We start from the raw sequence: 60,948 nt of genomic DNA, 5'->3' as shown, positions 1-60,948 counted from the left end.
TGTCTCCATAACGCGCATGCGCACCATTGGCCTTTAAACGTGCACCGCCGGTGCATCCGGAAAAAGGATCCGGCAGTTTAATTACAATTTTGTTCCTCCGCCGCTGAGGTGGACTATTTACTCTCAGTCTGGGAGGTGCTTTTGAGTTCCCGCTTCCAAATAGGAAATCCATGCCTGCCGATTCAGCTAGATCCCCACGGGATGAAGGCTTCCTACGGCTTGGCCTCACGCAAAGTATACGAGGCTCGGAGGGACACCCCCGCGGAGGGATCCGGTTTGTTGTGGTGAGGGGCGGGGGAGACGCTGACAAACCAAGATGGCGGCGGCGGCGATGGAGGCCGCGGCGGTGGGGAGGTAACTGTGGTGGTGAAGGCTCCGGTAGTCGGGAGGCAGCGGCAGGGTTTGCAAGGAACGGAGCAGAAAGAAGAGGCGGTAACAGTAGCGTCAGCCTGAGCCTCTCAGAGCGCGGCAGCCACACGCCCCCTAGGCCCCCGGCGGGCGGCGGCCGCCCCGCTTAGGGCCTAGTCTCCGAGCAGTGCCTCGGCTTCATCCAGTGGCGTCCGCCATGAGTCCTTAAGGGAGGTTCGAGCCCTCTAGTCCTAGGGCCCACCATGGAGCCGGGGTCCGACGACTTCCTACCGCCGCCGGAGTGCCCGGTGTTCGAGCCTAGCTGGGCCGAGTTCCGAGACCCTCTTGGCTACATCGCAAAAATCAGACCCATCGCTGAGAAGTCGGGCATTTGCAAGATCCGCCCACCCGCGGTAAGGCCCGGGACCGGTGGTCGCTTGCAGTGAGGCCGGCGATGAAGAACTAGGGTAGCCGGCGGAGAAGTCTGGGGCGGAGGGCAGCTCGAGATGTGGGGGAACGGGATGGCTGGGACCATTGTAGATGCGGCGCGGGTTGGAGAAAGTCTACTGGGGCCAGGGGTCCTCTCGTGGTGTGAGGCTCCCAAGTGACCTGGGGCCAGAGACCCACCCCTACTCCTGCCCTGCCTTTCAGAATCAGTCTTGGTAAGGGTCGAAGACAGGAATGCCTAGTGGGCCGGGGAGAGTTCACAGAGAGGCACCCACACATCTCTTAGTTAGACAGGACCACTTAGGTCAAGACTACGCTAAATAAGGACTTTCTCCCATCTACTGTCATCACTTCCCTTAATGCAGACAGTGTGATGTAGTGGGAAGATCACAGCTCTGAAGGGAGGCAGACCTGGGTTCAAAACTGTACTCTGCAGCTTACCAGCTTTGTGACCTTGGACAAGTAGTAATTTCTCTGAGCCTGTGAAATGAATCCCATGAATGGTTATTTCGAGAACTGATTGAACTAGATAGCGTCTGTGTGTAGTAGGCACTAGGTAAGTGGTAATTATTGTGACTGCGAAGGTGTTTGATGTGGTCATTGGTTTGCTCCTATGTGGATTGACTCATATTTACTCACACCCTGCCAGACCAATCCATTTATGATAATATCCTGGCTTGATAGATCAGTCTCACGGGGAATGCTCTACCTGCCTCACCTGAGGTGGATTCAGGGAGTTGTCCCATTCTTTTCCTAGTTGAAGGCAATGTCAGGGCCTTTCCTGCACATCAGTCTCCAGACTTCTATGGAGAGGCTTGAACCAGTCAGCTTGGGGGTGGGTTATGAGTCCTTCTCAGAAGACTTCTACTCTGCTCTATCCAAGGATGTAGGAGGTTCCAGAGGATAGGGTATTCTTGGACTCCCAGAAACAGAGTGGAGGTTAGGAAGTCTGCCTCCTTTGGAACACTTGATTTCCAGAGGTCGGTGACAAGGGCCTATCTTTGCTCCTGGGCCTGGCTTCAGGCCAGAAGACCCCCAGGGCTAGAATAGGTTGCCGCCTTGCTCTCATGGAGGATAAATGATGATAGATGTTGTTTAATCACCATGTGGGATTCCAAGGGCAGGAATTGAGTTTGTTTGGACCAGGGTGTTTTTGAGTGGGTGTCTCCTGGATGAACCGAGATGGGAAGCCTTACTGCCACCTGAGGAGGGCACCACAGGCCTCCTTATTCAACTTGGTGCTTTCTGGTGTCCAGCCACAGATCTAGGCTGGTTTCAAATGGATCCTCTGGGAGGTGTTGGGTAAGCTAATCTCTTCCTTGTTGGAGCCTGGCCACAGATCTCTGAGGTATCCCTGTCCATGATGAGGGAGTGGCAGTGGGTAGTGAGAGGTCAAGAAGGCTAGCAGAAAGGAGACACTGGAGTCCTGGGCAGCTTCAAGGAGGCGCTCCCTTAAGTGGTCCGGCAGGCCTGTGGGAAGGCGGCCTATCTGACATAGTGGGTAATTGAAGCCTCACTTTCCATTTTCCTACCTTAGAGTTATCTGAGCAGGCTGGCCTTGTGCAGGTGTTTTTACCCTTCCTTGGGGGACTAGAAAGGGGAAAAGTGATGTGTCCCTGGAGTGTGTGTGACCTGCAGGGGGCCATGATTTGTTGTGCTTTGCTTCTCTACCCCAACAGTGTGCTTCCCTCCAGTCCAAGAGACCTGCCTCTCTCTGGTTTTGTTCTGGTTTTTTTCTCCTGTAGGATTGCTCCTAGGCTACCTAAATTTAGGCGGGGGGGCCTTCTGGCTGGAATTTGAAGCACTCACTCAAGTGGTGTTTGGGCCTAGGGTGGAAGTCTGTATGGATAGGTGCTTGGAAATTGGAGGTTTGCCTGAGGAAGGCGATTTGGGTCTGAGTTGCTAGACAGGTGACCGCTACTCTTGGGGAAGATGAGTGGGAGGAGAGCGTTGGTATCCTGGAGTAGACCTAAGGGGGCTTGGAAGGGCCCTGCTTCTTGCCTCAGGTAGCCAGTGTTTTTATCATCATCCTGATAATACTGACATAGCAAGTATTTGGCACATAGGAGTATGGGACTAAAGGCAGGATGAGGGAGCTCATAGGTCCGAGGGAGAGCTGGGCAGGGTGGTTTGCTGGACTTGCACCCACAGCTTCTCCTCTAGGATTCCGGTTCTGCCATTTCCTGTCAGGTTGCTTGGTGATGCACTTGTTTTTATCTAGAACTTGATTCAGCAGGAAAGAAGGGTGCCTGGAATTTTGGGTTTGAGCTCCTTTCTACCTGGGTTACCTAGGAAACTGAGGGGAGTGCCCTACTGATGGGAGGCAAGAGGGCATGGGGAGCTTGTCTGGGCTTGAGCCATGCCATTTTAGTCTACTTTTTTTTTTTTTGCCCCTGCTTCACTGAGCCCCAGGTGTTTGCTGCCTGCTTGTGTGTGTGTGTGTGTGTTGGGGGGAGTGGTATGTGCGCATTCAGGTATGAGTCCTCTAGCCCCTTTTCTAAAAGTGTGCATGCAGAAGAGGCCAACAGCTTTTTCTTCTTTACCACCCCCCCACCGCCTCCTTCCATTTGTGTGTATGTGGGTATGAATGCTGGTAGCTTGATGTAGTGCAAAGAGCTTTGGACCAGATGGAGGTCAGAAGACATGGGTTCTAGTCTTGGCTCTACCACTAACTCAGCATGTGATTTGGGAGAGATCATATTTCTTCTCAGGGGCCTCACTTTCTCCATTAATAAAATGAAAGCATTGGTCTAGGTTACTCTAGGTTCTTTTCACCGCCCCCCAGCAGGAGCCAGAGCTTTGGGGAGGAGAGGACTGCATGGGAGTTTTTCGGAGGGAGGTCATTGGGGAGGGGGCTCTCCACAGCCTTCCTTTGGGTAGGACACAACAAGCTCCAGCTGGGCAGGGCAGAGCCTCCCCCACTTTCATTATCTTTTCCTGACTTCCCTGTTCCCCAGATCCTCCCATTCTTTGCCACCACAGTCAGGCTTCCAGCACTTACACCCCACCCCACCCCGATTCCTCCCCTGCCTCTTCCTATACTGGGCAAGTGTTTGAGAGAGGACCCACAGGAAGCCTTCCAGATTGGGTGAGTGATGCAGATTCTTGCTTCCTGTTTCTTGTTCTTCCCTGCAGTGTCTAGCTCAGGCCCTTTAAACTGAGAGAACATTAAAGGCCCAAACCTTTAAATCCTGCCAGAGCTGAGCTCCCCTGCATGTGTGTTGGGTGGTGGGGTCAGTCTTAGATGTGAAGTCTTAATGACGACTCCTTTGAATAACGTTTTCATTTGGAAATCAGTTTAATTTTCCATATCAGGCTTGTGAGGAAGCCAAGGCAAGTGTTCATATTCTCACCTTACAGATAAGAAAACAGGTTCAGAAACGTAAAATCCCATAGCTAGTAAGTAGTGGAGCTAGAACATGAACCTAGGTCTTCTGACTCCAGGTCCTGTGTGCTTTCCAGTACTTCCAGAGTCTGTGTCCTACAGCACATGCCTAGGAGATGAATGGTAAATGTGGGTGTAGGGAGAGTTTGAGGTCAATTGTTTTGGGCCGCATCTCTCTATTTCTGGAAATCCTAGCACTGTACTTTTGGAAGGGACTTGGGAGAAGTTTACCAGAGCATGTGCATGGGACGTTTGGTCTGGACTTGAGGGGCTACTCAGGCCCTGTTGTGAGTTCTGTTGGGGGGTGGGGGGGTGGTAGTGATTTGGGTGTTTGCAAGGTTAAAAGGTCTAGGGTGGCTAGAGGTCTAGGAAGGCATGAATGGGGTGCTGAGTTGCTTTCGGTGCCCTCTGGTCTTGCACTATGTTAGAATAACCCAACTCCCTTTCCCCTCTGCACCCCCTCAGGACTGGCAGCCACCCTTTGCTGTAGAAGTGGACAACTTCAGGTTTACTCCCCGAATCCAGAGGCTGAATGAACTAGAGGTGAGAAGACTAGCAGCTGGTGGCGGGGTTGGGAGATTGGATACCTGAGCTCTGATCCCGCTTCCCTCATACCTTCTCTGGCTAAGGTACTTTACTAGTTAGGCCTTTATTCTTTCTTCTGTGAAGTTGCATGGAGGGCATAGAGGAAGCTTTAGAGCTCTGAATTTAACCAATAGCAGGGGCATTTAGCATATTTGATCTGATCGTCTAAAGGCTTGGGATTTCCCTTTCCTACAAAGGTTTGCTTCTTCTGAAGCTCTCCTGTCAGCTCACCTCCTCTACCTGGGTCAACAAAAGGGAAATATGGGCTGGCTGAGAACTTTCTTGCTTGGCTAGCTGAATGTGGCCTCATTATCCAATTCATCCACAGCCCTGTACTTCCTACCTTCCTTCCGTGGTGCTTGGTAAGCTGGGAGGTGAGGTGGATGGGTGGGAACAAAACAGATTTGGTCTTTTTGGAGACTGGAATGGTTATAAACTTGGGCAGGGGGTCAGGCGGGCAGGCTTTTCCCTCTCCTTTTTGTTCTGTACAGGAAGTCCAGGCCCTTTGCATGGGTAGGTGAGGTTTTCCACTAAGGGCTTGAGAATGCCCTGGGGTAATGAAAGTGGATGCCCTGAAGGCAGTTCCAGGTAAGATCCTGGAGTTTCCCATGCAGGATGTAGGTCGGAAGTATGCTGCCACCCCTCTCCGTCATTATTATGTATCCACGAGCCTTACTAGATGTCCTGGGGGCGATCTTAGGCCCAACTTAATACCCATGACCTGAAAGCATACTTTTCTTCTAGACCACAGTTCCTCAACCTTGGCACTATTGACATTTTGGCCCAGATAATTTTTTGGTATGGAGGGCTGTCCTCTTCTGCATTGTAGGATGTTTATCAGCATCCCTAGCTTCTACCCATTTGGTGCCACTGGTACCCTTTCCCACTTATGGCAACCAGAAATGTCTCCAGGCATTCCTAAATGTCTGCTGGAGGGTAAAATTGCCCCTCATTGAGAACCAGTATTCTAGGGTCTGTCTAGGTGCTGTTCTGATCAGGGCAAAAATCATCTCTTGTAGGGGTACAAATTCCTTAGGGAAATGGATCTGACTAGGTCTGTAGGGGTACAGCTAGGGAAAGATGACACCTAGCATGAGACAGGGGCAGGTTTTCTAGAGAGATCATGCTGGCTGATGAGAGACAGGAGTAGGGATGAAGCCAAGGTTGGAAAGGTAAGGGACTGAGATGGAGGGAGTCGAATTCCTGGCCTGTTAGAGGTTCTCACAGTTAAGGAGCCATAGGTTGTGTCTTTCTACAAATAGACTTTAGTTTTCCTCATCTGTGAAATAGAAAGAATAGTACCTGTTCCCCATAATACAATTAGAGCAAGATAGTGAATGGCAATGACTTGTCTAGTTCTCCCTTGAACCAGACCTTCTGACCAGGGTGGGGTGCTTATAGACTTGGGGCCTTGCAAACCCCTTCTTGGGTCACTGAGATTTCAGGGAAGCACGATACATGCCTTGTTTCTAGAATCTTTGGCCTGCATCGGGTCCTGGGTTGGCCAGGTGCCAGTGCTGCTTTGGTACACCATCTCTAAGTTCTTTAGGCCGTTCTGTATCTAGCATGCATTCTCACCCTTCAGCCACCGTGGAAGAAGTTTCATGGTGTGTAAGAAGAGGTGAATGTGCTCTTTTGGAGCCTTTATTCTCTGAAACATGCCTAGAGCTTAGATACAATTCTGGAGCGTCCAGAGAACCTTCATTGTTCCTCTCATAAGTCCACCTTTCTGGGGTAAGTGGACTGGGCAGTTATTTTATTTCTTTTAGAATCAGAAAACTGGGATCCAGAGAGTAGAATTGATTTCCTCAAGGCTATACGGCAAATCAGTAGCAGAGGAAAAGCTAAAACTTAAGTTATTTGTCATTCAGATCTCTTTTTTTAAAAAAAATAAATTAGAATGTAACGTTGTGTAAGTTTAAGGTGTACGGCGTGTTACTTTGGTATGTTTGTATATTGTAATATGATTGCCAATGTAGCAATATTTATCATATTACATAATTACAATATTATTGTCTATATTTATTATACTGACATTCAGATTTCTTGGTACTTGCTGTGTGACTTGAGGAAACAGGATTTCTCTAAAAGAGATGATGATACACAGCCCTTTCAAGGAGATTGGATGTAAAACTTTGGCTGTTGTGACCCAACCCTCTCCATTTTGGGACCTTGGACTTATCCTATTGACTAGAAGGTGGCAGAGATGAGAGAGAGGTGGGCTAAGCACTGTCTAGAGTTTGGGATCCAGTTCACTGGGAGAGGCCCTGGGTAGTGGGTTGCTCTGTACCTTTCTGCTTCCCTAAGATTAGGCCAGAAGACAGAGGTCAGGTGGAAGGGGAGGCCAGCCTCTTTGAGCCATTTCTTCTCCAGGCCCAGACAAGAGTGAAACTGAACTACTTGGACCAGATTGCCAAATTCTGGGAAATCCAGGGCTCCTCTTTAAAGATTCCTAATGTAGAACGGCGGATCTTGGACCTCTACAGCCTCAGCAAAGTAAGAACAGGTTTTTCTCAAACCTCTTCCCACCCCACACCTTAATATCCTTGGTACTCTGGGGATTCCCTTGGTTTGGATATTGGATCTCTAGGCTGTAATGGAAGGGGCACAGCCTGGTGGCACACAAGCTGTCATCAGAACTTCTTGGCATCTCTTGTTGCGATTTGAGTCTGAGTGGTGGTGGTAGGAGTCGTGGGTAGCCCCCAGGGAAGTGAGGGGCTGGAGTTGTCCTCATTGCCTTTCCTGTAGGCCTATTCCCTCATATGCATACACACAGCACATCCACATCCCTTCCTGCTTGTCCTTGCAGATCGTGGTGGAGGAAGGTGGCTATGAAGCCATCTGCAAGGACCGTCGGTGGGCCCGGGTGGCCCAGCGCCTCAACTACCCACCAGGCAAAAACATTGGCTCCCTGCTACGCTCCCACTATGAACGCATCGTTTACCCCTATGAGATGTACCAGTCTGGAGCCAACCTGGTGGTAAGGATGCCAGGCCAGGGTGGAAGGAGGCTTTCCCTCCCAGATGCAGATTTCCACACTTCCTCTTAATGGAACTGATTCAGTGAACTGGAGACCTGGGAGCCAGACTCTACCCTTTTTTAGTGGTGCTTATTCTCTTCCCACACTGCCCAGAGTCAGAGGTCCTGGTGTTAGCTGCAGGGCCAGTCTACTGTCCATTATGTGACAAGGTTTTAACCAATAGAGGAATTCAAAGGAGGGAGAGATCTTTTGGGCCAGAGAGGTCTGGGAAGAGATGGAGTCTGATTTAGTTGAGGGGAGGTGGTTGGAAGGAGGAATGGCATAAGCAAAGGCATGAAAAGAATTCCCAAAATGTGCTGGTGTCAGTGGTAAAGATCAATCGAGCAGGGCCTATTGGTGTGGGTCAGGGGGGTGCAAGCACAGCTTTGGTTGGCACCAAGTGAGGGTAGAAGGAAGTTGTTGCTGTTACCGGCTAGGGCCCCATGCGCTGACCCTTACCCCTCACCTGTCCCCAGCAGTGCAACACACGTCCATTTGATAATGAGGAGAAGGACAAGGAATATAAACCCCACAGCATCCCCCTTCGACAGTCTGTGCAGCCTTCTAAGTTCAACAGCTATGGCCGGCGGGCCAAGAGACTGCAGCCTGATGTGAGTACTTCCTTTTTTCTAACTTAGAGCTTTAGGGGTGGAGAGAGTCCTCTCCCTCCCTTTGGCCAAGGCTCTGTTCTCTGTTCCACTCTTTCTTCTCTTAGTTCTCTAGTTCTGAACAGTGGTGCACCTCTCTCTGGCTTCGCTCTTGATATTTCTTCCACTCAGCTGAGCTTCTGAGCTGGGTCTTGATCTATTCATACATATCTTTTCTACGTCTGCCCTTCTTACGTGCCTTGTTCCTTTCCTGATTCACTCTGCTCATAGGGATAGAACTCTTCTTTCTCCTTATACCTGTATCCTAGCTTCAGGCAGAAGCTTACGTGCCAGGCATTCTTCTAGGTACTGGGGATACAACAGAGAACAAGGTAGACACTGTCCCTGGGCTCACTGAAGCATGTGATTTAGCAGATCACATTAGTCACTGCCATTTATTGGTAGTGCCAAACATTTTTCTTTTTATGTATGTTATCCCCAAACCCCCTTGTAGCTATAAGATAGGAATTAATATTCTCATTTTATAGCTGGGAAAACTGAGATGCCGTTTTAATTCCTTTCCAAGAGAGGGATGAGGAAGTGGCTCACTCACCCCCAGTCTGCAAAAAGCAGCTCTGAATTCATGCCTTGGCCTGCCTATGCCTCAGCCCTTGGCATGAGCTCAAGTGATATATAGTCCAAGCTATGTGTTCTTTTAGGATGGAGCACTCTGCCCCAGGTAGCAGTCTTCATTCATTTCCTTCTTTCTTCCCAGCCGGAACCCACAGAGGAAGACATTGAAAAGAATCCAGAGCTGAAGAAGCTACAGATCTATGGGGCAGGCCCCAAGATGATGGGCCTAGGCCTCATGGCCAAGGATAAGACTCTGCGGAAGAAAGGTGAGGCCTGACAGACTGGGGCAATGTGAAGGATAGCTTCACTGGGGGAGAGGAGGCAGGACCCTGGCAATTCCAGACCTGTACTTTAGAGCCGCTCTGCTTTCTCACAGATAAGGAAGGGCCTGAATGTCCCCCCACCGTAGTGGTAAAGGAGGAGTCAGGCAGCGACGTGAAGGTGGAGTCAACCTCACCTAAGACCTTCCTGGAAAGCAAGGAGGAACTGAGTCACAGCCCAGAGCCCTGTACCAAGATGACCATGAGGCTGCGGAGGAACCACAGCAATGCCCAGTTTGTAAGGACCCAACCCTGCCTTCCTAATGCTCTGCTTCTCGTCCCTTCAACGAGCATTTCCCCAGCATGGCACTGGACCAGGTTGCATTAAGCAGAAAAGTGGGCCTGGTGGGCCCTGCCATCAGGTAGCTCACTTAATTGGGGAAAGCAGGCCAACTCACATGGAACAGAGAACAACAAGAAAGGGTGATCAAGTGCTGTCAACATGAAGTGCTGGAATGGTGCAGAGAAGGAGACTTCCTCTCCATTGCTTCAGGATAAAGGCTAAGCTCCTCATTACAATGCATGATCCAGTCCCTGCTGACCTCTAGCCTCATTCCCCAGCACTGCCCACCTTACTCCTCTGCTATAGCCACACTGAACTACTTGTAGGTATGTTCGGTTTTTTTCCCTGAGACACAAGCCATGCTCTTTCTTTCCCCATCCTTTGCACATGCTATTTCTTCTGCCTGTTAGAATTTCTTCCTGTGCTCTGCCTCATTGCCGAACTTCAGTTTGCTTTCAGATTTCAGTTAGTTTCAAGTGTCACCTTTTTACTGAAGTCCTTCCTCAAGGCTGTCTCTCCTTTTCTCCAGTTGATTTGAGTGCTCCTTTTCTAGGCTCCCACAGTACACTTATGGGCTGCTTTTGGCAGTTTCCATACTGTGCTTTAATTTTTATGAACACATGTCTGGAGTACTGTATGTCTTGTCTTATTCATCACTATACTGCAGAGTCCAGCATAGTGTTGAACACACAAGTGTTCAGTAAGTGTTTATTGAGTGAATAAAAATGGGAGATTCAAGATTGAGTGATAAACTCTGTTCTCACAACTCTATCAGTTTATTTGGGGCAGTAGTACATGCGTGCAGTTAAACTCCAGACCTAGCATGACTAGCCTGTAGAGGGCCATGAATGACCCAGCCAGCAAGCACAGCAGGTTTCTAATGAAAGCTCTGTGGACTAGGGTGCTGTCTGGAGGAATCTGATGTTTTAAGGCTGGACAGGGCTTAGGTTGATAATTGCCTCCCTCCCCTGGCAGATCGAGTCATATATATGCCGGATGTGTTCCCGAGGGGATGAGGATGACAAGCTCCTGCTGTGTGATGGCTGTGATGACAACTACCACATCTTCTGCCTGCTGCCTCCTCTGCCTGAAATTCCCAAGGGTGTCTGGCGGTGCCCAAAGTGTGTCATGGCGGTAAGGCCTTCCCAGCCCCAGTCCATGTCTGCCTCATAGTGTATCCTTGCCTTCCTTCATCTAGCTTTATTGAGAGCAGCCTCCTAGCTCAGCCACAGTCTTATGCTTTGGGTTTCTGGGGTTGGGCTAGGCTGGGCAGAGCTTTGGAAGAAAGAGGAGGTGGAGACTCAGCCTTTGCTTGCATCCTCTGGGAGCTTCCAGACCACCAGGGGAGGTAAGAGTCATGATTAGACAGACTGTATGTGGTGACGTATAATCAAATGCTAAATTGTGTGTTAGAAACTCTGAGGTATAGAAGTTCGGAGGAGAGGAAAATGACTAAGGGTAGTAATCAAGGAAAGTGTCAGGAATGAGATTTAGAGGCTAGGAATATGAAAAAAAATTGTTCTTTTGATTTCCAAGTTTTTTATTCTTTGTTTTTTTTAGAAAGCTTGGAAAATAGACAAATTACCTATCATCTCAACACCTAGAGACAACCATTGTTAATAGTCTGGTATATTTTCTTCTCATTTTTTTGTTATTGCATATGTATATATGTGCATATATATGTATAAAAATAAAACTTTAAAAGTTTGGGATCTCAATTGTATGTCTTCATTTGTTACTTTATAATCATTTTTCTATATTGTTAAATTATTCATAGGTATGATTTTCTTGTAGGGGGTTCATCATAGGGGTATAATATTTATTTAGTTGTTTTCCTTCTGTTGTGGTAATTAGATTGGTTTGCAATGAGGCAGACTTTAACTAGAAGAGGTGGGCAGGCATTCTAGACTGGGGAGTGGAGGGAATGCAGAAGCAAGGGGATATGGGGAGAATGTACCTAGTGCAAGAAGGGCAGTAAGGATAGCAGCTGAAGCAGCAGTGAGGGCTCAGAGGCCTGGGAAGTCTGCCACGTCCGTTTCATGAGCTTCCTACCTTCATCCAAATTCTGAGTGCTTAGCTACATTTCTCTCTGGGTTTCTGGAGAGCAGACGTTGATAGTCTCTTGCCTTATCTTAGGGACTCAACTGTGGTCTTAGAGACCAGGTGTGAACAATGCACACACACACAGACAAACACAGGTGAGGAAAGAGACCAGGGCAGTACATTATGGCCTTGGTAGTGGTGGAGGTTCCTTTGGGGAGGAGTTTGGATAACAACAGACTGTCAGCTCTACTTGGCTCTCAAAGTGGTTGTGGGCCAGTGAACCAGATTGACATTTATTTTTCAGACATGAGCAGAGTGTATGTCTGACTCTGGGGTACATATGGCACTCATCTAAAACCATGAATATAGGTACAAAGGGAGGTAGACCCACGTCCTGTCTTCTGAGATAGTCTAAAGAAAAGGAATAGCGTAGGGTTTGACACTGTAGAAGCTGGTGCCTTCATTTCCCATCCTCCAAGCTACTAGAATATTCAGTGCCATTTTCCCAGGCCTGTAGTTCCAATCTGGGCATAAAAAAGCTTCTCTAAGTACCCTGAATAGACTCACGCTTTAGCTTGAGAGAACAAATGGTGGCAGAAGAGCTTAGGATAGCATATTTAAGTCAGAGCCCATGGTTTAGATAGTAAAGTCGTAAAGGAAGAGAAGGCTGAAAGCATGGTAGAAGTGCACGTGCGGAATGAAAATACTAATTAAGTTGAAGTGCCAGGAGAAAAAAAGGTAGAGCTGTAAAGTGAGGCCTGCCACACAGGGCCTTGAGTGCAGACTCAGGGCTGTTCTCCCTACTCCTACCCCATATTCCAGCTCCACTTCTGAGGATGCTCCACCTCTTTGCCTCTGCCTTGGTGACATATTCTCCTTTGGGTTTCAGGAGTGTAAGCGCCCCCCTGAAGCCTTTGGCTTTGAGCAGGCTACCCGGGAATACACTCTGCAGAGCTTTGGCGAGATGGCTGACTCCTTTAAAGCCGATTACTTCAACATGCCTGTGCACGTAGGTGATGGAGGGCTGGGGTAGTGTCAGGGCTAGGGTCGTAGGTGTTGGCGCCTGATGGTCTTAGCTCTCCTGGGTCAGTGAGGCCAGGATATGATGGGCCACAATCATCCGCCATTCCTGTTCCCCAGATGGTACCCACAGAACTTGTGGAGAAGGAGTTCTGGCGGCTAGTGAATAGCATTGAGGAGGATGTGACTGTTGAGTATGGCGCTGATATCCATTCCAAAGAATTTGGCAGCGGTTTCCCCATCAGCGACAGTAAGCGACACCTAACCCCTGAGGAGGAGGTGAGTGGATGATTCGTGGTTATATGTCAGCTGTGTGAGCTTAAGCAAGTCATTAAGTATCTGAAAGACTCAGTAGTTCTGTAGGATGGAGATAATTAGGCTTGCCTTACGTGGTTGCTGTGAGATTCAGATGAGACAATGCGTGTGTAAAGAACACAGCCTCGTGTCTGGCATGGCATCTCTAGCCGTCAGATTGGCTATTTCCTTGTCTGTAGATTGGGGATAGTATCTACCTTACAAATTTGTTATGAGAGTTAAATGAGAAGGTGTATGAAATACCTGGCAGGGTGCCTGGCTCATAAGAACTGTTGAGGGACTGGGATTGTATATGCAGGGAAAAATGAGAGCCCAGGCCTGCCTTAAGGGAAGGGTGCATTTTGGTTCAGAGCAGGGGCTTTTAACTTGCAGGTGTTTTGGTGGGTGGGTGTGTCTGTAAACCTCCCTCATATTGAATTGAAATTTTGTGTGTGTGCATTCTGGGGGTAGAACACCTTTATAATGTTTCTTAGATGTTTCAAAAAGGTCTAAGCTCAAAATTAAGGTTCCCTGGGCTAAAGATCTCAGCTCTTTAGCATAACCCTCATCTCCTTTCCACAAACACCTGACCTGACAGGAGTATGCTACCAGTGGTTGGAACCTGAATGTGATGCCGGTGTTGGAGCAGTCCGTACTGTGCCACATCAATGCAGATATCTCCGGCATGAAGGTACCCTGGCTCTACGTGGGCATGGTCTTCTCAGCCTTTTGCTGGCATATTGAGGATCACTGGAGTTACTCCATTAACTACCTCCACTGGTGAGTGGGGCCCTGGGGAGCCAGGGAGGCAGTCAGGGGTGGACTCCCTCAGGACCACAGGTGTGACCACTCTGTGTGTCCTCTTTCCACTTGGACAGGGGCGAGCCGAAGACCTGGTATGGGGTACCCTCGCTTGCAGCAGAACATTTGGAGGAGGTGATGAAGAAGCTGACACCCGAGCTCTTTGATAGCCAGCCTGACCTCCTGCACCAACTTGTCACCCTCATGAATCCCAACACCCTCATGTCCCATGGCGTGCCGGTGAGTGCCCAGGAAACAGGGACAAGGGTAGAAATGATTTAGTGATGTCGGTGGTGGTGGTGATCGTCATCATCTGGAATCTACCCATGCCCCTTTCTCATTCCTGTTCTATCTTAATTGGGCTATATGTTTGACGCCTCTAACAGAGACCCAAAATGATAGTGGTTAGATAAACAATGTGATGGTGAGCCCTCTGGGCTACGTGTTTGAGGACAACACCTTAGGTATGGCTTCTTATCACATCTACATTCCAGCCAGTGGAAGAGGGAAATAGGGGAAGAACAGGGCAAGACAAGTCTCCTTACTTATAAGGGCACACATCATTTCCATTTGTCTCCTGTTAGTCATAGCTTAGTCACATGGCCACATTTAGCTACAAGGAAAACTGAGAAATATGATTCCTATTCTGGATGTTCATGTACCAGCTACAAATTGGAGATCATATTATTATGAAAGAAGGTGAGAATGAATATCGGGGGATAACTAGCAGTCTCTGCCATACTTTCCATACTATAACCCTTCTCGGGGCAGTGGGTTTAGGTTTTTTACTTATTTAACAGGTCAAAACTTCTATGGTGGTAATTATTTTGCAGTATATAAGTGTATCAAGTCAATATATACCTTAAACTTAAACTTACATAATGTTATATATCTATTATATCTCAATAAAGCTGGCGGGGGGGGCTGGCAAATAACCTGAAAAAATGTGCCAGTATCTTTCAATTTTTTTTTTTTTAAAGTTGAACCCAGAGTCATGGCTTATCCTATTCTCCTTCTCTGAGGACTTCTGTCCCACCCTATAAAATGTTTTGCTGGGTGTACAACCTGGCTTACCTGTAAGGGATTATATATTCCTGGGAATTTCTAGCATTGATTAGCATCAGCCAGTTTTCTAGTGTGGATCTTAAAATAGCCTGATCAGCAGTCCTGTAGGAACAGGAGTTAGTATATCCTCCACCTTTGCTGTGAGTCTTACTCTGTACTACTTCTCCTCCCCACTCCCTTCCACGCCCCCCATCCCACCCACAGCTTTGCCTGTCCTTCCACTTAGTCTAATGCATGGGATATGGTAGGCAATCAGTACATATTGAATTAATGTCTCCTTGAGATCCCTGGATATCTGTACAGTTGGGCTGTGGACTAGGTCAGTGGTTCTCACCCGAATTGCTTCTTGCCTTCACCTTGTTTTGCTTTTCTACTGTATATTGATAATATTTTTTATTATAATATTTTAAAATATACATTTTAGTGATATTTAACCAAGGATTGAGGTATCTAGGGAATTAAAGGAAGCATCCTACCTTCTCTCAGAGGACAGTATCCTTTTCCCTCTTCACCTCACTCCATTTAAGAATTACTGAACTCCAGATATCAAGATGATCAAGGTCCCTTCCACTTCTGCTCTTCACAAGTAGACATTGGGTCTGATCTTTCCTCAGACTCCTTTCTTCCTGACACAGTATCAGACTGGAATACAGTGTCAAGGAAAATTCTAAGAGTAGAAGAGGATTCTCCTTAAGGATTCAGACACCTAAGATGCATATGTATAGCTCTTCAATCCTTACCTCTCTTTAAAAAACTTTTATCACAGACTTTTAAACATGTGCTCTTTGCTTCCACCTCCACAGCATTTCTCCCACTTATGGCTTAGCAACTTCTCTGGCCAGCTGCTGCTTTACCACCGTGCCCTCTGTCTGCCCTGCCCCTCCTATAGGTAGTTCCCAGCAGCTCCAGGCTTTTTGGACTTGGCAGTATCCTCTCAATCCAAGGCATCTGTGATTTTCATATTCTCATGCTGGCAGACTGCAGGTTAGCCAGCTGTAGCTCCCCCAGAGCTATCTTTAGCCTACTCCACTCCTTCCCCTTTGGTGGGAGAAGGCCATTTCTTTTTATAGATATATAGTGTATTATTTTCATTATAAAAGAAACATGCCCCCTTTCCAAAAATAGAAATAGAGAGGTCATCCGTATTTCCTCCACATTTTGTTATGTTTCCATCTGTTGTTTTTCTATGTACATTTTAACATGGCAATAATCAGTATATGGATTTTATAGTCTCTTTTGTAAGTTTAATGATCCAGAACAACACTGTCCAGTTTGGTAGCCACTAGCCACATGTGGCTATGGAGCACTTGAAACGTGGCTAGTCCCAACTAAAATGTGCTGGATATGTTGGATTTCAAGACTTAGTATGAAACTAGGAATATAAAACATCTCACTAATACTTTTGTATAGCAATTACACATTGAAATGATAATATTGTGGCCATATTAAGTTAAATAAAATATATTGGAATTAATTTCACCTGTTTCTTTTTACTTTTTTAATGTGGCTGCTAGAGAATTTAAAAGTACATATGCTGCTGGCATATTCCTATTGGACAGTGCTGGTCTAGAATGATTTTTACTTCCTTACTATGAACCATTTATAACCATCTTTAAAAAAAAAACCAGATTCACTGCAGTATAATTTACTTAACATAAAATTCACCTATTTTAAGTGCATAGTTCAGTGAAGTTACAGAATTGTGCTGCCATCACCACAATCCAGTTTTAGAACCATCTCTATCACCCCAAAAAGATCCCTCATGTACTTATGCAGTCACTCTCCATTCGAACCCCTAGACCCAGGCAACCACTAATCTGTTTTCTGCTTCTAGAGATTTGCCTTTTCAAGACAGTTCATATAAGTGGAATAATTTGTGGTCTTTTGTGTCTGGCTTCTTTTCACTTAGCATAGTGTTTTCGAGCTTCATCCATGTTGTAGCATGTGTCAGAATTTGATTCCTTTTTATGGTGGGATAATATGCCATGCATGGATATACCACATTTTGTTTATCCCTTGACCAGTTGATGGACATTTGGGTCATTTTTTAACAGCTGTAGAATGTGAGGGGTGCTTTTTTAAATAACTACATAGGCAGCAGTAAAGTGGCATTGCCAAAATGAAGTTGCAGGTTGAGATGAAGAGTCAGAAGCATTAGGTTCTATTTCTGGCTCTGCTACATGAGGCTTCTCTGGGACTCAGTTTTCACATCTATAAAATTAAGGCTAGGACTAGATCATTCAGCAAATATTACTGGAGCTCCCTCTGTGTACAAGGCCTCTGGCCAACATCCTGAAGGTACATAAACCAGTCCCTGACTTCAGGTATGTGCAGTTGAGTGGAGGACAGGTGAGTAAACAAGTGGAATAAAATGTTAGAGGTACTACAGAAGAACAGCAGACTGGGTCATTAGGATGGGGGAGTCGGGACGGCATTTGTAGAAGTGATGACCCTGGAAGGAAGAGTAAAAGTTTGCCTGTCAGGGCTGTGGCTTTATCATATGGACATGAGGATTCAAGTGAGGCGTTCTCAGCAGGGGCATTACCTGGTCAGATTTGCATGTTTTAGAAGACAATTTTAGTGGTTGGTTGTGGGGGCCAGTGCAGTAACATAGGCAAGAAATGCTCATGTTGCCTCTAAGTAGGGATAGATTTGAGAAGAAGAAAATGTATTGGAGTTGGGCGCTGACGCATGACCCGAGTAAATGCGGAGATGTATTCATGAATGGGAAGATTCAATATTGTTGGGATGTTAATTCTCTCCACATTAATCTAGAATCCTAGCAGACGAATCGTTGGGTTGAAAGGTATAAACATTTTAAGTTCTTGATATGTGTTAGCAATTTTGCTTTCCAGAGAGTAGAAGTTATTGGTCCTCTTACCAACACTCTATCTGTTTCATCAGCATTGAATGTTCATTTTAAGAAACTTTGTGAGACTTCTCAGTAAAGATAGTGAACTAAACATACACATGGCTACTTCCATTCCTTACAGAAACTCCACTAAAATGGCACAAAGATTTTTCTTAAGGTAAAAAATTATGGAGATGGAGAAAACAAGAGAGAAGACAGTGATAAACAAAATTCTTGAAACTGGAAAACAGATAAGAAAACTGAATCTTAAGCTAGTACTGGAACATCTGAGAACCAACCTGATTTATACCTCAGAATCTCCCAGAGGTTCAGTAGTCGGTGGCACCAGGCATTCTGGGAGTAAAGATGAATGGGGTGAAAATAAAGATTGGTTCATGTCTGTATAAGATGATGTGAGGTCCCCTCCTTTTCTGGGCAGCTGGAAATATGACCCTCCCTCACTCTAGCAAAAGACTAGAGATTTGAAGACGTTGAAATAGAAAATCTCTGGTTTGAGGGCTTCTAGGTATAGTTGAGGGTGCAAGTATAGTGAAATACTAAGATTCATTGTTGTTGACATACTCGATGCTGAGATTCTCAGCCGTCTTCCTTCACTTGGCTGTTAGAATACTGACAGCCAGACCTTTTTACTTCAGGCAAAAAATAGAGTTTTCTCTGGGAAATCTGGCCCAAAAGGAAAGACCTGGAGTTTCCCAAACTAAATGGCTCAGCCAGATCACCCTGTAGTGCAGCTCACAGTTGACAAACTTCACCTGTGTATTCAGAACTTCTATTCAGCTTTTTCATTTCTTAGCTGTAAGTAGACAGCTGCAGATTAACCGAGGAAACTCTAGAAAACAAAACACAGTCAAACAGAAAAAAAACAACTTGGAGAAACAGATTAGGCAGGGAGAAGTAAGCTTCAAAAAGAAAAGGAAAAGAAACCTCATTAATATCTTCAGAGATGAGCATATATTGCAAACATGAAATATTTAGGATACTATTTAAAAAGAACATACTGAGAAAAAAAAAGGGCTCTTGGAAATTAAAATTATGATAGCAAAAGTGAAAAACTCAAAAACAAAGTTTAGAAGATGGTTAAGGAAATCTCCCAGAAAATAGAATAAAAAGATAAAGATGGAAAAAGGTAGAGAAAATTAGAGAATTTGTTCAGGAGGTTCAATATTCAAATAATAGAAGTTCTGTAAAGAGAGAATAGATGAAACTTGAAAGGATCAAATCATTAATGAAGTTGTTCAAGAAAATTTCCCGGAACCAAAAGACTGAGTTTCCAGAATCAAAGGGCCTACCCCAGTACATGAATGAAAATAGATCCACACCAAGGTATATGTGGTGATTTTTCATATCAAACACTGGGACCAGAAAAATCCTACAAGCTTCATGCGAGAGAAAACAGGTTTAATTCAAAGATTAGAAGTCAGAATGGTTTCAGACTTTTCAAAAGCAACGGTGGAATCTAGAAGACTGGAGCCATGCCTTCAGAATGATTTTCAACTTAGAATTCTATATGCAGTCAAATTATCAAGTGTAAGAGTAGAATAGAGACGTTTACCAAAAAAAAAAAGTTTTTCCCACTGTTTCTCAGGAAGCTGTTGGAGGACGTACTCAAGCACAGCAAAGGAGTAAACCAAGAAAGAGGAAGACATAAGATCTAGGAAACAGGAGATCCACCACGGTAGAGTGATGGTCCAGGGAGGATAGCTGGTCCAAATTGGAACAAATCATAAGGCTCCATGAGAGACTGCTACAGAAAGGTGAAAACTGATAGGAGAGAGGAAACTTGGACATTTGTCCAAAAGGTTGGGATTAAATTACTAATACATGCGTAGAAAACTAAGCAAATTGAGAAATAGGAGGCTATTTCTAATATAGTCTAGAGGCATGTTATTTAGGGTCATTAAGGTAAATGCCAAAATAATCAGAAGAGGTGAAAGTGATTGGCTGTGGTGAGTGCAGAATGGCAGGGCCTGCTGATTTTATAACAAATTTTGTAGAACCATTTGGCTCTTGAAACTGCATATATGACTGATAAAAATAATTATTGATGAAAAAGACTTGGCCAGTTTAATGAAAAGTGATATTTTAAATCTTTGTAAAAATTACTAGAGAAGTTGAAATATTTTGGTATGTACGTTTCCTTACTACTTTTGACTCAAATTTTCCTGTCATCTGTCAACACAAATCAAAACCTTGAGAGCAGAGACCAGTGGTCCTTCCTGTTGAAGTTGGAAGGTCTGGGAATCCTTCAGACTGTGTTCCCTCAGGCTTTCCTTTGTTCCTTAAAGACCCTGCACTTAGATCAGATTTCTGCAGACTGTGGAAAACCTCTATCTGAATGACCTTGGCCTTTCTTCCTCAGGTTGTCCGCACAAACCAGTGTGCAGGAGAGTTCGTCATTACCTTCCCTCGTGCTTACCACAGTGGCTTTAACCAAGGCTACAACTTTGCAGAGGCCGTCAACTTTTGCACTGCTGACTGGGTGAGTCTGTAGTGTGGTGGGCTGGCAGAGAGAAGCAGGAGGGTTTTGGGGAAGCTCAGGCACTAGAGCCTCCAGACTTGGCCACGCTCAACTTTGAACCTCTCCACAGTTGCCAGCTGGGCGCCAGTGCATTGAGCACTATCGCCGGCTGCGAAGATACTGTGTCTTCTCCCATGAGGAGCTCATCTGCAAGATGGCTGCCTGCCCAGAAAAGCTGGACCTGAATCTGGCAGCAGCTGTGCATAAGGAGATGTTCATTATGGTGCAAGAGGAGCGGCGTCTGCGAAAGGCCCTGCTGGAGAAGGTGGGTGGTAGGGAGAGTGCCCTGAATCAGGCACCCTAGCCTGGCAGAGGTAAGGGGAAGGACCTCTTAGTAGAAGATGTAGCTTCTATTTTTGGGGTGTGGTCAACAGAACTAGATGCATCTGCATTGGAAACCACATTCCATTCTCTGCACTACCATTTACCAACAACCGTGAGCAAGTTAATTTACTTCACTGAGCGTGAGTATCCATATCTGAAAAATGGGGATTATAATAGTACTTATCTTTTTGGATAGTCAGTGGATTAAAAATAATGTTTGTTAAGTAACTGACCCATAGCAGGTGCTGGTATAGCTGCTATTCATCATTATTTAAATAACCTAACAAGACAGATTGGCATGTAAAACCCCCACTGTTGATTAGCTGGGTGACCTTTTCAAGTTATTTAACCTCTTATAGTCTCATTTCCCCACTCTGTAAAATGAGAATAAATACCTAACTTGCAAGGTGATTGTAAAGCTTGAGCAAGCTGCTTTATGTCAAAGCATTTATTTGTAATGTATGTAGCATTATACAATGTGTATATATATATATACACGCACATACATATACATATATATACAATATAGCAACAATGTAGCAGCTGCTATTATAATACATGAAGAAAATGATTGAAATATGGGACATTTCTTAGGAAATGCCATTTTATTACCTTCAGATGGTTCAGTAGCTCAGATTAGGGTAATATCACCAAGTAGAAGGCAGTCTTCCTTTAATTGATTTCTCATGAGCATGTATCAGTTGTGTTGTAGATGAGTGGGACCACTACTCCTGTGGTTCAGCTGCCTTCTTAAAGCTTCCAGTTGACTTACCCAGTTAGGGAATTGACTTAGTGAGAGTCCTCCATAGGATTCCAAAGGAGTGCTGGTCCTGAGGGATCCCTTGCTGCCCATTTAGGGTAATACTTTGTTGTTTTAAAGCTCATTTATAACTTTCCTATGAGCATGGGCTGTAAGGAGAGTTGTAGCTACGGTAAGTGTTGGAAGTCTTGGGCATGTCAGTCTGTAACATTAGTTAGTAAGCCCCTGGGCTTTTCCAGGCATCATTTTCTCTCTCCGCTGTTATTAAATGATGACTCTGGGGCTGTGCCAGACTACAGGAAGGAGCCAAAGCAAGATGGGAAGACTAGAAATTCTCATCCTGACATTCAGAATTCTTTATACTTGGCCCTTACCTTAGAGAAAGGTTCTGGACCCCCAGTCTTGGAATTCTGTAAAAGATTGTGGGGGGGGATCTGTGTGTGTGAGAGAGTGTGAATACTTTTCTGGGGAGAGAGAGGGCTCATAGCTTGCATCCAATTCTCAGAGGAGTCCGTGATCCAAAAATACCTAGGGGCTTTATGCTTAGAACATTCTCTGGCTCCAGGGTCAAAATAGACTGAAGTCAGATTCTCACTTTTGGCAAGTTACTGACTCTCTCTGAGACTTAGTTTCCTCCTTAGTTTAGTAAAATGAGATAGGCCTGTGAAGCAGGTATCCTTATCTGAAAATTAGAGGGAATAACAGTAAATATTTGTTGAGTGCTTATTCTCCCCCCATCCCGCATAGTCACCATGCTGTGCATTAGATCCCCTAAACTTACTCATCTTCTAACTGAAAGTTTGTTCCATTTCAACCAACATCTCCCCATTTTCCCTGCCCCTCAGCCCTTGGCAACCACTATTCTGTTCTGTTTCTATGAATTTGGCTTTTTTAGATTTCACATATAAGTGATATAGTGTTTGTCTTTCTCTGTCTTATTTGACTTAGTATAATGCCCTTAAGGTCATCCATCTTGTCACAAATGGCAGGATTTCCTTCTTTCTCATGGCTGAATAATATTCCATTGTGTATGTATACCACATCTTTATCCATTCATCTGTTGATGGACTCAGGTTGTTTCCATATCTTGGCTATTGTGAATAATGCTGCAGTGAACATGGGAGTGCAGGTATCTCTTTGAGATCCTGATTTCATTTTCTTTGGATATATACCCAGAAGTAGATTGCTGGATCATATGGTAGTTCTGTTTTTTAAATTTTTTGAGGAACCTCCATACTGTTTTCCAAAGTGGCTGTACCACTTTTACATTCCCACCAATAGTGTACAAGAGTTCCCTTTTCTCCACATCCTCCCAAATACTTCTTATCTCTTGTCTTTTTGATAATAGCCTTCTAATAGGCATGAGGTGATATCTCATTGTGGTTTTGATTTGCATTTCCCTGATGATTAGTCATGTTGAGCATCTTTTCATGTACCTTTTGGCCATTTGTGTGTCTTCTTTGGAAAAATGTCTATTCAAATTTTCTGCCCATTTTTTAATTGGATTGTTTGTTTTTTTGGTGTTGAGTTGTATGAGTTCCGTATGTATTTTGGATATTAACCCTCTATCAGATAGATGGTTTGCAAATATTTTCTCCCATTCCGTAGGTTGCCTTTTCATTTTGTTGATGGTTTCTTTTGCTTTGCAGATGTTTTTTAGTTTGATGTAGTCCCACTTGTTTATTTTTGCTTTTGTTGCTTGTGCTTAGGTGTCATATCCAAGAAATCGTTGCTAAGATCAGTGTCAAGCCACTTTTTCCCTGTATTTTCTTCTAGAAGTTTTATGGTTTGAGGTCTTATGTTTAAGTCTTTAATCCATTTCAAGTTAATTTGATGAGTGGTATAAGATAAAGGTCCTGTTTGATTCTTCTGCATGTGATTATCCAGTTTTACCAGCACCATTTCTTAAGAGAATATCCTTTTCCCATTGAGTATTCTTGGCTCCCTTGTTAAATATTAATTGACTGTATATATGAGGGTTTATTTCTGGGCTTTATTCAGTTCTATTGGTCTGTGTGTCTGTTTTTATGCCAGTACTATACTGTCTTGATTATTATAGTTTTGTAATATAATTTGAAATCAGGAAGTATGATGCCTTCAGCTTTGTTCTTTCTCAAGATTGCTTCGGCTATTCAGTCAGGATCTTTTGTGGTTCTACTTATTCTAAGTGCTAGGATACTTTTCTAGGTCGTTAGTTGCTTTACCTTTGTTAATCCTCATAACAACCTAATGAGCATGGTACCATTATCTCCCTTTTACAACATAGAGAAACTGAAACCGAGAGAAATTTAATTTACTCAATATCACACAGCTAATAAGTGACAGAGTGTGATTTCTAATGTGTAATGGACTCAGATGTTAGGCAGAGGTTAGGTGTTAAAGTCAGTATAGAAGACAAAAACTCTTAGTCAGATTTCCGTTTAAAATCTCTAAAATTGCCCATAATGTATGGCATTTTGTCGTCTTTCAATTACTCCAACATTGCTGCTTTTTCTGTTTTTGGAATGGATTGCTGTTTCTTAATCTGAGCAACAGATGACATCATTGGCTTATTATAGGTTTGGAAGCCCATGTTGTTGAAAAGAAAATTGTATCTTTAAACATGGGACACAAGCACATAGAGTTTCATTTCTGTAAGTTATATATGTACACACAGTGTGTCCTGCCTGCTAAGCAGCCAGCATGGTACCTGGAACACAGTGGGCCCTCAGTGACTTGGAAGCCAGCATTGCTCCCCAGTACACAGCCTACTCTCACACATTGCTACCTCTCTGGTGCCTTGGTCCACCACTTTGCTCACCTTCTCTCATCCTAAAGGCCCTTTCTGATGATCTGAGTCTTACCTGATTTTTCTTCATCTCACCCACACTTATCTTGACCTGGTTCATCTAATTGCCCAGCTTTGAAAGTCTGGACTTCATAGAGACAGTGTACTCCTTGGAGTTTGGTCTTCCCCACAGTTCTCAGCATAGATTTGAGTCTAATGTGAGGCTCAGTGGTGGCTGAGATGGGGGTTTCTGCGGCCCTGTTCTGGTTCTATTAATGTGTGTGGGTTGAACCACTCCCAGGGCATCACGGAAGCTGAACGAGAGGCTTTTGAGCTGCTCCCAGATGATGAGCGCCAGTGCATCAAGTGCAAGACCACGTGCTTCCTGTCCGCCCTGGCCTGCTACGACTGCCCTGACGGCCTTGTCTGCCTTTCCCACATCAATGACCTCTGCAAATGTTCCAGTAGCCGGCAGTACCTGCGGTGAGCCCAGGGGCCTACCTGGAGGAAGTGGGCTAAGGAGGGGAATGCAGAGCTGGACCAGATGTGCTCTTCCCTGTCCTCTTCCTTCAGGTATCGGTACACCTTGGATGAGCTCCCTGCCATGCTACATAAGCTGAAGGTTCGGGCCGAGTCCTTTGACACCTGGGCCAACAAAGTGCGAGTGGCCCTGGAGGTGGAGGATGGGCGGAAGCGCAGTGAGTGATGGGGGGACGGAGGGACTCTACAGGCAAGTTCTATTCCCTTTTCTTCTGTACCTCCAACCCCTTTCCTCAATACTGCCTACTCCTTGCTGCTCTCATTCTCTCTCCAGGCCTTGAAGAGCTGAGGGCTCTAGAGTCTGAGGCCCGTGAGCGGAGGTTTCCTAACAGTGAGCTGCTGCAGCGACTGAAGAACTGCCTGAGTGAGGCGGAGGCTTGCGTGTCCCGGGCACTGGGTCTGGTCAGCGGCCAGGAAGCTGGGTATGGTAGCAGGAGGCGTTGGGCACAGATAGTCTGCTGAGGAGCCAGCACCTAGGAAAAGTACTACAAGGGGTGGACTCTGAGTACCATTGGGCAGACGACATCAGCAGGAAGCTGACAAGCACTGCACTGTGAAGTGGCCTGGGAGGTGTTGGGGAAGGCAAGGAGACCAGGCACCTAGAATGGAGAAGAGCACCTCAGTGCTAAGAAAGCTAGAAATGTTTCTTTTTATCAGTACCTAGAGGAGATTTCAGACAGGATGGTGGATTTTGTGGGCAGGGAGGAGTTGTAGAAGGTTTAGGGGCAAGAAAAGGACACAGGAGCATAAATTTGATCATAGAGTTCACAGTAGAGGATGGATTGAAAAGGACGTCCAACTTCTGTTACCGTCAACTAATTTCTAAGCTCCCCCTCAAATATATCCTCTATTTCTCTCTTCTAATTCTTTCTTCTCATCATATGAATGCGCTTGTATCTTAAAACCCTCCCTCTAACCTGGGCAGTTGGGGGAAACGGTGAAGTATGAGAGATCACAGTGGGCAGGTGTGAGGAAAGGTGTTGGGTCTCAGCACAGAGATGGAGGGAGGGGACTGGGTTTGGACCTGAAACCCCACATGTGAAACTCCATAGCCCCCACAGGGTGGCTGGTCTACAAATGACCCTGGCTGAGCTCCGGGCCTTTCTGGACCAGATGAACAACCTGCCTTGTGCCATGCACCAGATTGGGGATGTCAAGGTGAGGAGGGGTGGACTTGGAGTGCTGCTGAGGGATCATGGGGATTGGGGGACCTGAGCAGCAGGCCACTCTTGGCTCTCTTAAAAAGTGTCAAGTATTTGGGCCAGACAGGATACACATGTGAGAATAACGGGAGGTAGGAGACAAAGGGTCTAGCAATTGCCCCTTAAAGATGGGATTTGAGGGGCAGGTGGCAAGGGTACGAGTACAGGATGCAAAGTCAAGGGAGGGTTTCCTGGCAGAGGTGGAAGAGGAGAAAGGAAGTAACAAGGGTGTTTGTGGGCCTGGAAGGCTGAGTCAAGTGCAGGAAGGTAGAAGAGAAGTGGGATGGAGAGGGTAGTGGTTACCAGCATGAGCATAGGGGTTTGTGAAAAGGCCAAGCATAGCAGAGCATTTTAGTGCAGAGGGTCTCCTGGTGCTATACATCAGAATCCTCTGGGGACTTAAATAAAGCACAGACTTCTGACCAACCCCTGTAAAGAATCTCTAGGGGTGGGGCCCAGGAATCTGCATTTTAACACATTCCTTAGGGTATTCTAACAGGCAGTGAGCTGTTAGGAACCACTGTCTTATAGCATAGTGAAGGAGGAGAGCCCAGCCCATGTTAGGCTCTCCACAAATACTGGAGGGTAAGAAGGTAGGTGGGGCAAGGGTATCTGGTGGTGGGACCTCTGAGTGGGCCCAGCTGAGGAGTGTGTTCTTCATCTATATCCTGGTAGGGTGTTCTGGAACAGGTGGAGGCCTACCAGGCTGAGGCCTGTGAGGCCCTGGCCTCACTACCCTCCAGTCCAGGGCTACTGCAGTCCCTGTTGGAGAGGGGGCGGCAGCTGGGGGTGGAGGTTCCTGAGGCCCAGCAGCTCCAGCGGCAGGTGGAACAGGCGCGATGGCTGGATGAGGTGAAACGCACGCTGGCTCCCTCAGCCCGAAGGGGCACCCTGGCTGTCATGCGGGGACTGTTGGTTGCGGGTGCCAGTGTAGCCCCTAGCCCTGCTGTGGATAAGGCCCGGGCTGAGCTGCAGGAGCTGCTGACCATTGCTGAACGCTGGGAGGAGAAGGCCCACCTCTGCCTGGAGGCCAGGTAGGTCCAACCTCTTCCCTTCCCTGCTCTGCCCCAATCTTCAAAGTTTAGTGAAGAAGCTGAAGATGATTCCAGTGGGTGGCCTTGGGCACCAGACTCCTGTGTTGGTATATTGACTTTCCTCCCCTCCTCCCCTTTTTTATTCCCTATCTGGACTTTTTTTTTTTTTTTTTTTTTTTAACTCCGTATACATATAAAGACAGAGATAGGCTCATGGGGAAGCAGAGATGGACAGATAGAGATGTAGAGAGGACTGGCTCCACAGGCTGATGTGTGCATATATACAGGAGCACAAGTACCAATAAGCAGATGAACAGATGTCAGTAGAAAGACACCATGCACAGGACAATATGACAAACTACAGTATAAGATTAATACCACAGGTTGTCTGTGTAGGCACTGCCAGCAGTCTGACAGACTGGCAGACAAGCAGAGGCACAAGGGTTGTGGCAGAAGTTAGGTGCATGCAGTCTGGAACAAGCAGGGACTGGCAGCCACCCACAGGCAGAATACATGCAAGTAGGCCCAAGTGGCAGCCCCTAGGGGCCTATGTTGATATATTTGGTGGTCAGACTGGGCTTTTGCTCAGGCAGACCACCCCAGGTTGAGGCCTCTTTTTTTTCCCCTACCTTTAGACAGAAGCACCCACCAGCCACACTTGAGGCCATAATCCATGAGGCGGAAAACATCCCTGTTCACCTGCCCAACATCCAGGCTCTCAAGGAGGCTCTTGCTAAGGCCCGGGCCTGGATTGCTGATGTGGACGAGATCCAAGTGAGGACCCTGTTGCCCCCTACCCTCTACTCCAGACCTTGAGTCCAGCCAGGAGAGATGGCATATATTGGGTTATGCTGGGTTGGGTTGGGTTCCTAGAGAGAGGAAGGGGTCACAGCACATTGTGAGAAGGCAAAATGTGCTTTGTGAACAGTGTGAGGAGGGGTTGCGAGCCTGGCCTGAGGGAAGAGAGGATGTTGGTTAGGGTAAGAATGGTGGGGGTAAGGAGGATAGAAGAGGCAAAACACAACAAAATAACCAGTCTGGTGTCCTGGGGGCTGAGCCAATGGTTGTAGGAGCTATGGGAGAGAGCCAGGCAGGTGGGCATGCCTGCCTTAGGACAAGCTCTGTTGTTTCCTGCCTCAAGATTGCATGAAGTCTAATCCATCTGACCTGCTCAGGGGAGCACAGGTGACATCAATAGATGTGGCAAGTTAAATTGAGCTTTCTCTTGCCCCTGTCCCAGAATGGTGACCACTACCCTTGCTTGGATGACTTGGAGGGCCTGGTGGCTGTGGGCCGGGACCTACCTGTGGGGTTGGAGGAGCTGAGACAGCTAGAGCTGCAGGTACTGACTGCACACTCCTGGAGGGAGAAGGCATCCAAGACTTTCCTCAAGAAGAATTCTTGCTACACACTGCTGGAGGTGAGGCTTGAGACCCTGACCCACAGCCTCTCTTGCTCTTGGCCTGCCTGTTGTGTGACGGCTCATATGAGAACATGGGGTTTTGGGGGCTCTTGGGAGGGAAGGAGAGGGGATAGGAGGTAGGGGAAGCCCAGTCATCCCCTGCCCCATCTGCCTGCCTCAGGTGCTCTGCCCGTGTGCAGATGCTGGCTCAGACAGCACCAAGCGCAGCCGGTGGATGGAGAAGGAGCTGGGGTTGTACAAATCTGACACAGAGCTGCTGGGGCTGTCTGCACAGGACCTCAGGGACCCAGGCTCTGTGGTAAGGAGCTTGGGCCCAGATGGGAGAAGAGCCTGGTGATGATAGAGTGCCTGAGTCGGGTGACCATGGGCAGACCGCTTACTCCCTGAGCCTCAATTCTGGTTTGGGAGTGGGGTGTTAATGGCACCACACAAGGGAGAGGATGGGCTGCTGACCTTCTCTCCTCCTGTCCTGGGCACGGCAGATCGTGGCCTTCAGGGAGGGAGAACAGAAGGAGAAGGAGGGTATCCTGCAGCTGCGTCGCACCAACTCCGCCAAGCCCAGTCCACTGGCATCATCGACCACAGCCTCCTCTGCAACCTCCATCTGTGTGTGTGGGCAGGTGCCGGCAGGGGTGGGAGCTCTGCAGTGTGACCTATGTCAGGACTGGTTCCATGGGCGATGTGTGTCGGTACCCCGCCTCCTCAGCTCCCCGAGGCCTAGTCCCACCTCATCCCCACAGCTGGCCTGGTGGGAGTGGGACACCAAATTCTTGTGTCCGCTGTGCATGCGCTCACGGCGCCCGCGCCTGGAGACCATCCTGGCACTGCTGGTAGCCCTGCAGAGACTGCCTGTGCGGCTGCCCGAGGGCGAGGCCTTACAGTGCCTCACAGAGAGGGCCATCAGCTGGCAAGGCCGTGCCAGACAGGCTCTGGCCTCTGAGGATGTGACTGCTCTGTTGGGACGGCTGGCCAAGCTTCGCCAGCGGCTGCAGGCTGAACCCAGGCATGAGGAGCCCCCTACCTACCCTTCAGCCCCTGCCTCTGACCCTCTCAGAGAAGGCAGTGGCAAGGATATGCCTAAGGTGAGCTGACCAGCACAGCTCTTGTCCTGAAATTCCTGTCTCTTAGCCCCCACCCATATTTAGGCTCCAGCCCTGCCCCTGCTCTCTGACTTTCGGTCTTCTTTGGCCCAACCTCCCTGCCCTGTTCTGCATCCTGTCCAGATCCCTAGACTGCTCCCTGCCGGCAGCCTGTGTCTACCTTCCTCCTCTAGGAGTTGGAGGGTCCCAAGTTTCGGGTTGTAGGGGAAGAATAGGGCCTGGTTCTTCAGTTCAGTTACCACTACCTGTTCTTGCTCTCCTTGGCAGGTTCAAGGGTTGCTGGAAAATGGAGACAGTGTGACCAGCCCTGAGAAGGTAGCCCCGGGGGAGGGCTCAGGTAAGAGAGGTAGGTCTAGGTGTGGGTAGGCTGTTTATTGAATATCACCAGAGTGACCCACGTGGTCCTCAGCTCTGTTGTGGTGGTGGGGATACAACCAGGGGCAGCCTCTAACCAAGCCTGTCCCTGCAACCCCCCAGACCTGGAGCTGCTGTCCTCGCTGTTGCCACAGTTGACTGGCCCTGTGTTAGAGCTGCCTGAGGCAACCCGGGCCCCCCTGGAGGAACTCATGTTGGAGGGAGACCTGCTTGAGGTAACCCTGGATGAGAACCACAGCATCTGGCAGCTGCTGCAGGCTGGGCAGCCTCCAGACCTGGAGCGGATCCGCACGCTTCTGGAGGTGAGGAGAGGGATCACGGGCAGGGCTAGGAGGTCAGCCCAAGCAGGCAGAGAGCCTAGGCCTGACCACTGGCCCACACCTCTTTATGCCTATCTGTGATCACAGCTGGAGAAGGCAGAGCGCCATGGGAGCCGGGCACGGGGCCGGGCCCTGGAGAGGCGGCGGCGGCGGAAGGTGGATCGGGGTGGGGAGGGCGATGACCCAGCCCGAGAGGAGCTAGAGCCAAAGAGGGTACGGAGCTCAGGGCCAGAGGCTGAGGAGGCCCAGGAGGAGGAGGAGCTGGAGGAGGAGACTGGGGGTGAGGGCCCCCCCCAACCCCCCACCACTGGCAGCCCCAGCACCCAGGAGAACCAGAATGGCTTGGAGCCAGTGCTAGGGGCCAGTTCAGGCCCCTCAGCCCCTTTGTCCACTCTGACTGCCCGGCTGCACATGCCCTGCCCACAGCAGCCGCCTCAGCAACAGTTGTGACAGTGGCTGAACCTAGCACAGATCCCAACAGAGACCCCGCTTGGCCTCAAGGATCCTTTCTGACCATCAAGCCTGCTTCTTGGGAGGTGGGCAAGTAGGGGGGATGGCCACCCCCCAACTCCAGCCCACCCCTGAGTCCCTTGACTTTTATATTCTGACTCCAAGGTATTGTTCAGACCTCAGCTCCTGGAGGCCGGGCCCCTGGAGTTTCCCTCCCTGGTAGCCTCTAACCAGCATTCCCAGACACCTGAGGCAGATAGACAGATGGATGGGCAGGTGGGCAGGAGGGTGGCTGGGGCTGGGCCAGCACCATTCCAGAGACAAGGCCAGTGCATATGCAAACTGGGGGACTCTCCTCTCCCTTCTCGCCCCAGTTCTGGCCCTGGCCAGGCCATGCTACACTAACCTCACCTCACCCTCTCACTCTTTCTCTTTCCTCCCCCCTTTTCCTTCCTCTCTCCCTCCTTTGCCTCCCTCTCCCTTCTCCCCCCTTCCCCTGACTGTTTTACCCAGGAGGAGGAAACTTCACATAGCTGTGCTCACAGTTTTTTTATTTTAAATGAATTTGGTTGGGGAGCTGAACAGGGCTCCCTGTGATCTGAAGAAAGCTTTTGGTGCTTGTCCTCACAACCCACCTCGACCTTTCCTCCCTCTCCTGCCCTGTCTCCTTTCCTCCTCCTGGGTTCATGTTGTAATAAAAGAAGATTGTTGGTGTGTAATTAATTTGTTGAAAAGAAAAAAAAAAAGCAAAACAAGAAACTTGGTTCCAACCGAAGCCTATTTTAATTTTATTTTATTATTTTCCTCTTGTTAGAAATAAAACCCTTAGCAACATTTTTTGGAAACATGTTTCTCAAGTGCATTTCTCTTTGAAGGGGGAGAACAGTGCCTCTATCATCTGTCAGTGGAGCAGCTGCAGTGCTGGTGGGAGCACTAGGGCTGAAGCCAGGGAGCTCTGGGTTCGGAAACTGAGTCCTACCAGCTTCTCCTTAACCATGGGCAAGTTGTCCCTGAGTCTCCCCCTCCATTCCACTGCCAAGCCAGTTTCCCCATCTGCCAACAGATGGGCCCTGGCACTTCTCACCTAAACTCCTGCCACAGCCTCCTCCAACCTTATGTCTTCCAGTGTATCCTCCTTGAGCCCCTAGAGGGATTGGAGTGGGGTGAGGGCTTTACTGAGGTATAATTTACACACCATAAAATTTAACTGTTTTAAATGTACAATTCAGTGATTCAGGAGGGATGTTTCTAAAGTGTGGATCTGATCATGTCACTCTACCCTTAAAAGCATCCATGATGCTTCATTGCCCTTAAGATGAAGACTACATAATCCTTCTTTCTCAAATGCTTTCCTGTCCTACCCATATGCCACATTCAGGGACCCTTCCCTGATTTTTTTCCACCCTGAAGGCTTCTCTCTGCCCCTCTGAATGGGGACTAAAGCTCAGATGTGTGGTCATTTAGAACCCCTGAGTTCACTTTTTTAAAAACAGCTTTATTGCAATATAATTTACATGCCATACAGTTCACCTACTTAAAGTATACCATTCAATGGCTTTTAGTATATTCTAACTGTGCAACCATCACTTCAAAAGATTTTAGAATGTTTTCATCATTCCAAAAAGACTCCACACTCCTTAGACATCACCTCCCTACCCCGCTCACCCAGCCCTAGGCCACCACCAATCTATATGGATTTGTCTATTTTGGACATTTTACATAAATGGACTCATACAATTTGTGGTCCTTTGTGACTGTGTCCTTTCACTTAGTGTAATGGTTTCAAGCTGAGTTCACTTTTATTTTTAATTTTTATTTTTTTGAGGAAGATTAGCCCTGAGCTAACATCTGCCGCCAATCCTCTTTTTGCTGAGGAAGACTGGCCCTGAGCTAGCATCCATGCCCATCTTCCTCTACTTTATATGTGGGACGCCTGCCACCACATGGCTTGCCAAGCGGTGCCATATCCACACCCAGGATCCGAACTGGCAAACCCCGTGCCGCCAAAGCGGAATGTGCACACTTAACCGCTGTGCCACCGGGCCGGCCCGAGTTCACGTTTAAATATAGATATTAATGGTGCTTTTATATTGGACAGATTTTTTTTCCCCTTCTGGGCTCCAAAGTCTTTAAAATGAGGGTGTTGGACTAGATCAGGGGCCATCACTACTCTCTGCCCTTTCTCATCTGAAGGCCCTGTGGGCTCATTTTGGTCCACTTCTCCCCCTTACCAAGACTTCCAGTTGATAGGAACCTAGTGATGAGTGAGAAAGCCCAACGTCTTGACAGCTTTGATTGGTAGTGGGTCTGGCTCAGCCCTGTATCCCGTCTTGCAGTCAGGAGGCACTGGGCCATACAAGTAAGGGGAGGCAGGGGCTGGTGGATACCCCTGTCCTGGGCCCAGTTCGACCCTAGACCTCAGTCCAGGGGAAAAGGCTGGTCTTTGTCTGCCTGCCTATATGGAATTGATCATGAAAAGAGGGTTGGAGATGACCTCAGAAGAGACTGAGATGTGAGAGGTGGGACAGGGCCAGGAAGGGGCTCAGGCTCAGCACTTCACTACCGCTCCCTGCCCCAAGGCAGGCATGCCCCAGAAGAAGTGGCCTGACACGAGACGAAGAGGGCGCCTACCAACTGTAGTAGCTCCCAGGCTAGAGAACTGTGAGGCCCAGGCTGGGGTCCTCTAGGATATGGACCCAGCCCTCAGCCATTTCCACATGGCCTTTCACATCTTGGCACTGCCCTGCCCCATTCCTCATGGTGGGCGTGCATCCCAGGAGCTCTGGTTGCGGATCTGTCCCCCTTTCCCAGGCACTTGCCTAGAAAGGGAGGTGTGACTGCCTCAGGGGGGCTCCAGATGGGGAGAAAGAGGATTAGGAAAACAGAGGGTATCTTTTCACTTCAAAGTCATTTTCTACTGTAGAGACACTGCCTTGCTGCAGCATCCTCCCAGAGTTTGCCACAGCCCTCAGGGTGGCTCCTGGGTCTGCAGGTGACAAGGGGGTGGGAAGAGACTCACTTCCACTAAGGACTTTTCCCAGCCCCTTCCCTCAGGTCCAGCCGACTCCTTCTTTCCCACACCCTAGTGCCTCCACTATGCCTTATGTGGTGTCTGAAACCCTATAGGGTTAATGGGTTTGTCTCTCCTACCCCCAAGCTCCCCAGACTGGGAGCTCCGGGAGGGAAGGCAAGGCCCAGGTTTGAGTCCCCTGTCCCTGCTTCCAGTCAGGGGCCTGCACAGTCTGGGCTCAGAATGAGGGAGACAAGAGCAGCATTTGGAGCCCCAGTGTGCATGTGAACACTGTTCCTTTTGCATTGCATAAAGCTCATTGGTAAGAGTGCTACCCTATGAGAGTGGGGACTGAGGTCCATGGTCACTGGGGCCCTGAAGGGGCAGACACTGACCATGCTTCCCAGAAGTCCTGAAATGGTGATGGTGGGAGAAGAGGGGTTGCGAGGCAGAGAGACAGGGCCCATGTCCCTGGGGCACTCAGGTTCCAGGAAAGGGAAGGGAGCAGCCCCTTGTGAACCCCATCCTAGGTGCCAAGCTCCATGTGAGATATTTCATAAAGTCCCTGTCAGACTTACAGGAACAGACTCCTCGAAGTACAGGCATATCAGCCTGGCAGAGTTGGGATTCCCACCAAGTCTCTGTGAACAAGTCTGTGCTGCATGACAGAAGGGGTTCTAAGTAATCAGCCTGCCCTCAAGAAATAGTTCATAGTGAGGGCTCAGTGTTGATCTGTGCTATTGGCAGGTGGGAACTCAGCAGTGCTATAGCCAGATTGGCCTTAGTAGGTAGAAGTCCTATTGTTGAACTTGTGCATAACCTCCATGCCTGCCTGTGTTTGATATGTATTGCTGTGTAACAAATTACTCCAAAAACTTAGCGGCTTAAAGCAATGACATTTATCTCACAGTTCCTGTAGGTCAGGAATCTGGGTGCAACTTAGCTGGGTTTCTATTTCAGGGTCTCTCACAGGCTGCAATCAAGGTGTCAGCCGGGGCTGCAGTTATCTCAAGGCATGACTGGGGAAGGATCTCCTTCCAAGCTCACTCACATGGCTGTTGGCAGGATTCAGTTCCTTGCAGTTGTTGGACTGAAGACCTCAGATTCTTGCTGGCTGTTGGCTAGAGGTGACCCTCAGGTTCCTTGCCATGTGGACCTTTCCACAGGGCAGCTCACAATGTGGCCACTTGCTTCATCAGACCAATCAAGTGAGGAGAGAGAGAATTGTGTGAGTGTGAGACAGAAGTCACAGTCTTTATAATCCAATCTCTGAAGTGACATCTCATCACTTTTGCAATATTCTCTTTAGAAGTAAGTCTAGGAGTAAGACCTAGGTCCAGGCCACACTTGGGAAGGGATTACACAAGGATGTGAATACCAGGAGGTGGGGATCATTGGGGGCCATCTTGGAGACTGACTACTATAATTTGTTCTTTGGCCCCCAATGATTCACATCACTTCCATGTGCAGAACTCATTCACCCCTTGCCAAAGTCTGTAAAAGTCTCACTCCATTTCAGCATCGCCTCAAAGTCCAGAATCTCATCTAAATTGGGTCCAGGTGTGAATGAGGTGCCTCAGGTGTGTTCCTTAAGTATTATTTTTCTCCTGTAGATCTGTGAAACTTAAGAGACATCTATCCCCAACACACTCAACATACAGTGGTGGAACAGGCACAGGATAACTGCGACACACTCCAGTTCAAAAAGGGGGGAAAATGGGGGAGACAAAGGCGTTGCTGGTCTATAGCCATTCTGAAATCCAACTGGGCAAATGGAAGTTCCTTGATTAGGTTTTAAGGCCTAGGAATAATTCTCCATGGCTCTTGGCTCTGCTCTCTGGGTACTTGGTCCCATCCTCTCTGCCTTCCTTCCATGAAAGGTGGCACATGTTTGCAGCCAAGTAGTTTTTCCAGTCTGTTTCCTGCCAGTAGAATTTTGGGGGTCCAGTGGCTTCTTTTCATTTTGTGCTGTCTCTAATCAGCTGCCACTGGGAAATGATTCCATAGATGGGCTTGGTGTTTCTCTGCTGTTGGCAGGTTGGGCATTCAGCAGTAACTATAGCCCGATTGGCCTTGGTGGAAGTCCATATTGTGGAGCCTATGCATAAACTCCATGCCTGTCACCCTGGCCATTTTGTTCAGGAGTCCATTGGGTAAGGAAAAGGGTGACAGGGATAGAGATTGGCTGACGTCTACAGAATAGGACATCTTGTCCATCTGATTGAGATCCCCGTCTACAGAGGATTACCTCTGGTGCTTATTTATGTGGGACACAAGTATCCTCACACTCTGTCCCCATTCCAAGAGGGACATCGATATGTCTCTTCCCAGACCCCCTTATTAACAATACTTCAATCCTGTTCTTTTCAAGTCCTTGACCGTCTAGCCAAATCATTAGTAACTATTCATGAATCAGTGGAGATCTATACCTCTGACCATCTATGTGACCAGACAGTCTTCCTACTCTGGGGAGAATTTCCCTTCTCATTGTCCTTCAGGATCAACCCTAAGTGGGGTTATAACACTGCAGCTAGCCACTTCCAGCTGGTGCCAGCATATCATGAAGAACTATCTGTAAACCAAGGTTGAATATTGTGTCCCTTAGTCATCTGGTCACAGGTAATGCCCCATGAGGCCTCAGATGTGAGAAAGGGATGGCAGTACAACCAGTGGGAGTATGGTCCACTCAGGCAGCTTACTTGTGGTCTTCTAGACCTGCTTGTACATACCTATTCTATTTGGTGGTGGAGTGCTTCTGCTCATGGCTTGATGGGGCAGTTAACACAAAGCTCACCATGGGCAACTCAGCTTGCACAGGTCACATGGTGTCCTACACTCAGGCATTCATTCACAAAGTAGATCTGCTTTTTCATTTGTTATTTTTCTCTGCTTCTGAGACTCCTATTATCATGACGTGGCCACTTCTAATTTTACCCTCCATTTCTTTAGTCTTTAAAAAAATATTTTGTATGTCTTTATATTTTGCTGTTGATTTCCAGAAGAGGTCCTCAATCTGGTCTTTCTACTCACTAATTAGTTCTTCAGCTGTAGCCCTACTACCCTTTATGCCATCTATACCATGTGTCCTCCAATAATATGTCCAGGAACTGGGCAAATCACCACAGGATGGGACTTGGGACCCCCAGGCCCCAATATGATAAGGACTCAGGCCAACACTTCATGTATGACCTGATCCTACTCTGACTGGTGGACCACAGTGACAGTCTAGGTCACTGGGAATTAACATTAACTCAGAACGAGTACCTAGTCTATTTGAAAAGGTCTGGATATTTCCCTGTCCCCAGGGCACGATTACACTGGCTGCAGGACTCTGTGGGAAAAGCAAAGAGGGGGTTTCACCACACACACTTGTGAAAAAGCATAGCAAGGTCCTTCTTCAAGTGGACATTCCCCTTTCTTCAAGGGGATCTAGTCTGTGAACTGGAGGAGAGGCTGGGACTCTACATTTTGGGGACTACATCGGGCCTCCGTCTGCTACACTAGATTATTTTAGTTATGTAAATCAACTAGGACCTTGTTAGGCTGTTCAGCTCTTTTGACCCAAGGGAAACCATGTTTAATTAGCCACCACTATAGATCCCCACAGGTCAAACCATTCTGACTACTGCTCTGGCTCTGCTGTCCATTATAGGAACCAGACCCAAATTGTCTCTGGAGGTGATTCTGTCATCCCCATTGAAATCAGGGGACCCATTATCATGATCTCTCACCATGACCGCAACTTACAGAAAAAAACCCACCACAATGTTTTTTTAAGAATAGTGGTGCTCGCAGATGTATTAGTTAAGGTCAAGTTAGCTTCTGGGACAGAAAAAAAATCTCTGTGATTACTTTTCTTGCTTCTGTAATGTTCCAAAACAAGTGTTAATAGTTGGGCTACCCTCCTCTAAGTGGTGATTCAGGGGCCTAGGCACCTTCTGTCTAGATGGTCTGCCATATTAAAAATGTCATCACCATTGTACTATTGTCATTTCCTCTTCTGGTTGGCTGGGATGGAAAGACCATGTGGGAGGTTTCTATGAGCTAGGCCTGCATGTAGTGTGCATTACTTCTACTCACATTCCATTAGCTAGAACTCAGACAGTGGCATGGGACACTGGAAAATGTGGTATAAATTTGTCCTGAGGAGGAAGAGAAAACAGGCTTAATGACCATCGAGCTAGTCTCTGCCACACCTCATAATATATTTCTTAAAGCCAATGTGAAAGGAATGTCCACATAGTTAGAGGGTGAGTTAAATGGGTTACACATGATGAATTGATTCCAGCATTCTTATTGCCCTGAACATTTGGAAGGTGGCTATGCTCACTGCTATACCAGCACCACTAGCATTTAGATTCCTTCAACTACATTTTACATCTGGCGTCTTAGCCTTATTTAACACAGGCTAGTGTTGAGTCCAGGTTTCAGTCAATCAATAGAACAAATCTTAGAAATACTCCTAGATGCTTCAGCTAACACAGTACATCCAGGATTGCTGGTTAAGTGCACCCATATTGAAAAGTTTGGCTCTACCAAAACCAGATAGAGACATCACAGGAAAAGAAAATTATAGACCAATATCCCTTATGACTATAGATGCAAAAATCTTCAACAAAATACTAGCAAACCAAACCCAAGAGCATATTAAAAGGATTATACACTAAGTTCAAGTAGGATTTATCCCAGGAATGCAAGAGTGGTTTAACAGCAGAAAATTGATCAAGGTTATACATCACAGTAATAGAACAAAGGAAAAAACCTACATGACCATCTCAACTGATGCATAAATAGCATTTCAGGCACAGAAAAGGCATAAAGCTAATAAACAAATTCAGCAAAGTTGCAGGGTACAAGATCAACACATAAAAATCAGTTGCGTTTTTATACACTAGTGATGAACAATCCAAAAATGAAATTAAGAATACAATTCCATCTGCAATAGTATGTAAAAGGATTACCTAGGAATAAATCTAACCAAGGAGGCCAAAGAATTGCATATTGAAAACTAGAAAATGCTGCTGAAAGAAATTAAAAGAGACCTAAACAAATGGAAAGGCATCCTGTATTCATGGATTGGAAGGCTTTATATTAAGATGTCAGTACTACCCAAAGCAATCTACAGATTCAACACAATTCCTATCAAAATTCCAACAGTCTTTTTTGCAGAAACGTGGAAATGCCAATCCTCAAATTCATATGATATTGTAAGGGGCCCTGAATAGACAAAACAATCTTGAAGAGAAAAAATTCCCAAGTGGTTTTTGACAAGTCCATTCAGTGGGGAAAGGATAATCTCTTCAAGAGATGGTGCTGGTACAACTGGATTTCCACATGTAAAAGAATGAAGTTGGATCCCTACCTCACACCATATACCGTTAACTCAAAATGGATCAACAACCTCATGGGTTTATGGGTGTATATGAGTTACACTCATAAAACTCTTAGAAGAAAACGGGTAAATCTTCATGACCTTAGATTTGGCAACAGATTTTTAAATATGACACCAAAAGCATGAGCAATGAGAGAAAAAAATATATAAATTGGACTTAATCAAAATTAAAAACTTTTGTGCATCAAAGGACATTATCAAGAAAGTGAAAAGACAACCTACAGAATGGAAGAAAATATTTGCAAGTCATGTATTTAATAAAAATTTAATATCCAGAATATACAAAGAACTCCTACAACTCAACAACAAAAAGGCTAACAACCCAATTTAAAAATGGGCAAAGGGGGGCTAGCCCCGTGGCCGAGTGGTTAGGTTCGCGTGCTCCACTTCAGCAGCCCAGGGTTTCGCCGGTTCAGATCCTGGGCGTGGACATGGCACCGCTCATCAGGCCGTGTTGAAGCAGCATCCCACATGCAACAACTAGAAGGACCCACAACTAAAAATACACAACTATGTACTGGGAGGCTTTGGGGAGAAAAAGAAAAAATAAAATCTTTAAAAAAAAATGGGCAAAGGATTTGAATAGACATTTCCCCAAAGAAGATACACAAATGACCAACAAGCACATGAAAAGTTGCTCAACATTACTAGTTATTAGGAAAGTGCAAATCAAAACTACAGTGTGATACCACTTCATACCCACTAGGATGGATATATAATAATAATAATAATAATAAAAACACTGGACAGGATGTGGAGAAATTGGAACCTTTGTACATTGCTGGTGGGAATGTAAAATGGTACAGCCACCGTGTAAAACAGTTGGCAGTTCCTCAAAAAGTTAAAGAATTACCATATAACCCAGCAATTCCACTCCTAGGTATATATCCAAGAGAATTGAAAACAGGTACTCAAACAGATACTTGTACACCAATGCTCATTGCAGCATTATTCACAATAGCCAAAAGGTGGAAACAACCCAAGTGTTCATCAACAGATGAATAAAAAACCAAAATGGGGTATACACATATACTGGAATATTCAGTCATAAAAAGGAATGAAGTTCGGACACATGCTACAACATGGATGAATCTTGAAAACATTACTCTAAGTGAAATAATCCAAATACAAAAGGACAAATATTGTAGGAGTCCACTTATATGAAATAATATAGAATAGGTACATTCATAAATATAGAAAGTAGGTTAGAGGTTACCAGGAGCTGGGGGAAGTGGGGAATAAGAAGTTATTGCTTAATGGGTTCAGAGCTTGTGTTTGGGGTGCTGCAAAAGTTTTGGAACTAGATAATGATGGTGTTTGCACAACACTGTGAATGTAATTAATGTCACCTAATTGTACATTCAAAAATGGTTAAAATGGCAAATTTTATGTTATATATATTTTACCACAATAAGAAAAGTTTGCCCCAATCTAGTTACATTTCTTTCTGATCTATCATCCATAGAATCAATTCCCACACATATTACTGAGGTTTCGGCCAATATCAGTTAGCTACATTTTATCATTTTTGTGTGTATGTGGCTTTCTCCTCACAGGTCCAACTCTACTTCCCCTGGGACATGCAGGAATCTGAATCAAGTAATGGGTATAGAGACACCAACAAGTGATATGTGTGAATCTTGAGAAAGATTAGCCAAATCATTAGAGGATCCCCAAGTCATGCAGGTTCAGCCCATTAAACTGGGGAGGAAGTCTGCCTTTGCCACCAAGGGAGGCTTAGTGGTGGTTGGGGTTTAGGGAACTCAAATCTATCCAAATCAACCCTGATGTTACTATGCCAATTCTCAAGGTCCCATTTTCCCCCCAATCAATGGTCTTTTGGTTTCACATAAAGGACCAGGAGATCTTGTGAACTCAACCTGCATTGTAATTCAGCAACCTGCAGGATTTGGCTTTATGTCTGATTTCAGGCTACATCAGTTCTGTGACTAGAAGAGATAGAGATTTCTTGTTTTTAAAGTAGATTTTATTTTTTAGAGCAATTTTAGGTTCGGCAGAGTGTGAGAGGCCCTGTTGTTTCACATCCTTACCAATCTTTCGTACTGTTAATTTTTCACTTTTGCCAATCTAAGGAGCATGAAGTGGTATCTCATGTGGTTTAAATTGTCATTTCCCTGATAACTAATGAAGTTGAGCATGTTTTCATATACTTACTGGCCATTTAGGTATTCTCTTGTGAAATGCTCATTCGACTCTTTTTGCCTATATTTCTGTTGATATCTGCCCTCTTGTTGAATTGTACTTTTTATAATCTAGATATGAAATATTTGATGGCTTAAGTGATGCAAATACTTTTTCCTATTCTGTAATTTGCCTTTGCACTGTTTATGGTGTTTCTGAGAGAAAAGAAGTTATTATTTTTAGTGTAGTCAATTTTATCAGTCCTTGCCTTTTATTGTTAATAATTTTAATGTCTTGTTAAGAAATCTTTTACTATTCCCAAAGTCAAAAATATATCTCCTGTGTTATCTTCTTTGCTTTTCACATTTAGGTTTATAATCTATCTGTGAATTATCTGATTTTTCAGATATATGATGTGAGGTAAACATGCAATTTAGCGTTTTTTTTTCTATTTGGACACCCAGTTGTCCCAACACCATTTATTAAAAAGACTGCCCTGGTACCATTGCTCTACTGTGCCACATTTTTGTTAAATCAAGTTTGCAAATATGCATGGGTCTTTTTCTGAGCTGTTTGTCCAAGTAGGCTAGTTTTCTACTCTTGTGCCAATACTACGATCCTAATTACTATAGCTTTATTAAAAAATCTGAACATCTGATAAAGCAAGTCCTCCCATATTGTTCTTCTTCAGGAGTCATGGCTATTTTTGGCCTTTTTCAATTCTCTATAAATTTTGGAATCAGTCATGTTCCACAAAACAATAACAACCCATCAATGCTTTAACTGAAATTGCATTGAATCTGTAGATCAATTTGGGGAACTGACATCCTTGTAATATTGAGTTCACCAGCCTATGAACATGGTTTATCTACATCTTCTTTAATCTCTCTTTAAAGTTATATAGTTTTCTCCATTAAAGAACTTACATGTCCTCAGATGTATTTCTAGGATTTCTAAGTAACCGATTTTTAAATGCCGTTTAAATGGTAATTTAAAATTTTTATTTTCTAACTGTATCTGCTTATATACAAAAATACAATTGATGTTTGCAAATTGATTTTGTACCCAGTGAACTTTACTCCTGGGATGTTTATCTCCATTCTTCAAATATTTTCTCCTCTCATTTATTTGTTTGTTTAGTCTTACACTTTCTCTGAGACTATTATCAAGATGCTGGCACTTCTATTTTCCATTTCTCTTGGTTTTTTAATTAATATTTTCTATATTTTTATTCTTCCCTGCTGCTTTCTGGGAGAATTCCTCGATCTGATCTTCCAATTCACTTATTCATTCTTCATCTGTATTCAACCTACTATTTATCCCATCTATTGCGTTCTCTATTTCAACTGTATATATTTTTTGTAGCTAATAATTCCACTTTTCTGTGCCTGAGGGAAGGGGTAAGGGATGATCCTACAGAGAAGGTGGTGATGAGCTGTCTGGAGAGATGAGCAGGGGTTTGCCAGATTATGAGAGAAAGGAGAATCAACCTGTGGCTTCAGCAGTAGCCAAGGCCTGGAGACCAGACAGCAGGGCCCAGCTTTTCCTGCTGGGAATGGCTGGAGCACTGGAAGTAGGGTGGGAGGGAGATGAGGTAGGAAACTGCGGGGCCTTGTACTTTATAAGGCCAGAGTCACTGAGGCTGGTGGAGAGAGAGCCTTGACTTGTGAGCTCTGCAGGCTGTGGTAACCTGTGGAAAGATGGCAGCTTCAAGACAGTGTTGGAGGACACCCAGCCCTTTGAGGTGAAGAGACTCTCCTCCACTTCATGCTCCAGCTCCATCCCCCTTCCCTTGGGCACCTGCCAGAAGGTCCCTCCTTTTTTTCCTGGAGAGGAAGGTAAGTGGAGATGGGGAAGGAGACATGGACCCAGAAAAGGCACCCTAGAGAACTTGTGATTAGATCTGGATTTTGTGGGATGCTGGGGCAGTGGGTGGAGGGAGGGAAGTGATTCAAATAAGGAGTAGAGAAAGGCAGCTCTGATAAAGGCAGGAGTCTGTGTCAGAGAAAGAAGATGGGGAAGCACCAAGAGCTTGCCTTTGAACAGAAGGCCCTAATCTGGAAGAATTTGGGAGCTGAGGCTGGTGAGGGAGGGGCCAGACCCTGGAGGTAACCCCAGGGTCATGGCCATCATTTCTCAAAAGCCACTGCAGGTCATAGGAACTTCTCTCCCTCCCCTAGCTGCCCCACTGCCTCCTTCCTAGTGGTTTCCTGACACTCAGGCCCCAGGCTCTTCTGAAGTTCTCCCATCTTTCCCACAGATCCTTCCCTCTTTGAGGAGAGGGTGCCCCATGTTTTATCCTCACTATCTTCTCCACATAGGTAGCCCCAGGGCCTTGACAGGAGTGAAACTTCCTGGATGCTCTGTTCCACTGATAGCTTCTACAGTGCCTCTTTTCTTTGAGAGGACCCCACACATCATCCTTCCAGGTGATTTTGGACAGTGGAATATCTCTGAGGTTTTCTGATAAAGCGTTAGCTCTAGGGAGGGAAAGATAGCTTCTGGACTCATACAGGGCTGTGGAGGTGTGTGGAGGGCATAGGAGCCGCATCCTTAGGGTCACAGGGAGGTATGAATAATGACAACCATGGCTTTGATCCAAAGGGAGACTTTGAAAAGAAGGGGTTCCTGAGGACCAGAGTCAAGGAAATTAGTTCAAACAGGTCAAGAAATCAGAGACAGAGAGGCATCTGTGAGTCCCCCACAGTACAGAGTAGAAGCCCTAGTTGGGGTCCAGGCTTCCTACAGGATTGAGACCACCAATCTAGCCCTCCCAGAAGGGAAACCTTTGCAGAGGACTTAAGATATGGGTATGAAAAGGAAAGCAAGCCATAAGGCTAATAGGCACATGAAGAAATTCTCAAACTAAGCAGCAATCAGATAAATATAAATATAAATTAAAACAAAATTAGATACGATTTTACACCTATTAGACTGGTGAAAATAATTTTAAAGCTGAATAATCTCAAGTGTTGGGGTGTGCATGCGTGTGTGTGTGTGTGTGTGTGAGGCTATAGGAACTCACATAAACTGCTGATGGGAGTCAAGATGGAGCAGCCATTTTGGAGAGCTTAGTCAAATCGAGAATATACTCTCTGACAGAGCAATTCTGCTCCTTGACATACATCGGAAAGAAATTCTCCCAAAAGTGCATAAAGAGACAAGTTGGAGGATGCTGATCACATCAAAACTTGTGATGGCAATGAATTAGAAGCAATCTGGGTGTCCACCCTTGGCACGCAGACAGGAAAAATAAGGAGCCACACCATGGAGTGTGGTGAGGTAGTTGAAGTTGATGGAAGATTTACACACAGCCTCTTGAATATATCTTATAATATATTGCTGCCATTATTCATCAAAGCCAAAAAGTGGAAATAACCCAAATGTTCATAACTGATAAATGGATAAAATGTGGTGTATCCAGACAATGGAATATTATTTGGTAATAGAAATGAGTGAAGTACTGACCCATGTGATAACATGGATGAAACTTGAAAACATTATGCTAAATGATAGCTGCCAGTCAAAAGATACATATTGCATGATTCCATTTATATGAAATGTCCAGAATAGGCAAGTCAATAGAAACAAAAAGTAGATTAGTGGTTGCCTAGGGAGGTAGTAGGGAGAGGTTGGAGGGAAATGGGGAGTGACTTCTAATGGGTACAGGATGGCTTTTTGGGGTGATGAAAATATTTTAAACTTGTTGTGATGATGGTTGAACAACTCTGAATATGCTAAAAGACACTGAATTGTAAACTTTAAGTGAGTGAATGATATGATATGTGAATTATATCTCAATAAAGCTGATATAAACATACTGTTTATATATAAAGCATCTATGTATCTATCCATCTATCAATCAGCTATCTATCTGAACATATTTCTGCCTCTTTGGAGAAATGGTTGATTCCAGGGCTGGGACCAGAGGGTTTGGAAGCACTTAAAAATGAAAGGAACATGTCAAAAGCACACAGAAGCCAACTTGAAGGATCTCCCAATGTCTAAATCTGGGACAATTTGAGCAAGAAATAAATACTGGATGTAATGAATTATAATCCATAAAATAAGAATTCACGAGTCCATACAGATATAAACAAATGAATGAATGAATGAATAGAGAAAGCAGTCTTCATTACAGTAGAGGTCTAACTAATAAAGTCTAGTAAATGTAGAAGTAATGATTGAAATAGAAAAATCACTATTTGGCAAACACCACAATAACAATTGTATCAGGCATGAATCATCAGTGTAGGCTAAAATTAGTGGGTGAAAGCTTGATGAAAAACAGGACATTTGCATAGTTACTTTGAGTATCTCCTCACAAGTTAGTTACTAATTACAAAGGTAAAAATAGCAACTTTACAGAGGTGGACACCACCTCAGCCAAGTGATGAAGGTTAACATCAGCAATAATAAGACATATGGACATCATATACCCCGTTATGATAGACTGAGAAGGGTGCATCACTTCTGTGGTATTCTTGCCAAAAATGCATAGCCTAAATCTAATCATGAGAGAACATCAGAAAAACCCAATTGAGGGACAGTCAACAAAATAACGGACTAATATTCCTCAAAAGTGTCAAGGTCATGAAAGACAAAGAAAGACTGAGGAACTGTCACAGATTAGAGGGTACTAAGGAGACATGAAAATTAATTGTAATGTGGGATCTCAGAACAGGAAAAGGACATTAGGGGAAAAACTGGTAAAATCTGAATAAAGTTCAAGGTGAAATCTGAATAGATTAATTAATAGTATTGTATCAATGTTAATTTCCTGGTTTTGATAATTATACTGTGATTATGTAAAATGGTAACATTTGGGTAAGCTCAGTGAAGGGTATATAAGAATTATTTGTACTAGTTTTGTAACTTTTTATGTCTTAATTTATTATAAAACAAAAAGTTTAAAAATTTTTAAAATTTGAAGTATACATTGCTGTGTAAACAAGTAGGAAACAATGAAATATACAACATAACACCCTTAGATACATTACAAATACATGCAAACACAACAATATATTTTATCAGAACACATACAAACAAAAGGTATGCATTAAAAAATTAGCTTGATTCCCTGAGAATGGCTAATAGGAAAAAAAAAGGGAATCAATCAATCAATCAATTCATCAGGAGAGGAAACAACTTGGACCCTAGAAGTTTTTCTGGAGGTGGTGGGGTTGGATTTGGGCCTTGCAGGATGGGTGGAGGAACTTGGGAGAGTTAAGGGGTGGTCTGAAACTATGATAGTGGCAAAATGTGGGAGAAGAGCTAGACGGGGCTTGGAGGTGTTACCAAGAGTCTGCCTTGGTCTGAGTGGAAGGACCTAGTTCAGAGGGGTTGGGAGTTGAGACTGACTATGGATGGACTCAAACTCTGGAGATGTCTTCAGGGCCAGTCTCCTCTCTGGCCAGTTCATCCCCTTAACTACTGCCAGGGGGTGCTACTGGGATTGAGTCCTTTCATGCCCTTTACCTGGTATTCAGGCCTCATTCTCTTCTAAGGACCTCTCTTTCTAGCAGCTCCCTGCTCCCTGGACAATGGTATCTGCTGCGTTGTCCTGTGATCAGCTCTAGACAGGAGGGTAGGTAAAAGGCCAGGCCTTTCCCCTAGACTACGGCTTAGTGTCAGACTGGACCAGGGGCTGGTACATGCATTACTGCCTGTTTCCCCTAACTGTAGACTTTAGTGTCCCCAGTTGGGCCTGTCCTGCTGTGTGGCTTGTGTGATCACGTGTTCAACCTGTAGCTTGGCCTGGGAGAGCCCCGTTATCAGCCCCTCTACACAACCAACCACTGCAGATGAAAAGCTGAGGCCCAAGGGGAGCAGCAAGGGGCCCAGAGGAGCAGGCACATTGAAGGGTACTCAGAGCGGAGGAGCCACCCACTCAAAGGCTGCTGAACTGCCTGGGTGTAAATTCTGCCTCCACTGACTACTGGCTATGTGAGTTCCGGCATATTACCTAGTCTCTTATAATCTCAGTTCTCATGTCTTTATATTGGAGACTAGTAGAATAATAGTACCTACCACAGAGGGTTATTGTGAGAATTAAATGAGATTATGTATTTAGTGTCTGGCATAAATTAAGTTCTCAGTAAATGTTAGCTGCCGTTATTATTAGATGTTCTCAGTCTTGGTCTTTGGGCTCCCAGAGCTGGAGTGAGATTGCTTACAGCTCAGAGGAAATATCACCCTGGCTGTGGCTGCAGCTCTGGCTCTGATTCAGAGGAGGTAGAGGGGTGCTGAGAAAGGGACGAGAAGGGGGCTGGGTGAAAACATGGCCTACTATGTATTTATTTTATATAGTTATGATAAAAAAGAAAATACACAGTATTAGAGAAGATGTCTTAAATTTGTGTAAATATTTAAATAAATTATCTTCACATTTTTAATAACATACTCGAGCAACTTCTGTGGATATACATTTTACATAAGGCTTTATGCTGGAAATGCCTACACGCAATTCCTGATCAAGACTTTTTACTAATGACCTCTTCAAAATCTTGATCATTGCTATTAATGAGAAATGCTTTTTTTTCTCAAGCAGGTGGTAGTGAATGGAAAAGGAGAATTCATGGTTTTTTCTCCATTAGCCAGAATTTATATTTCATTCTTGAAATCATTTAAATCCAGTTGAACGTTTTAATAGTTTTTAAATGATGATTCTTTTCCTCAAGTTATCCACAGATGTTACTCTACTCCTTTAACATTTTTTTATGATTCAAATTATAACAGCAACAGTACCAGAGAATGATTTTTCACCTCACTTTTCCAAAGTTGGATTTTTGCTTTGAACCCCCAAAACTCTGTCAGTTCACATTAATCTATTTTCACATGGTCCTTCCAAATTTCTATAAAGTATATTCAGGGACTCAAAAAGTCAGCTAATCTTTCCACAAATTTACCAAGTGAGAATCATTCATGGAAAAAAACTTTGAATTTTTTCTCACAAACTTTTGAAAATATTCCTCCTTTGGATCAGCTCACACACTGATGAAACAGCAGAGAGGGATGTTCTAATTCCTTCTCTTTATACAAAGCTGAAAACAGATGGGAGGTTAGTGCCTCGTATTTAATTAGATTCGCCATACTGATAGTACCGTTTCCTGTGGAAATCAGATTGAAAGGCAGACTCTTACAGATAAGGGCTTCTCTGTATAAAACAATAAATAAAGCAATGTATTACTTGAATCTGAGGGTTTTCACAACAAACTCTAGATGCAAAGCCTTTACATCTTCCTATTACTGTGGCCTCACTCACTATACAGACTTGTTTCAAAATATTCATAAAAATGCAATACATAATCCTAGATTGGGTCCTTTTGCTATAAATTATAGGGAATTATTAGGATAATTGGTGAAATTTGAGTGGGCTATGAGGATTAGGTGGTAGTGATGTATCAATACTAATTTCATGACATCGTGGTCCTTGTCTGTGGAAAAGCACACTAAAGTATTCAGAAGTGATGGGGCACTAGGTCTACAACTTGCACTCAAATGGTTCAGGAAAAAAGTTCTCTGTGCTGTCCTTGCAACTTTTCTTTAACTTTGTGATTGCTCCAAAATAAAAAATAATTCATGAAATATTTGCTTGAATATTTTAACCTGGAATCATCTGCTTGGCATTGTTGCTTCTCTCAATAATTTTCCATGTAAGTCAGACATTTAGGCTGAAGAATGAAGGGCTTGTTGGGCACCCAGATCCAAATTTGAGATGATCCTCATGACTTAAACATCATTCATGGACACAGAGTTGGTCTTAGAAATATGATGACACTGCAGTTTTACTCTGAAACTTGTCCATTATGGTACTGTGATGGTTAATTTTATGTGTCGACTTTATTGGGCCATGGGTTGCCCAGATATTTGGTCAAACATTATTCTGGATGTTTCCGTGAGGTTTTTGGATGAGATTAACATTTAAATCAGTAGAGTGAGTAAAGCAGATTGCCCTCCCTAATGTGCATGGGCCTCATCCAATCAGTTAAAGGCCTAAATAAAACACAAAGGCTGACCTTCCCCAGAGTAAGGGAGAATTCTTTCTGCTCGACTGCCTTCGAACTGGGACATCAGCTTTTTTCTGCCTTCAGACTCAAATGAAACAATGGCTTTTCCTGGGTCTGTTGGCCTTTGGACTTGAGCTACACCACCAATTCCCCTGGGTCTCCCACTTGCCAACTCCCCCTGCAAGTCTTGGGGCTTGTCAGCCTCCATAATTGTATGAGCCAATTCCTTATAATAAGTCTCTTTATCTGTCTCTATACATCCTTATTGGTTCTGTTTCTCTGGAGAACTCGGACTAAAACATATTTTGGTACTGAAAGTGGTTCTAGAAGAACAGAATTTTAAGGATGAGTTTTCTGAATTGGTTCTGAGGTTTCTAGAATTGGCTCTCTAATCCGATTAGATTTAAAGACGCTAATAACTCTATCCCAGTAGTAAAGAGAGCACTGATATTCCATGGCATGAATTGCTTATAGAGATACACAAAATATCACCATTGGATTACTCCTAATAAACCACTTATAAGAAGCAAGGATCTGGGTGATTGTATATATGATACTTTTGAACAATTTTGTCAAATTAATGAATATAATGAGATTGTCTGGTTGCTCCTAATGTTTCTGGACAAAGAGGGGGAAAGAAAAGGACGAGCTCAAGGATTTGAATTCCTAGTGTAAGAGCCACATAAATGACATGAAAGCTTTTATGTGTGCCCTGGAGACCCTTATCTCCTGCACCTGCAGGGCTGAGACTGCTGAAAATCAAACCCAGAATCTCATCCTGCAACTGACTGAGTTACAATTCAAGTTGAACTCCTAGCCTCACAGGGTGTCTGCTGTTAAAGTGAGAGCATTGATGGGGAAGGGATAGGATCTTGAAAGTTGGAACAGTTGGGCTAGGTCTCTTTGAAGAATACTGCCAAAAATCTATACTGTTAATCTTTCTGTAAGTCTTCCCCAAAGGGATCTACAGCCTTTTACTAGAGTAATTGTGCATTGGGTAAAAGGAAATAATCAGATCTTTTGAGTACTGCTGGACCCCGGCTCTGAACTGACACTGATTCCAGGAGACCCAGAACGTAACTGTGGCTCACCAGTCAGAGTAGGGGCTTATGGAGGTCAGGTGATCAATGGAGTTTTTGCTCAGGTCTGTCTCACAGTGGGCCTAGTGGATCCCCAAACCCAACTTGTAGCTATTTTTCCAGTTCCAGAATGAATACTTGGAATAGATATCCTCAGCACCTGGCAGAATCCCTACACTGATTCCTTGACCTGTAGAACGAGGGCTATTCTGATGGGAAAGGCCAAATGGAAGCCCTTAGAACTGCCTCTACCTAGGAATATAGTAAACAAAAAGCACTACTGCATCCCTGGAGGGATTGCAGATATTAATGCCATCATCAAGGACCTGAAAGATGCAGGATTTGTGATTCTCACGATATCCCTGTTCAGCTCTCCTATTTGGCCTGTGCAGAAGACAGATGGATCTTGGAGAACGACAGTGGATTATAGTAAGCTTAACCAAGTGGTGACTCCAATTGCAGCTGCTGTACCAGATATGGTTTTGTTGCTTGAGCAAATTAACACATCCCCTTGTATCTGGTATGCAACTACTGATCTGGCAAATGACTTTTTTTCTCCCTACCTGATAATAAGGCCCATCAGAAGTAGTCTGCTTTCAGCTGGCAAGGCCAGCAATACATCTTCACTGTCCTATCTCAGGGGTATATCAACTCTCCAGCCCTGTGTCATAATTTAGTTCGCACGTATCTTTGTCACCTTTCCCTTCCATGAGGTAACAAACTGGTTTGTTACATTGATAAAATTATGATGACTTGACCTAGTGAGCAAGAAGTAGCAACCATTCTAGACTTATTGGTAAGATATTACATGTCAGAAGGTGGGAAATAAATCTGACAAAAATTCAGGGGCCTTCTACCTCATTGAAATCTCTAGGGATCCAGTGGTGTGGGGCAGGTTGAGCTATCCCTACTAAGGTGATGAACAAATTGTCGCATCTGGCCCCTCCTACAACTAAAAATGAGAGGGCCTCTGGATTTTGGAGGCAACATAGTCCTCATTTGGGTGTATTACTCTGGCTCATTTACTGAGTGACCTAAACAGCTCCTAGTTTGGAGCGAGACCCAGAACAAGAGAAAGCTCTGCAACAGGTCCAGGTTGTTGTGCAAGCTGCTCTGCCATTCAGGCCATATGATCCAGTAGATCCAATGGAGCTTAAAGTTTCAGTAGCAGATAGAGATGCTTTCTGGAGCCTTTGGCAGGTCCCTATGGGTGAATCGCAGTGCAGGCCCTTAGGATTTTGGAGCAAAGCCCTGTCATCCTCTATGGATAACTACTCTCCTTTTGAGAAACGGCTCTTGGTCTGCTACTGTGCCTTAGTAGAGAATGAACACTTGACCATGGGCCACTAAGTTACCATGTGACCTGAACTGCCCCTCATGAACTGGGTATTATCTGATCCACCAAGCCATAAAGTTGGGTGTATACAGTGATGCTCCATCATCAAATGAAAGTGGTATATACATGACCAGGCCCAGGCAGGCCCTGAGGGCACAAGTGACGTGAAGAAGTGGCCCAAATGTCCCCACTCCCCACTTCACTGCCTTCACTCTCCCAGCCTGCCCCTATGGCCTCATGAGGAGTTCCCTATGATCAGTTGACAGAAGAAGAGAAGAGTTGGGACTGGTTTACAGACGGTTCTGCAAGATATACAGGCATCACCCAAAAGTGGACAGCTCCAGCACTATAGCCCCTCTCTGGAACATCCCTCAAGGGGATGAAGGGAAATCCTCCTAGTGGGCAGACCTGTGAGCAGTGCACCTGGTTGTTCATTTTGCTTGGAAGAAGAAATGTCCAGATGTGTGATCATATACTCATCCACGGGCTATGGCCAAAGTTTTGGCAGGATGGTCAGGAACTTGGAAGGAACATGACTGGAAAACTGGTTACAAGGAAATATGGGGAAGAGGTATGTGGCAGCCTTCTGTGAATGGGCAAAAAATGTGAAGATATTTGTGTCCTGTGTGAATGTTCACCAAAGGATGACCTCAGCAGAGGAAGACTTTTATAATCAAGTGGATAGTATAATCCGTTCTGTGGATATCAGTCAGCCTTTTTCCCCAGCCAGCCCTGTCATCACTCAATAGGCTCATGGACGAAATGGCCATGGTGGCAGGGATAGAGGTTATGCATGGGCTCAGCAATATGGACTTCCACTCATCAAGGTCAACCTAGCTATGGCTGAGTGCCCAACCTGCCAGCAGTGGGGACCAACACTAAGTCCCTGACATGGCACTATTCCCTGGGGTGATCAGCCAGCTACCTGGTAGCGAGTTGATTACACTGGACCCCTTCCATCATGGAAGGCACAGCTTTTTGTTGTTATTGGAATAGATACTTATTCTGGATACAGGTTTGTCTTCCCTACACTTAATGCTTCTGCCAAAACCACCATCTGTGGACTTACAGAATGCCTTATCCACAGTCATGGTATTCTACACAGTATTGACTGTAATCAAGGAACTCACAAAAAAAAAATGCAGCAATGGACTATGCTCATGGAATTCACTGGTCTTAATATATTCCCCACCATCCTAAAAAGCAGCTGGCTTGATGGAGCAGTGGAATGGCCTTTTGAAGACTCAGTTACAGTGTCAGTTAGGTGGAAATACCTTGCAGGGGTGGAGCAAGGTTCTCCAGAAAGCTATACATGCTCTGAATCAGTGTCCAAACGTGGTGCTGTTTCTCCCATAGCCAGGACTCATGGGTCCAGGAATCAAGGGGTAGAAATGAGAGTAGCATCACTCATTATTACCTGTAGTGATCCACTAGCAAAATTTTTGCTTTCTGTTTCTGTGATCTTACGCGCTGCTAGTCTTAGTTCCAAAGGGAGGAATACTTCCACCAGGAGACAAAACAATGGTTCCATTGAACTGGAAGTTAAGACTGCCACCCAGCCACTTTGGGCTCCTCATGCCTCTGAATCAACAGGCAAAGAAGGGAGTTACTGTGCTGGCTGGGGTGACTGATCCTGACTACCAAGGGGAAACTGAACCACTACTTCACAATGGAGGTGAGGAAGAACATGTCTAGAATATAGGAGATCCCTTAGGTGTCTCTTAGTGTTATTATGCTCTGTGATTAAGGTCAATGGAAAAGTCCAACAACCCAATCTAGGCATTGCTACTAATGGCCCAGAGTCCTCAGGAATGAAAGTTGGGTCACCTCACCAGCTAAAGAATCACGACCAGTTGAGGTGGTTGCTGAAGGCAAAGGGAATATAGAATACGGAGTGGAAGAAGGTGGTTCTAAATAATACCAACTACGACCACATGACCGTTTGCAGAAATGAGGATCGTAATTGTCATAACTATTTTCTCCTTATTTTGATATGAATATATTTGTGCACATGTGTATACATATATTGTTTATCTCATAGCCTATGGGATAATATATATATTTGCTTTGTTTTCTTCCCTCTCTTATCCTCTTGTCATGTAACATAAGATGTATTGATTTATCTCATAGTATTTAAGTATTGTTAACTTTACATCGTGGTACTTAAGTTATGGGATATAAAGGAGTAGAGTAAACATCACTCAAAGACTTTACCTCTTCTTCTGGGGAAGGAGTTTGTGCATTTTTGGTTGTTTTCAGGAATGTATCATGTTAGGTGGAAGTTTGACCTTGTTATTGTCTTCATTTGGAGATTAAGTTTGAGGAGGTGCATATGAGTGTCAAGTTGACTCGGGGTAAACTTGTGATGGTTAATTCTATGTGTCAACTTGACTTGGCCACAGACTGCCAGCTATTGGGCCAAATATTATCCTGGATGTTTCTGTTAGAGTGCTTTGGGATGGTATTAACATTTAAATTGGTAGAGTGAGTAAAGCAGATTGCTCTCCCTAATGTGGGTGGGCCTCAACCAATTCGTGGAAGGTCTGACTAGAACGAAGGCTGACCTTCCCCCGAGTAAGGGAGAATTCTTTCTGCCTGACTGCCTTTGAACTGGGACATCAGCTTTTTTCTGCCTTTGGATTCGAAATGGAACATCAGCTCTTCCTGGGTCTCAAGCCTGCCGGCCTTTGGAATGGAACTACAGCATCAATTCTCCTGGGTCTCCAGCTTGCCAACTCACCCTACAGATCCTGGGGCTTGTCAGCCTCCGAAATTGTGTGAGCCGATTCCTTATAATAAATCTGTCTGTCTCTCTGTCTCTTTCTCTCTCTCTATATATATACATAAATTCTATTGGTTCTGTTTCTCTGGATATAGATTTGGAAATAAATATTTGTATAAATTAAATCTATTTATATACTGGGTTCTCAAAAATGATTTTTAATATTGGGATGCATTAAGAGTACATTTTAAAAATAAATTTCATTGAAATTTTAAAAACCCACATGTGGTAAATGAAATAAGTTTTGGTTAATTTGATAATGAAAATTCTAAAAACTCTATTCAAAATAAATATTACACTCACGTGAACATATTTGAATAACAGATATTTTGAAGCTGCAAGGGCTTATAATCAGCCCACTCTAATGAATCAGTTTAATTAAGCAATTCCACTGTTACGTTTTCATATTTTTTTCTAAAGGGAAATAATTCAGAATGAAATTCCATCAAAAATCAGCATATGGCTAATTGTTAACATCAAAATCCAATAATACAGAGATAGGGAGAAAGAAAAGTTGGAGAGGAAGAGTGACAGAGATAAAGTGGAGAGAGAGAGAAAAAAGGAGGGAGGAAGGAAAGGAGGGAGACAGTGAGGGAAGAAGGGTAAAGAGAGAATGGGAAATCGCAAGTGAGAAAATAAACAAAATCAATTATGTTCCTTTCAGCACACCTAATGATACATGCTGATGATTCTGATAACAAAGAAAGATATAACTTCTATAACTTCTGTGTTACTAGAAAAAACTGTAAAAAGAAGAGATTGAATCTAATAAAAATTTAAATGTTCTACATATGCACACAAAACAAAGTATCTTGATGAACAGGAGCAAAATAAAAATCAAACTAAGTGGAACGATTCCCAGAGAAGGTCAGAGGAACCCTGCATAGTGCAGCCCAGATAGAATTGCTCTCTGATGGCAAGAGCTGTATATTAAGTCTTTCATGTCAGCATAATAATCACTGGGTCTAGAAGTTCACAGAGGGAATCATGTGGATACTGTAGTGTTCAAATACAGTTTCAGAATATTTTAAAACTGGCAAAAAACAGTTGTAAATGCTTGTTAGAGATCTTTTCAAAACATTTTTCATTACTTAAAAAATTACAGCTATCAATAACTCCCACAAGTGGAACCAATTTGCAGCACTGTAGGGTACCTGGGCACATGGGTTGGGAAACTCCACTTTAACGAGTGAGGGCTTGTATTTTTGCCCTTTGAAGCTTCTAATTTGAAGAAATATCCATTTAGTTTTTTTGCCTTTTCTTTTTGGGCTTAATGCTGTGATGAACACCCTTGCATATGTCCCCTTATATATCTGTGTATTTCCCTGGAATTTATTATGCCCAGGGGCAGAACTGTTGGGTCATATGGTATATGCATATTTTATTTGACAAGGTACTGCCAGACAGCCCTTCAGAATGGCTGTCCAAGTCCACACTCCTACCAGCCATGCAGGGCGGTTTGTAGGTCCTCACATCTCCACCACCACTTGGCATTATCCTACTTTCTAACTTTGTCAGTCTTACAGATGTAAAGTCATATCTCACTGTTATTTTAATTTCTTAGATTTCCAATGATCTTGAATACCTCATCATATACTGTTGGCTTTTTAAGTTTCTTCTGCAAATTGCCTGTTTTATGCCTTGCTCAATTTTCAATTGGTGGTGGTGTTCTCTTTTTGTTGATTCCTAGGCAGTGTTTGTATATTCTAGGTATTAAGTCCCTTGTTGGTTTAGACATTGCAAATATCCTCTCCCAATCTGTAGATTATCTCTTACCTTTGTCCATAGTGTCTTTCATTGAGCACAAATCCTTAATTTTGATGTAATCAAAGCAATCAACTCTTTACCATATGGATTATAGTCTTGAAGTTTTATCTAATAAGTAATTCCAAGCCCCTAGGTCACAAAGACAGCCTCCTATAATTTCTCCTATTAACATTAGAATTTTATCTTTCACATTTAGGTCCTTTATCTGGAGTGCATTTTTGAAATGTGGTGTGAGGTAGGAATATGGGTTTTATTTTTCTCCATGTCATGAGCCAGCTTTTTCAATACCATCAACTTAACAACCGTCATTTCTCCATTGATTTGTTCTGCACTAGGTTCCTTATTATACACAGGTCTGTATCTATGCTGCTCTATTGGTCTGCTTTTCTTTTTTTGTGCTGATGCCACACTGTTTATATTACTAAATTCAAAGAAACAAGGAAGAAATAATGATAAGGTAGAAATAAATAGAATAGAAACAAAAAACAATAGTGAAAATTAACCAACCAAAGCTGGTTATTTGAAAAGACTACTAAGGGACACAGACCTCTGACAAGAGTGATAAAAGAAAAAAAAAGAGAAAATTAAAAAAACCAAGACACAGAATGAAAAGGGGGCAATAACTATGAACAAAATAGATTTTCCAAAAAAGAATTATGAATGATATGCCAATGAATTTGAAAACCTAGATGAAAAGGGTACATTCTTAGAAAAATATAACATGCTAAAATTGGCACAAAAAGAGAGGTCTCAAATAGTCCAGTGAGTACTAAAGAGACTGAAATGGCAGTCAAAGCACTCTCCTCCTCCCAAAGCCCAGCTGCTTTTGTAGGTGAGTGGTAGCAAACTTGCAAATTTCCGATCTTATGTGTATAACAAATAAATTAAATAAAAATTTAAATGTTCTACATATGCACACAAAACAAAGTATCTTGATGAACAGGAGCAAAATAAAAATCAAACTAAGTGGAATAACCTATCCATTTCATTTTTTGAGCCTAGTGTAACCTAGATTGCAAGACCAAATAAGGAGAATCCAAGAAAAGAAAATCCCAGGGCCCCTTATGAAACAAAAATCCCAAATAAAATGTTTGTTAGTTAACAGACATTAACAGTGTATTCAAAAGTACAAATTATGACCAGGTAGAGTTTACCCCAGGAATATAAGGATGTTGTGGTTCAACATCAAAAGTCACCATATAGGGCTGGCCCCGTGGCCTAGTGGTTAAGTTTGGTGCACTCTGCTTCGGCGGCCTGGGTTTAGTTCTTCGGTGTGGACCTACACCACTCGCTGGCAGCCATGCTGTGGTGGGATCCAACATACAAAATAGAAGAAGATTGGCACTGATGTTAGCTCAGGGAAAATCTTCCTCAAGCAAAAAGAGGAAGATTCACGGGCTGGCCCCGTGGCCGAGTGGTTAAGTTCGCGTGCTCCGCTGCAGGCGGCCCAGTGTTTCGTTGGTTCGAATCCTGGGTGCGGACATGGCACTGCTCATCAGACCACGCTGAGGCAGCGTCCCACATGCCACAACTAGAAGGACCCACAACGAAAAATATACAACTATGTACTGGGGGGCTTTGGGGAGAAAAAGGAAAAAATAAAATCTTTTAAAAAAAAAGAGGAAGATTTGCGACAGATGTCAGCTCAGGGCAAATCTTCCTCAGCAAAAAAAAAAAAATAAGAAAGACCGTCACCATCTAAATAGTCTGAAGGATAAAAGTCATGAGATTAGCTCAATTGGTGCATTCCTTTTATGTTGAAGTTAGTGTGTTATTTTGATTTTAAGAACTAGGTAGGTTCCATTACTACTGAATTCCATTTCAGGATAGTAAAAGTTACACTGGGTCTGATGAATTGAGACTTACTGCTCTCAGATGACATGAAGGCATGCTGAGGACCAACAGAACACTGTCTAGTTCCCTTAGAGATGGTGAGGTCTGAATACTGCCCTGTAGGCTGATCCATGGTTTAAGTGAGAAGCCCTGAGGCTGCTGTGGTCCACTTCCCTAAGTAAATGGAGAGTGCCCTGTCTCCAGGACTCAGGATCCTCAGACACCGTTAGTAAACCATCCAATGCCCCACCAGGTCAGATTTCCTTCCAGGCAGAGTCACGGAGGTTGAGACTCCTTCTGAGAACCTGTCTGCCCAGGGAGGGAGAGTCAGTGTAATCTGGGAAGGGACAGTCCAAGTTATCTGTTGCTGATGGTGGCTGAAGGGAAAGTTTTGGGGAACTGGGGTGTCCTGAGACAGAGAAACAGTGTTGGTCAGGTCAACCTCAAAGAACCCTAAACTAGATTCATGGAGATGACGATGGGTTCAGAACTCTGGGATGAGCCAGGGTGACATATTCATTAATATGGTGTGGGTCCTAAATATGGTGGCAGACTTGTCTGCTCTTAGGAGTAAATATGCCAGACTTTCTTATCAGGAAGATAGATAGGGCTATTGCATAGACTCTGAATTGGCATTAAGATGCCCTACTTGAGGAGGATATTGATGACAGGTTCTCTTCCCTGTTCTGCCAGTTTTGAAAGTGGGAACTGGGACAGGAAGGCGGCAACACGTGCTAGGTAATTTTGATTTTAATGGGAGTGTCCTAAGCAGCTGCCCTCCCTTGTTAAGGTCAGCTGTCCACAAGTTGACTGGGACTTCTGCAAGGGCTCAACCCAGAAAGTTGGCTATTGTGGGTCAGACCAGGTTGTTACATATGGTGTGGGGAGGTCCAGTTATACTCCGACTGGACTGCAGCATATTACTGTTTAATTTGCAAGGAATATTTCTACCTGATATGTTAGCAGACACACAGGGGTTAGGCAGGAAGGCACATACTTCAATAAGGCGACCCATGGTAATAGGGAGCCATTTCATAAGATAAGGGATAATTGGCTTGATCTTGATTTCAATTGCAGCAAACAGATCTGACGAGGCAAACGGAGCATGGGGAGACAAAGCAGAACAGGCAGCCTCAGTGTTGAGAGGGAAGTGTCCATTTGCCCATCAATAAAGACAGGTATACTAGGATTGGGGGAAAAAAGGAAGAATAGTGTGGCTAGGGGTGATCTGAGTAGACTCAGTGTAACCCCCATGATTCTTTTCCAGGCTGAGGGTGGCTGAGGTTTACTCAAGTACTCATTTTTCCAACAGCCAGCTTTTGAGTTTTTGTTTTTAAACTAGAGAGGTAATTTCCAAGACACAGTCCAAGATGGGACTGCCCTTCTAATGTACGAGGTTTGGTCTTTTGCTCTTACAGGGACGCGAGTTTAGTCTCCTGCTTTCTCCCAGTTGATTTTTGAGTTTTATTGTGAAATGGGCTGATGAGCCAAGGGCTGCATTTGGAATCTTTCAGGAATGTTGGGCAGCAGTCCACAGACGAATCTTTGGAGAAATGACTACTCAGAGGGGCCTTCAAAATCCTCCACCTCAAAAAACTTTCTATAGCAACCATTTACTTGATTACAGTAATCTTTTAGGTATCCATGTGATTTGGCTTTGCACCTATTGGCTTTAGACCAATCAGACTTAATAAGGCCCAGCTTCTTTATCACATTCACTATTCAGGTGCAGAAGGTAGAGGAAACTGTACTCCATTAGTCATACCACATTATATCTTTGATCAGTAGAATGTATATCTTTTTATTTCTTCATTCATCCCATTTTCTCTTCATTCTACACTCCTATTTCTAACTCTCTCCCACCACAGGCAGATATTATAGCATGTTGACTGTGATTCTCTTTGATTCTATGTGTTGTCAGGTGCAAATGTTTTGGGGGTTTTGAAAACTGAGTTTCTTCTAAAATTTTAAATGCATTCAACATACAGAAGTTTCTAAAACTTAGTTGTACAGTTTAAACGAAGAATAATAAAACACCCATGTACCCACCAAACAGGTTAAGAACTAGAGATTTAGAGTATTCTAGAAGCCTCTTGTGTACCCCTTCACATATCTCCTTCCCCTGCTCCAGCGGAAACCATTTCCTGACCTTTATGTTCTCATTCTCTTGCTTTGCTGGAAAGTTTCGCCTCCCACGTATGTATCCCTAAGTAATATACTGTTTTGCTTTGAAAACCTGAGTGGCGAGCACACACCTAGCTGGTGACTGAAGTTATTTAGGTGAAGATGCCCAGGAGAGGATAAGCTGAGCAGAGTCTCTCAGTCATAGCCTGACTTCAGCTTCCCTAGGAGTTTACTAGAGTCACTTCTGGGGAACTCAGTGGGTGAGGTCATCTGTGAGTCCAGGGAAATACACAGCTCACCACAGTCAGGGCATCAGGGCTGCTGTGTGGACCAGAAATGTGTTGTCTGGTAAAGATACGGATTGATGGGAAGTGGTCCCCTCTGACTTCTCTACTTCTAATCGCCCCATGACCAGGCCCCGCCCGCCCCCGCCGCCCCCGCCAGAGTAAATGGCAGCAGATAACTTCTGTGGGCTGGAATGTGTGTCCACACCTGATCCAGGCTGCTGCCCTGCTTGAGGGGAGGGCATGTAGGAGCTTCGGCAGCACGTGGTCAAGATTAGCCAAGTACAGTTACTCTGAGCCAGGCCCACCTGGGTGTTCTATCCTCAGGTTGATAGAGGACAGACGGGCTGCTTCCACCTCAGCAAAGACCAGATCCTAAAGGATGAATGCCATGGGGAGTGGGTGACCTAAGACAAAGAAATATAACCTTTCTGTTTATTTTTTCTTTCTCCTTTTCTTGTTTTGTTTATTCCCTATTATCCACACTCCCATTCCACCTCAAACCCTGCCACATAGGCATCTCTTTGAATGTGTTTAACTAATATTCTTTTGTTTGTGTGGGTTCTTGTAAGATGTATATTTGGTGTGCCTATGTATTTGTAACTTACATGAATAGTGTTTTGTAATATGTCTTATACTTTTTTGCTCATTGCTATGTGTTGGAGATCATCAGTG

General features: G+C 44.8%; 1 protein-coding gene across 13 annotated transcripts; it reads left to right on the top strand.

Annotated features, from left to right (window-relative positions):
* The first annotated feature begins 286 nt into the window (after positions 1–286).
* On the top strand, positions 287–38,095 carry KDM5C (lysine demethylase 5C). Of its 13 annotated transcripts, none has more exons than XM_046672772.1 (27): positions 288–761; positions 4,646–4,723; positions 7,139–7,261; positions 7,575–7,745; positions 8,261–8,395; positions 9,147–9,270; positions 9,381–9,562; positions 10,583–10,741; positions 10,872–10,955; positions 12,540–12,659; positions 12,791–12,949; positions 13,563–13,744; positions 13,843–14,005; positions 20,062–20,181; positions 20,291–20,485; positions 24,373–24,554; positions 24,645–24,769; positions 24,886–25,033; positions 25,664–25,769; positions 26,489–26,847; positions 27,483–27,621; positions 28,088–28,267; positions 28,431–28,568; positions 28,753–29,352; positions 29,638–29,716; positions 29,848–30,047; positions 34,486–38,095. In XM_046672772.1, the coding sequence occupies exons 1-27, from the start codon at positions 612–614 to the stop codon at positions 34,648–34,650; spliced, it is 4,566 nt and encodes a 1,521-aa protein (XP_046528728.1). In that variant the 5' UTR covers positions 288–611; the 3' UTR covers positions 34,651–38,095. The 13 variants fall into 13 exon arrangements, with proteins under 13 accessions (XP_046528726.1, XP_046528728.1, XP_046528719.1 ...); XM_046672763.1 differs by lacking the exon at positions 34,486–38,095 and adding an exon at positions 30,153–31,360 and having other exon boundaries at positions 8,264–8,395; XM_046672764.1 differs by lacking the exon at positions 34,486–38,095 and adding an exon at positions 30,153–31,360 and having other exon boundaries at positions 289–761; positions 29,638–29,707.
* Positions 38,096–60,948: the final 22,853 nt, after the last annotated feature.

The sequence above is a fragment of the Equus quagga genome, chromosome 10 (assembly GCF_021613505.1).
Source record: "Equus quagga isolate Etosha38 chromosome 10, UCLA_HA_Equagga_1.0, whole genome shotgun sequence".
Lineage (NCBI taxonomy): Eukaryota > Metazoa > Chordata > Mammalia > Perissodactyla > Equidae > Equus > Equus quagga.
Note: the sequence above shows the minus strand (reverse complement) of the source record. Positions and strands in the feature narration are given on the sequence as shown.

Excerpts from the sequence above, each read along its gene's own strand:
- KDM5C (XM_046672762.1), top strand. The coding sequence starts at position 612 with ATGGAGCCGGGGTCCGACGACTTCCTACCGCCGCCGGAGTGCCCGGTG. Across the intron at positions 12,660-12,790 it reads ACTTCAACATGCCTGTGCAC|ATGGTACCCACAGAACTTGT; the intron begins GTAGGTGATGGA and ends CCTGTTCCCCAG. Across the intron at positions 26,848-27,482 it reads CACCTCTGCCTGGAGGCCAG|ACAGAAGCACCCACCAGCCA; the intron begins GTAGGTCCAACC and ends CCCTACCTTTAG.